Here is a 72,089-nt window from a genome sequence, read left to right on the forward strand (position 1 = left end):
AACACAAATATAAGTTTAAATCTAATAACAAAATGTTACTCAAATGCATTTAAAATCATTCTACGTAATGAAATCATCTTATGTCAAATGTTTAACTTAATTCAATGGATGAGTCATTTCTAGTTTTCTGGGATCTGATGTGATAACAGACTCTTACACAGAAAACATCACCGGGTAAATACACCTTTTCCTCTTCCTGGAACAATCTTTCTTTAGATAATATCATGGTGCACTCTCTCACCTTCTTCAGATCCTGACATATTTGTCTAATGTCCACTGAAGACTTGCCTTCTCCCTTATCTAAATTACTCTATCCCTGACACTGTCGCCTGCCTTCACTGCTTTATTTTTTTTCTTGTCACCAGCTAACACACTCTATACTTTATCTGTTCATCTGCATTGCATTTTGTCTGAGTCTCTTAATAGAATGCAACAGCCACAAAGTCAGACTTTTAAATTTCTGATTTATTTTTAGCGTATCTTAACACCTAATACCTACAATGGTGTTGGCACTTAAATGGTTTTAGATAAATGAATTAATTAGCAAATGGATAAATGCCTGACCGAATAATCAAATTAAGGAAGACAGCAGAGACTTTCTAACTTAACATTAACTTCTTTAGCTAATAAATATCTAATTGGTAACTCAACTATGCTTAACTCCATGTAGGGTGACATAAGAATAAGAGTAATAGAAAGATAGGAGTGATAAAAAGAAATACTAAATTATTCTTTTGGAAGGGGTACTTTAACCTCTTCCTTTCCTTACATATGCAAGGTGATACAGATATTAATTTGATAATAAAATAAAAAATAACTAGAGATGTAAATTGCAATGAAAGTATAATCAAATATAATAAAATATAGTAAATGTAAAAATATTTTTCACTGTTTTAAATAAAACGCATTGACTTTCTTTAAAAAATAAAAGTATATATTGAAATACTTACTGGAGGTCTAATAATAGAAATATAAATAACCAAATAAATGGAAAAGGATCAATTGGAAGGAACTTTCCAATTGTGTGTGTGTGTGTGTGTGTGTGCGCGTGTGCGTGTGTGTGCACTTTATTGTCCCAATTTTAACTTACATTTGTTTGGACGGTATACACTCCATTTCTATCCCCTTAGGAGTTGTCCTAGAAATTGCAGCAAACATCATTAGCTTATAAAAATATGATGTTAACCTGTATTTTAGCCTCATCTGCAACAGTCCAAGGAACTTACATAAAAGTGAATAAAACTTATTTTACTGCCCTTCCAACTTATATCATGTTGGTGCCATATACTTTAATTTCAGCTATTTTAAGACTTTAGAATATATTATTTATTAATATTGTTGTATACACTCTAAGTTGATTCGTATTCACTCTCATTTTGAGTACCCATTTTTGTCTTTGTTTAGAATGTTAGTAAAATAAGTAGTAAGCCTAAAAATGAATAAACATGGTATTTTTCCTTCTGCATAACAATGTTTTTAGGTTTGGGTTTTTTTTTTTTTTCTTTTGACTAAAAAATAATCTTCATTTAGCCATCTTCCTTAGTATGTCTTCATGGGTATGGAATTCTACATGAAAGATAATTTTTTTCATCATATTGATACTATGCTTTGGCTTCTAGTTTCCATTGTTTATATAGAAAAGTCAACCAGCCTTTGTAAAACAAATAGTTTTTTTTGTTTTTCTCAAGATGTTTTCAAGATATTTCTACTTTTTTTTTCTTTGTAGTTTGACAAGGATACTTCTAGTTGTATTTTTTCTAATACTACTTCTAGTTGTACTCCTTCTTAGAAATCTTAGGCATTTTTAGTGTATCAAATTGATATCTTTTAAAAATCTGTAATATCCACAGACTTAATTCTTGAAATGGTGTTATTTTACTGCTCTATTTTCTCTCTTTCTTCATTTAAATCAACTATACGTGTTTAATTGATTTGATTGACTTAATTAATTTGGATGATTTGGTTAATTTAACTTACATGGCAGGTTGAATGTATACGACTATTCCTTCCATCAAGGAGAGGTCAGCAACTTGTTGTCATTGAAATTAGAATTTCTCACTGAGTATTCTGTTTCTCTTAACTGTACTTCTGTACTTTTCATCCTCTGCTAGCTTCAGGCTACATTCTGGAAAATCTCACTGACCTATTATTCAGCTCCTTATTTCTCTCCTTAGCTATTTCTAATCTTGGGTGACATTGATCCATTGAGTTTATAACTGTTGCTATTTTTCTTTTCAATGCTAAAATTTCTGTTTGCTTCCTTTTGAAATCTGCACTCCGTGTTGCTTAAAAAAAAAATTTTCAAAATTTTCTTTTATTTCCTCAACTATGGGAATGAGAATTGTTTTGTATTCCCTGATACATTCAAGATGTAATTTTTTGGAATAATTTGTTTATGTTGTTATATTTTCCATGTCTTACTCATGATTTCTTGTTTCGATAAAAGCCTGGTTACTTTTGCTTGTTAGATGCTCATTTATTTTGTTTTAAAATATATAGTGGAAGTAAAATAAGGTTAAGAAAATTCACTCCTCCTTCTAGTAAGATGATTTTTTTTTGTTTCTTTCAGGGGATAGGAAATGCTACCTATCTCATTTTAATCCATATTGAAGGCTTCAGATTTCCTTCATTCTCCAAGTGATGCAAAACTAAGGTGAGCAGTAAATTCATAGGTGATTTAATTAAGGCATTTTTTTTTTTTAACTTTAAAGGTTTATCCCTTTGGGACTGCAGCTTAATGCCTCAGCTTAATTTCTTGTATAATTAAAATTATTGTATTTCATAAGTTTATGTTGTAAATGTTATATTATAAACTTATTTCCTTTATAAATAAATTTCATAACCTTCATAAAGCTTGAGCTTTCTACTCACTGAGGCCAATAAAATTGTATTTCAACTTCACAGTTTTTTCTTACTGATTGGCAAATGTCTTTAAAGTACAAAAAATTTTGGGTAATCTTCTCTTTCCTAAGATTTTGGCCTGGAGCTTCTTCAGTTTCTTCAAGGCTCTTAAGCCAATTTTTAAAATAATTTCACCCTGCTCTTTGAGTTGTCCTCAGCAGGAAGGTTGGCCTCAATCACCTGGCCCATCACTACCAGAAACAGAATCTGTTTTTCAGAAAGACCACTTGATCTCAGCATATTCACATCAATGCACTCTGAAATATGTTATAGATAAATGAATTAGCAGATAGATGTGAATGCACATATACATGTGCACACAGACTGAAGGTATATATAAGCAGAATATTCATATAAATAAAACCTTGTATATCTACTCATATTTTTAATATTTACATGGTTTAAGAAATGTAGAAGTGATTCAGCTCTAACCATACCCAATAAGCAAGAAACCAAATGTATCATCTAGGAGGTAATTGTATTGATCTATAGCTGCCAAGTATAGTAGTCTTCATTTGATTTCTTTTACATTTTACCTAAAATTAGTGGTAGATTTCTCTGCAAACTAAATAAGTTAAATACTTTGAAAAATTTCATGTACTTACTGTAAATATTTATTGAGTATCTTTGTAATACCTTCCTTGGCCTCAGGCTACTTAAGTGCTTTCTGTTTGTGTTCCACAGACCTTTATTTATACTTTTATTTTGACATCTTTCATATTATTTTAATTAATTATTTGGATATATGTCTCCTCTTAAAAGAAACATTTTAGACAAATTAAATTTGACAGAGTTTATTTGAACAAAGAGTAATTTGTGAATGGTGCAGTACCCTGAACCAGGAGAGGTTCAAGGAGCACAACCAGCAAGCATGGGTACTCAGCAGTGACCACACGAGGTCAGCCTTTGTGAGTGGAAGTCCATGTTGCTGAGCCCATGCATAACTTCCATCCCCACCACCATGGCCACTTTGTTCATGGCCCCATTGGGTGATGACAGGGTGGTTGGGAAAAGAGGCTGAGTGGTGCCCACAGAATAGGTCATCCTATACACTTAATTAGTAAAATTTTCCTCTGCTGAGGTCCCCATTGGTGAGAAATCACATGGGATACAAATATCTGAGTGGTTTTGGATCACATTTATATACCTCTTCCCCATTTATATACCTCTTCCCCAAATTTCTTTGTCACCAATTTTCTAATCATGCTTCTTCCAAGTGTCTGGTCATCCAGCCAAACCATTGGCTACTGTCCGTGAAACAGTATATAATCACACATCTGGCCATTTCTCCTTACATGCAAAGTGCACAACCAGGTGCACTGCTCAAAGTTATGCCCACTGGGAAGATTTTCCTTCACAGCTGTCCTTCAGGGATGTCCTAGAAAGGGGCTGTAGTGCCGTAGCTCTCCACTTTCGGATGGTACCTGCATATCTTGCAGAACCATCTGTGAATCAGGCCATATTTTTCTCTTCCTCTGTCAACTAATCATAGGGAACTCCCCATATGGCCATCGGTGCAGGCTGAGAGAGAGAAGGCAGAGTGGTAAATGAGCCACTTCCTCATGTAACTTATCTGTGCCTTCAGGACCTGCTCAAGCCCGGTCACATATATACCACTTCCACTCAATGATGGAATGCTGCTGTGTATGACCCACTTTATAGCTAGATGGGTCAGAAAGCACCCAGTTCATAATATACAGTTCATGTCACAGGGTTACTTGATGACCCATAGTCAAACTTTCAGTTTTTACCAAAGTCCAACAGGTCAAGAGCTGTCTCTCAAAAGGAGAGTAATTATCTGCAGAAGATGACAGGTCCTTGCTCCAAAATCCTAAAGGCCTCCGCTGTGATTCACCTATGGGGTCCTGCCAAAGGCACCAAACAGCAACCCTATCTGCCACTGATACCTCAAGCACCATTGGATCTGCTGGATCATATGGCCCAAGTGACAGAGAAGCTTACATGGCAGCCTGGACCTGTTGTAGAGCCTTCTCCTGTTCTGGACCCCACTCAAAACTGGCAGCTTTTCAGGTCACTTGATAAATGGGCTGGGTTAACACACCCCAATGAGGAATGTGTTGTCTCCAAAATCCAAATAGGCCCACTAGGCATTGTGCCTCTTTCTTGGTTGTAGAACGGCCAGATGCAGCAACTTATCCTTCATCTTAGAAGGAATATCTCAACAGGCCCCATACCACAGGACCCCTAGAGATTTTACTGAGGTAGAAGGTCCCTGAATTTTAGTCAGATTTATTTCCCATCCTCTCGCATGCAAATGTCTCACCAAGAATTTCAATGTGTTTGCTACTTCTTGCTCACTGGATCCAATCAGCATAATGTCATCAATGTAATCGACCTGTGTGATATCTTGTGGAAGCAAAAAGCAATCAAGGTGTCTCGGAATAAGATGATGACACAAAGTTGGAGAGTTGATATACCCCTGAGGTAGGACAGTAAAGGTATATTGCTGGTTTTAGGAGCAGAAGGTAAATTGCTTCTGGTGGGCCTTATGGAAAGGAATGGAGAAAAAGACATTTTCCAAGTCAATGCCTGCATACCAGGTACCAGGAAATGTGTTAATTTGCTGAAGCAATAAAACCACATCTGGTACATCAGCTGCAATTGGAGTCACCACTTGGTTGAGCCTACAATAATCCACTGTCATTCTCCAAGATCCATCTGTCTTCTGCACAGGTCAAATAGGAGACTTGAATGGGGTTGTGGTGGGAAGACCAACCCTGCATCTTTCAAGTCCTTGATGGTGGCATTAATCTCTGCATCCCCCCAAGGATTCAATATTGTTTATGATTTACTATTTTTCTAGGTAGAGGCAGCTCTTATGGCTTCCATTTGGCCTTTCCCACCCTAATAGCCTCACCCTACTAGTCAGGGTACTAATGTGGGTTTTCTGCCAGCTGCTAAGTATGTCTATGCCAATTATGCATTCTGGCACTGGGGAAATGACCACAGGATGAGTCCAAGGACCCACTGGACCCACTGTAACTTGGACCTGAGCTAAAATTCCATTCATTACCTGACTGCCATAGGCCCTTACTTTAACTGTAGGACCACAATAACGTTTTGGGTACCCTGGAATCAACATCAGCTCAGAGCCAGTGTCCAGTGGTCCCCAAAATGTCTGATCATTTTCCTTTTTCCAATGCATAGATTCGCTGGTAAAAGGCCAGAGGTCTCATTGGCAAAGGATGGGAGAAAGTTTTACTGCATAAATTATTGGTTATGTAGTGGGATCCTTCCTCAAGAGGACCCAGCCTCCCTTCATTTAAGAGGTTCTGGGTCTGTAAATTGGCTTAAGTATAGAAGTTGATGGAGGGGCTGTGATTCTCTGTTTTCATAGTACAAATTAGTCTTTTTTCCATTTGACCTAGAAGGCTTCTTCTTGTATAAATTAAGTAGGAATGCAGTAGGAATGCAGTAGGAATGCAGTAGGCTTCCTATCAATTTTACTTCTAGGATCACCGTGATTAATTAGCTGATGCTAGAGCTCTACATGAGTCAGACTATTCTGATTGCTGCTTTGTCTCTGCTGTCCACTACAATAGCTATGCCCACCTTGCCTTTGACGGTTGAGTTCCACCACTTGGCCCCTGCTGCCTCAGGATCCAATTATTCCCATCATATTTAAATTTTGTAGTTGAGTAACTGTGGTTCCCACTGTTAATTTGACATACAGAGTAGAGCAATTACAAGGCTCTTCAAATATGCCATCACAAATCTATTTTACAAGGCATTGGTCAAAGGTATATCTTCTGGACCCTCCCAGCTGGGATGAATAGGTCTAGAGTGACTAATCCACTTCACCATCCCAATCTCCCTAAGCCTTCTCATCCCTTCCTCTACATTAAACCAAGGGAGATCAGGCATTTCCAGCTCGCTCACAGGGGGCCATCTCTTAATCCATATTTTAGCTATCCAAGCAAATGAACTATTAGAACCTTTTTTTAACTCCCATGCTGCAACATTAAATGAAGAGTCCCTACTTAGTGGGCCCAAATCAATAAATTCAGCCTAATCCAACTCTGTGTTACTTCCACCATTATCCTAACCTTTAATATCCATTCCCATGCCTGTACTCCAGATTTCTGTTTATATATGTAACAGAATTAAAGCTCTCTTTTCAAGTGTAGTGCACCTCCTCATGGGTCATCACTCTCTACCTGACCTCTAGGGGCCCAGGGGAACTTTAGTCTAGTTATAGGTCTAGAAGCAAATAAGGGTGTCAGGGGTGCCATTACTGGCGATGGGGAAGCTGTTCCGTCTGGCAAAAAAGCTTCATCAGAGTTTACAAACTCCCCAGATTCATCAGAGTCCTCTTACACGTCCTCATTCCAAGTTGCAGGATCCCATTCTTTTCCAATCAATGCCCTCACTTTAACAGTAGACACCTGACGAGGCTGTGCATCCACTTTCATTGCAGGTCAGTCACTCACCTGATAAGAACTTGTGTCTGTTTTTCCACAATTTCAGCTCTTTCACTACAGGAGATAAGCCTCTCACTCAGGGCAATCTTAGCAGATTTGAGGCTCAGTAGCTGCTTCTGAAGCCAGGAGACAAGATCCCTGAGTCGATCATTTTCTTTCATCACTTTGTTCACTGAATTTAGGAGCAACTGAGCAGCTTCATTATGTTCCTTCGTTCTCCACATATGGTCAAAAGTATTATGTATAGAGTACTATATTCCTTGCTTCTCATGAGCAGTTAATGAAGAGTGTCAATTGCATTTATTTAGCATAACTCTCTAAACAATTCATGCCAAGGAATATCAGTGTTCTCCATACTATTAGAAGTAGAGTCCTTAGCATTTTTGGGTCTAATCATATTAAGCACCCAACTCCAGAAACCCCAAAACCAATGAAACAATTCCATCCTTAATATTCTATTCCTCTAGAGCCACTCCTGGTACCAAAATCTGTATTAGCCAGGGTTCCCTAGAGAGCCAGAACTTATATGATATGTAAGTGGCCACGGTAGACTGATAAACTCATATATATATATTATATGATATATAAGTGGCCACGGTAGACTGATAAACTCATAGATATATGAGTTTATCAAGTATTAACTTACATGATCACAAAGTCCCACAATAGGCTGTCTGCAAGTTTGAGGAGCAAGGAGAGCTAATCCAAATCTCAAAACTGAAGAACTTGGATTCTGATGGAGTCCGATGTTTGAGGGTAGGAAGCATCCAGTATAGGAGAAAGACGTAGCCTTGCAGGCTAGGCCGGTCTTGCCTTTTCACATTTTTCTGCTTGGCAACACCCTCACAGATACACCCAGCATCAATACTTTGCATCCTTCAATCCAATCAAGTTGACACTCAGTATTAACCATCACAACATGATTGTGCTTTAAAATGTGAGGACATGAAATCTGGAGGAGCCATGGGCGGAATGAAATAGTTTGGCTTTCTGTCCCCACCCAAATCTCATCTCAAATTGTAATCCCCATGTATCAAGGGAGGGACTAGGTGGGAGGGGATAGGATCATGGGGACTGTTTTTCCTATGCTGTTCTTGTTATAGTGAGTGAGTTCTCATGAGATCTGATCGTTTTATAAGGGGCACTTTTCTCTTCACCTCCTTTCTTTCCTGGCCCCTTGTGAAGAAGATACTTGCTTCTTGTTCACCTTACACCATGATTGTAAGTTTTCCGAGGCCTCCCAGTCCATGCTACAACTCTAAGTCAGTTAAACCTTTGTTTATAAATTACCCAGTCTCAGGTAGCATCTTTATAGCAGTATGAAAACAGATTAATACAATTTACTAAGTTCAATTGCAGTTTGCTATGTATGGAGACAGCTTTGGACCAAATTTAATATAATTTAACACTTTGCATCTAGAATATGAGACTCCATGTGTTGGCATTTCTTTTCATTCATGAGTTTCTTTTCATAGCTACCTCAGTGACTTACAGATAGGAGGTACTTAATAAATGATTATCAAATGAAAGCTAGGTATGATAATAAACATGGAGAAAACAGACAGGAATAAAGCATAGTTTCTTGGTAAAAGGACTTCTTAATGTAGCAGAATGATATGGTTGGCTTTGTCACCACCAAAATCTCACCTGGAATTGTAGCTCCCATAATTTTCATGTGTTGTGGGAGGGACCGAGTGGAAGATAATTGAATCATGGGAGTGAGTCTTTCTTGCACTGTTCTTATGATAGTGAATAAGTCTCATGAGATCTGATAGTTTTATGAAGAGAAGTTCCCCTGCACATGCTCTCTTGCCTGCCACATGTAAGACATGCCTTTGCTCCTCCTTCACCTTCTGCCATGATTGTGAGGCCTCCCCAGCCATGCTGGACTGTGAGTCAATTAAACTTCTTTCCTTTAAAAATTGCCCAGTCTCTGGTATGTCTTTATTAGCAGCATGAGAACAGACTAATACAGTAAATTGGTACTGGTAGAGTGAGATGCTGCTGTAAAGATACCTGAAAACATGGAAGTGACTTTGGAACTGGGTAACAGGAAGAGGTTGGAACAGTTTGGAGGGCTCAGAAGAAGACAGGAAAATGTGGGAATGTTTGAACTTCCTATAGATTTGGAGGGCTCAGAAGACAGGAAGATGTGGGAAAGTTTGTAACTTTGTAGAGACTTGTTGGATGGTTTCAAGAAGAATGCTGATGGTGATATGGATAGTAAAATCCAGTCTAAGTGTGTCTCAGATGGAGATGAAGAACTTGTTGGGTACTGGAGCAAAGGTCTCTTTTGCTATACAGAGACTGGCCACATTTTGCTTCTGCTCTAGAGGTCTGTGGAACTTTGAACTTGAGAGAGATGACTTAGGGTATATGGTGAAATTTTTTAGCAGCAAGGCTTTCAAGAGGAAGCAGAGCATAAAAGTTGGGAAAATTTGCAGCATAATAATGCAATCGAACAGAAAAATCCATTTTCTAGGGAGAAATTCAAGCCAGCTACAGAAATTTGCATAAGTAACAAGAAGCCCATTGTTAGTTACCAAGAAAATGGGGAAAATGTCTTCATGGCATGTCAGAAACTTTTGCAGGAGCCTCTCCCATCACAGACCTGGAAGCCTAGGGGGAATAATAATTGGTTCCTGGGCTGGGGCCAGGGCCCCCTTGTTGCATGCAGGCTAGGGACTTTGTGCCCTGCATCCCAGCCACTCTAGCCATGCCCAAAAGGGGTCAAGGTACAGCTGGGGTGGTATCTTTGGAAGGTGCAAGCCCCAAGCCTTTGCAGCTTCCATGTGACATTGAGCCTGCTGGTGCACAGAAGTCAAGAATTGAGGTTTGGGAGCCTCTGCCTAGATTTCAGAGGATGCATGGAAATGCCTGAATGTCCAGGCAGAAGTTTGCTGCAGGGGTGGTGCCCTCATGGAAAACCTCTGCTAGGGCAGTGTGGAAGGGAAATGTGGGGTGGGAGCCCCCATATAGAGTCCCCACAGGGACACTGCCTAATGGAGCTGGGAAAAGAGGGCCACTGTCCTCCAGACTCCAGAATGGTAGATCCACTGACAGCTTGCACCATGCATCTGGAAAAGCTATTGACAATGACAGCCGTGGAAGCAGCTGGGAGGGGGCTGTATCCTGCAAAGTCACAGGGATGGAGCTTCTCAAGGCCATGGGAACCCACGTCCTGCATCAGCGGGACCTGGATGTGAGACATGGAGTCAAAGGAGATCATTTTGGAACTTTAAGGTTTAATGGCTGCCCTGTTGGATTTGGGACTTACATGGGGCCTGTAGCCCCTTTGTTTTGGACAATTTCTTTAATTTGGCACACATGTATTTACCCAATGCCTGAAGCTCCATTGTAGCTAGGAAGTACAATGTGACTTTGCTTCTCCTTCACCTTCTGCTATGATTGTGAGACTTCCCCACTGTGCTGAATTGTGAGTCAATTAAACCTCTTTCCTTTATAAATTACCTTATCTTGGGTATGTCATTATTAGCAGTGTGAGAACAGACTAATACACAGAGTAAATAAACATGAACAAAACAAAAGATTGCTCAATATGCATTTCAAAGCTTCTTTTGCAGCTGAAGGCATGTGACCTAGGTTTTGCAAATCAGGTAACTCACATGTGATTGATTTTCAAGTGAAGTTCTGTGCAGGGCCCCAGTCTACTGATGGCAGGCAATAGAAGCTATGCTGGACATTTCTCCAAAAAGTTATTTTTGCAGAATGATTGTGAGATTTTCCAGGAATTGGAAAATTAGTTCCCTTTAAGGGAGCCTGTGTGAGTATCTTGAAATATTGTTAATACATGCTTGTCTTGGGGAGCATTGGGGAACTTGTTCTTTTCTAGTCCTTCCATACGAGCTATCTAGTTTTTTAAAGCAATTTTTAAAACTCAAAATATAATATACTTAAAGGAAAGCACAAATCATAAGTAAACTACTTGATGTATTTATCAGAAAGTGAATACACCCATGTGCCAATTGCACAAATAAAAAAATAGAAAATTATATTAATATGAAAGCTCTTTTATGGACCTTCCCATTTACAAATTATCATCCTCCTCTAAGCTAATCACATTCTAATTTCAACCACCATTTGTTTTGCCAGTTTTTGAAGTTTATACATGGAGAATGATACAGTAGGTACTATTTTGTGTCTGACCTCTCTAGAATTCCGTGTCTGAGTCATTATAGGATACTCCTCATTACAAGCACAGGACACTGCACCTAATAAATCTTACCACTAAGTAAGAGACTCAAACTAGTACATATTCTTCCAAGTTTCAGTGAAATTCAGAGAATATGATAGGTGTCCAGCTTGTTCCAGCAGTAATGTGAGTGACTCTATCACGTACCTTTTAAAACCCAGCAGATCCAATGTGGTGGAAGTGCCCGAGGTTGTGCTGAATATTGTATGGAGCTTGTTCATGCTCCAGTAAGAGAATTGCAGCAATGTCTGTTGGATTTTGGCAGAAAGCAGCATTATACTTATAAGTAGGCTTATATGAACAAATGGCCATGGTAGACTGATAAGAGGTTTTATTTAGTTTCGCATTATAAACTTTTCACTTTGATAGGCCAGAATATAGTCACTGCTGGGTCAGTGCAAAACCAACTCTGACCTTCTAACACGAAATCTACTCCATGAGACACCCTCCTCCCTCACATGATGGGTTGATTACATTGGAGCCCTCTATGAGCAGCAATTTGTCTTCATTGAAGTAAATACTTATTCTGGATCATAATCTTTCTTCCTGTCCATGGAATTATTGACAGAAACACAAAGAGTGGTTCCCTTGAATATCTCCTTCACTATAATGGTATTCTGTCATGGGATTTCTTACTAATAAACTAATTTAATCACAAAAGAAGTAGGCAATGTAGTTAGTAATGCTCATGGGATTCTCTAGTCTCACTATTTACTCCAGATCCCCAATGTAGCCAGCCTTATAGAATGTAAAATGGATTGTTGGTCAGTCATATATATCTTCAGATATAAGAGATTATACTAGTAATTTAGTGGGGTGGTGTTGTTAATGATGTGGTTAATGATTTGAACCAGGAACCAATGTGTGCTGCCATTTTTTCCCACAAATTGAATATGTGGTTCTGAAAACAAAGAAATAGAAGAGGAAGTAGCATTTCTCACTATGACACCTAAAAGATTGATGTTAAAAATCTTGAATACCATATAAGGTAATTTGAAGTGTGTCCTGCAGGTAAAGGCAAATAATGATGAAAAGTTAAGATTGAGAGTGACCTGGATTTTTGGGGAAGAGGGGAAGGCTTTGCATGGAGAAGAGTTAGAAAGTGAATGCAATGGTCAGACGCGAGCTGCTAACGCCTTGGACTCACACCCGGCATTGGAAGGGGTGAAGAGAGGACAACATTATACAGATTAAGTCATCCAGATTTATGACTGCTTGAAAATATATTGACAGAGAAAAAATTAAGGATAATATTATATTTTTGAAATTGTGTAGGTTTAGATTTAAGAGCAGCAGGCTTGATGGTAACATTTTTGGGTTTTGTTTCTTCTAGATATGTAGTTCAGGTGCTTGGAAAAAAATTACAATGAAGTAAAAAGAGCAAACTGCAGTTATGTGCAACATTGTTGCATCTCAGAAACAAGTCTGTGGAATGAAAAAATAAGACACACAAGACCACATGTAATATGACACCATAATTACAAACAAAAAACCAAATTGATATTTTATTTAGAAATATCTAAATAGGTTAAAAAAAGTTTTTCAAGTGGCATGGTAATGATGCATGCAAATGCAAAATCTAGGGTAGTGGTTATTTCCCAATAGGAAAGTAGGAAGGTGGGATTGGAGAAAACCGTGGTAATATTTTGTCTTAGGAAGGGGCATGAATTCATGGATATTTGTTTTATTATTATGACTAATAATAATCTATGTCTATCACATAAATATCACATGTTTAAATATTACATAATAATAAAGTATTTTATCAGATTCAAAGGACTGTAGGATAGAGAAAAATCTTGGAGTTTTTCAGCATTTAGATGGCAGTTATAAATATGTATGTATGTAAAATTTCCTCTAGTGAGATCATGGAGACAAAGAGGATGAGTACAATATCCCAGAAATACCCACCTGTAATGAGTGAAGAGAGGAATCCATTAGTAAGAAGTCAGGGAGAAAGCTGGAAAACAGGCAGCAAATTGTGCCTTGAAGCAAGGGGAATAGAAATATAAGGATCATCAACAATGCAAAATGAAGCAGAGACATCTAAGTTTGGAAATAAGACATTAGATTTACCAATTAATAAGGATGCTGTTTGGCATATCGTCTGCATTATAGTTTGAGGAATGAGGTAACTAATGGGAACAATTCATGCAGATATTGATAAAGAAGCTCATATTAATAATTGATTTAGTATGGCTAGGATCGCCAAAACAGAGTACCACAGACTGGGTGATTTAACAACAGAAATATCTCTTTCACATTTTGGGGTCCTAGAAGTCTAAGATCAAGGTGTTGGCAGGGGTGGTTTCTTCGGAGGATTGGATTAGGCCCCATCCTAATAGCTTCATTTTAATTTAATCACCTTTTTAAGGGTCCTCCCTCCAAATGCCATCACATTCTAAATTACTAGGGTTTAGGGATTCAACATATGACTTTTGGGGGGTGGGGGTGGGGAACACAGTTAAGTGCATTAACAAGGGTCTTATTTTGGGTATCTCCAGATATGCCAGAAAACTTTTAGTCAGCTGGTGCCTTCTATCAATTAAAAATTATTTTAACTATTGAACCCAATTCTTGTTCTGATCCCTCATTTATTAAAACAGTCATCCAATTCCTGTCACTGTAAAAATTATATTAATAAGGATTAAAAGACCTCTTAACTTATTCGTAAGAAAGGATTTAATATTCAACACATCTCACAAAATGACCAACATATCATAATGCTTGAAGAGGGTATATAGTAATTGTTATAATTATTTTTCCCCCTTCTCCAAACAATCTAGCGATGCCTCTCCAGTATCATGAACATTTCTCTTCTTAAGTTTGAATGGTATTTTTGGTGTATGTTTGTTTTAGGGGTGGGATATGAAATAAAGCATTCTTGACAGGTGCCCTGGAGATATTCAGGATATTGCTCAGCAGGTCAGTACATTGCGGCTAAGGAGAAATTGTATCTCATTATGTAGTAAGTTCAGAGCCTAACAGCACATCACAATGGAGTCAAATTAACTTCTCATTGTCATGTAAGGCATGGTATAATAACAGTCAAGTAAAACTCTTCTTTTTTTTTTTTTGAGACAAAGTCTTGCTCTGTCACCCAGGCTAGAGTGCAATGGCATGATCTCGGCTCACTGCAACCTCTGCCTCCTGGGTTCACACCATTCTCTTGCTTCAGCCTCCAAAGTAGCTGGGACTACAGGCACCTGCCACCACGCCCGGCTAATTTTTTGTATTTTTAGTGGAGACAGAGTTTCACCATGTTAGCCAGGATGGTCTCAATCTCCTGACCTCGTGATCCGCCCGTCTTGGCCTCCCAAAGTGCTGGGATTACAGGCGTGAGCTACTGCGCCTGGCCAACAGTCAAGTAAAACTCTTAATGCAAAGAGTGTGTTATATCAGCTTGGCTTGGATCAAATCTAATTTCAGGTTCAGAGTCTGGACAGGAAAACAAGTTCAATTAGAAATTAATGTTAATCTGATGGTAATATTCCTATAGAGAAACTGATATAGAAGGATATGTTTAAGACTTGAAAATTATATAGTAATCACATATTATTTGAATCCAGAGAGGTTTGATCCTGGAAAGTCTTTTTTCCTAACAGCTTTGACTTTCTGAAGGTCAGAGATTTGAGTTGACATCATGTATCACGTCCTAGATTCCATATAGTGTCGTATACTAGTTGTTGAAATGAGAAATATGAATGCCTGGCCAACAAGTGGGGAGAGGAGAGATATGTGAAGAGGAGGAGCATTAGCACATGACCAGTCCCCAGGGAAAAACTAGAAACATGGAGTGGTATTTTTAGATACATTACATGTTAACATTACATTAATTTGTTGTGAAGCCACCCTCAAGGACCTTATTATACAGAGAAGAATAATTTCCCTTCCTCTTTCAGTGAAAGCGTTGTTCTAATGTGAGAACTAATGTTGACCAGCTGACAAGGTATTAGAATCTATATTCTCGTCCCCTATTCTTCTCAATCATTCTTCTCTGTTATTTTTTTCTCTCTTCTTCTCTATTATTTTTTAGTGTGATCTCTGGCAATTTACTTAATTCTTCTTTAGCTGTTCTCTTTGTATCCTAATTTTCTTTTATAATACTAGTAAGCACATCCATGTTCTATTATGCATGCAATATATGGAAAAATCAATACATGAATTAAATATGTCATTCTTGTTTATAAAAAGTTCATATTCAAAAAAAGAAAAAAATACAGATTTGGAAACGTCATAAGAGGGTCTTCCAACAAAAAATACTGAGGTAGAAACCAGTTTCTGCCCAATTTCAAAAGGAATGTTTTGATTTGTTGGTTTTCTTTGCATTGTTCGTATACCGTATTGTTAATTTCTTGAGGTCTTGCAATATGCTATACACTGCAGTCTATAACTTATCTTTAATGTGCAGAATGATCATATCAGCCAAATATTATTATTTTTATTTTACAAAAGAGGGACAGAATTTTAAGAAATTTAATTAACTTGGCTAAATTTACATGACCAAATTACTCCAACTTTGGGGAGAAAAACAGTTTTGGTAACCTATTTCCTACTGCTTTGGTTAGATTTACGGGCTTTACTTGTTTATTTGTTATGTACGAAATTTGTACTAGATCGAATATTTGGGGCCAATTTACATGATTTAAAGTAGATCCTACATTTTTGAGTCTTTTAAAATGATTGAATGACTAGAGAGGAATTGACACAAACCAACGTGGAGTTTACACCTTTAACTCTCCTGTCCCTCAAAATAAAAATAAAAAAAATCCTCTCTGTGATTATTACACATTGTGTGCCTGTATCAAAATATCTCATGTATCCCCAAATATATGCACCTACTATATACTCATAAACATTTAAATAAATGAAAATCATCTTTTTCTTTCTCTTTATTATGCATTTTCACAAGGATAAAGAAAAAAGGAAAGAAAAACCATATTTTGGAATAAAATTTATATGTTATAATACATGTATCTTACAAGACTGAACTTGTACAGGATATATAAAAATACATAAATAAGTAGTTTTGTATTCCCAGTGCCTAACAAGGTGTTATAGAGTCATACTAAATTTTCATTGGATTGAATCAACACTGATAGAAAATTGAAAGAAGATGATAAGGAGAAGAAATAGACAAATAATCAATACGGAAGATACTTGTATACATGATAATAGTTTCTAAGTACTGTAAATACTATGCAGAAAGCTGTTGTGTTAAATGCAAAATGATGCTGATCACACCATCATCATCACTATTGCTTGTTTTCAACTCAGCCAAGCAGCTTTCAAAGGCAAGAACAGCTTTACAGCTCCCAGGAGTGAAGCGTGGAGCCAAATCTTCCTAGCGCAATAGTCTAATTACACTGAGCATCTAACACACCAGAGCATTCTTTACCCTAACCCAGCAGTAGTCTGTAAATTCAAAGAGGGAAAGGAAAGGGTGCAGAGAGTGGGAGCAAAAAATGAAAGTACCCTTGATGACTACCTAAGCCTCAGGGCTTTGTTGTTGTTGCTCTAGCATACTGTAGCATTTAGAATGTTCCCTCTTCTCGCCTTATATAGACATGACACAGTTTCAAAAATAGCCTGTGCTTTTTTAGACCTTTAAAGACATCATCAATCATTGTCTTCTATGGTAATGCTTCAATTACCCAGGAGGAAAAAAAAAAATACAGTAGCCATGGAAGTGACATCCTAATGTGCTGAAAATCAAAACTAAAAAAGGGCAGTGTTTGCATATTAGCAATGTAAGCAGTGCAAGAACTGTGATGAACCATTAATAAGCCTCTCTCATGCTTTCTAAGTATTCAGGAAATGTGCCGCCTGACAGGCCAGATCTTTATAGGATTAGCTTAATGGTTTGTCACTTTCTGCGTTGCTTGCTGCCCTTCTGCCTTTTTTATGCTGAACAAAATCGTACAAAGCATTCTGTGTGGCTGAACAAGCCCACTGTTTCTCCATGATAAGCACCCCCATTTTAGACACTTACAGTCCATCCATGTTTAATGACATTCAGCAAGAAGAAGCCCAAGAGCCGTCACCTTCTATACAAATCACGTTGGTTTCTTTCTTACTGCTAAGGTAGTTTCAAACTGGCCACTCCCAAGTGATCACCCAGAATAATGAATACCCCAGGGTGCTGTGCCCTCCACTCCACATCATTTGTATCTCTGGGAAATGAACACATGCTACGTCAGCCTAGAGAGACACACAGGGGCAGCTTGTTTGAATGCAGCTTGTGTCACGCTCCCATATATCGGCCAAGGCGTCCAACATGTGTTTGAAAAAAATAAAATGCCATAGCACATACACATACATGATTTTGATCACATTGAGGTGCTTATGTGAACTATTTCTGCAGAAAGAAAAGGTATGAGTGCCTATTATTGAAATAAGCAATTTTTCTGCAGCGCCTTAGGTGAACAAAACATGTTCAGTTTCTACATTAAAATGTTAACTGTGGTTTGGAATAGATAACAAATATGAAATATTAAGAGGATAGATTCCATCTATTGATAATTTTATTGATACATTTGAGCACACCATTGATATATTGGCAATAAATATATACTGTGGCATTGTTTTTAATATGAAAGATTTCACACTGCAATAAGCCTGTAATTAGAGTTTTCGCATTATTATCTGTAATTGCTTTATGTATGTTCACCAATTCCCTTGAGACGTTTGAGGTACCTACTGCTGCACCACTGATTTTATGAAGGTTCATAGTCTGTGAATACCATCAGACTTAAACTTACTTTGTATGCCAGGCAAACCCCAATATATACATCTACAAAATCACATTCGATCTTTACTGCTGAACACACATATGTACACACATTATTCGTAGCACTTTAGGTTACTATTTCTATTGTTTTAATTTGCCTCAAGGGATTGATAATGGGACAAAGAGCTTTTACTACTTAATAACATATTATGAAGCTACTTTGAGTCTGCAATGACTGCTAATGCTTAGTTTGAATACTGCTGTCTGCAATCCATTCTCAATGAACTGCCTAAGTTTTAAATAACCTATTTCTGGATATTATTAGACATTTTTCATGGTAATAACTTTTTGAACTTGAATGACTGGCTGGAAACTTCTACAATGAAGATTTACTATATTTTAGACCATAATGATTTATCCTTAAATTGTAAAATTTGGAGTAAGAAATAATTAACATGCATCATATATACATACAAATCAAGATTATTTGATTAGACAAAGTTAACCACTGCTTAATATCTATCCCAGAAGTCATGCTATGAACAGGAACAGTTCTCTACTAAAAACTAAAATACTAAAAGTCTGTGCTAAATACTAAAGTACTAACTTTTTTTTTTTTTTTTAATTTTACTAAAGTACTAAAATTTTGCATTCAAAGAATCTGGTACTAATTCAAATTGGTGGCTGCTACAAAGGGCTTGTGATCTAAAAATCAAACAGCATTTATAAGAACCCCATAATGAATTTCAAATAATAGAGGTAGATATATAGAAATGGGTATATGCATACATATGTAAAAGAATGATACATAGATGCATATATATATATAAAACTAGATATAAATATGACATGTATATTTTTCCCCTCAATAGTCTCTCTTTCATGAATTTGAGAATATAAACAAGCATCTGGTGCAAAAACAAAACAAAAAAAATCTCAAGATTCTATGAACACTAGTAAGTATTATAATAATGACCACTAAAAGATTCCATCGTCTTTTACAGAATGCATCCCAATGGTTTCTGCCAAGTTCACAAGTCTTCTATTGAGTCATCAGAAAGGATACTTTAAGGCTAGGTTCATGAATGAATGGAGAAAGGAACAATTTCTTACTAGTGGTCTCACTCTAGGAAAAGGAGACAGTTATTATTACCAACATGAAGCTTGAAAAATGTACTTAAACATTTGTCCAAACAGAACTGTCTCTTTGGAAAGTGACACTTTGCGACTCCCATGGTATCCTGTCTCCATAGTCCACATTCCACCTTGGTCAGCTCTGGCCAAAGGAGAAGATTCAAGTGGAAGACTAAGGTGGGAGAAAATAAGATTGACATTCAAAAACAAAAACAAAAACAAAAACAAACCCCAGAGACACAGAAGCATGGAAGATGATAAAAGAAAGAAAGAAAGAGAAGAAAGAAAGAGAAAGAAGGAAGGAAGGAAGGAAGGAAGGAAGGAAGGAAGGAAGGAAGGAAGGAAGAAGGAAAGAAAGAAAGAAAGAAAGAAAGAAAGAAAGAAAGAAAGAAAGAAAGAAAGAAAGAAAGAAAGAAAGAAAGAGAAAGAAGGAAGGAAGGAAGGAAGGAGGCAAGGAAGGAAGGAAGGAAGGGAAAGAAAGAAAACAAGAAAGGAAAGAAAGAAAGAAAGAAAGAAAGAAGAAAGAAAGAAAGAAAGAAAGAAGAAAGAAAGAAAAGAAAGAAAGAAAGAAGGAAGGAAGGAAGGAAGGAGGAAAGGAAGGAAGGAAGGAAGGAAGGAAGGAAGGAAGAAAAGAAAGAAAGAAAGAAAGAAAGAAAGAAAGAAAGAAAGAAAGAAAGAAAGAAGGAAAGAAAGAAAGAAAGAAAGAAGAAAGAAAGAAAGAAAGAGAAAGAAAGAAAGAAGGAAGGAAGGAAGGAAAGAAAGAAGGAAAGAAAGAAAGAAAGAGAGAAAAAGAAAGAAGTTAAACATGAGGAATAAAATAATAAGAGTCAAAGAAGAATGAAGGAAAGAAGAAGAAAGAAAGAAGAAAGAATGAAGAAGAAGAAGAAAAGAAAGGAATGGATGGACAGTGGAAGGAAGGAAGGAAAGAAAGAAACGAAAAGAAAGGAAGAAGAGGAAAGAAAGAAAGAAAAGAAAGAAAGGAAAGAAAGAAAGAAGGAAGGAAGGAAGGAAGGAATGGAAGGAAAGAAAGAAAGAGGAAAGAAAGAGAAAGGAAAGAGCATGAAAGAAAGAAAGAAAGAAAGAAAGAAAGGAAGGAAGGAAGGAAGGAAGGAAGGAAGGAAGGAAGGAAGGAAGGAAAAGGAAGGAAGGAAGAAAGAAAGAAAGAAAGAAAGGAAAGAAAGAGAAAGAAGGAAAGAAGGAAAGAAAGAAAGAAAGAAAGAAAGAAAGAAAGAAAGAAAGAAAGAAAGAAAGAAAGAAAGAAAGAAAGAAAGAAAGAAAGAAAGAAAGAAAGGAAGGAAGGAAGGAAGAAGGAAGGAAGAAGGAAGGAAGGAAGGAAGGAAGAAAAAAGGAAGGAGGGAAGGAAGGAAGGAAGGAAGGAAGAAAAGAAAGAAAGAAAGAAAGGAAAGAAAGAAAGAGAGAGAAAGAAGGAAAGAAGGAAAGAAAAGAAAGAAAGAAAGAAAGAAAGAAAGAAAGAAAGAAAGAAAGAAAGAAAGAAAGAAAGAAAGAAAGAAAGAAAGAAAGAAAGAAAGAAGGAAGAAAAGAAAGAAAGGGGTCACAGGTTTCACTGTAATCCTAGCACTTTGGGAGCCAAGGGAAGACCACAACAAAGGACTAATTACCCTAATCACAGAAACTGCCTCTACTACAAAATACAAAAAAAATTAGCCAGGTGTGGTGGTGGGTGCCTGTAGTCCCAGCTACTTGGGAGGCTGAGGCAGGAAAATGGCATGAACCCAGGAGGCGGAGCTTGCAGTGAGCCAAGGTCACGCTACTGCACTCCAGCCTGGGAGACAGAGCAAGACTCTGAGAAAGAGAAGGGAAGAGAAGGGAAGAGAAGGGAAGAAGGAAGGAAGAGGGAGGGAGGAAGGAAGGAAGAAGGAAAGAGAGAAGAGAAGAGAAGAGAGAAAGAGGGAGGGAGGAAGGAAGAGAAAAGAAGGAAAGAAGGAAGGAAGAGAGAAAGAAGGAGGGAGGAAGGAAGGAATAAAAGAGAAGAGAAGAGAAGGAAAGAAGGAAGGAAGACAGAAAGAGGGAGGCAGGAAGGAAGAAAGAAGAGAAGAGAAGGAAGATAAGGAAGAAAAGAAGGAAGGAAGAGTGAAAGAGGGAGGGAGGAAGGAAGGAAAGAGGGAGGGAGGGAGGGAGGAGGGAAGGAAGGAAGGAAGGAAGGTAGGTAGGAAGGAAGGAAGGAAGGAAGGAAAGAAGGAGGGAAGAAGGAAAGAGGGAAAGAGGGAAGGAGGGAGGGAGGGAGGAAGGAAGGAAGGAAGGAAGGAAGGAAGGAAGGAAGGAAGATAGTCCACAGGATATGTTATTAGATCAGGAACTGAAAAAGAATGTATAAAGGGCCCCAAAGTGGTAAAGAATTGTGAATCAGCTGTTGCTATTTGTCTCATGAGTCTCCGACATGAAAATTGGACCTTCATCAAAACAAGGGATACTCATTTTTTTTTACAGTATGGGATTACAACTCATCACAGACATTCAATTGCTAAATAATGGAAGGTTCCCTGTAGACATACATTGGTAGGAATTAGACTCGTAGAAATGACCAAGGCAGCGATATGAGGAAAAGGAAAATCAGAGATCCTGAAATCCCTGTACAAATGTGTGAATGGATTTAGCAGCCAAATCATGACTCGGATTTGAATTTAAGATAATTTTTAGACAGGTAAATGTTGGTGGACTTTTCTTTACTGAAATATACTTTTCTTTACTTTGACGTCAGAGTTATTCTGAAATATGTAACATTTTAAAAGAAATGATTAAAGCCCTAGGCATTATGCTAATCTCTCTCCATCTCTCTCTCTCTCACACACACACACACATACACACACACACATACACTTCATCTTTACTCAACCCCACTTTTCCTTTATTTTTTCTCTTCCTATTACTAGGTAGCATTTCTGTAGAAAATGATTAATATTTCTCCATCAAATATTCTAGTGTTGAAAATAAACAGATTTACACAAGCATATCTATGTCTTTCTAGTGTCTAGTTAGCTGGTAAGACAATTTAATGGTTTATTGGTTTAAATGGAAGAAACACGGACCTGACTAACTTTTTACTAAAGATCATTTTCTGGATAATAGTCATGAGTCAACTTTTTAGTTGTAAATATCTCTGCACATCAGTTTAAAGCAAAAATAATTTCTTTATAATTAGAGAAAGAAAAAAAGGCTACCCCCATTCCTATTCCAATTTTCTGAGTACACTGCTTTTGTGTTTAGGCTCTTTCTCTCAGTGCCAGGCATCTAGAAACACTTAATAAATGTTTAAGGTGATATATATAGTACTTTGTGAATAGGCCCCACAGAGGTCAAGAAAGTTATGATAATGATTTTCCCAGGGTCAGTTCCTGCACTAAATGTTCATCAACTGTTAGACTATATTTTGATTTTTTTTTTGATTTACTGTTTAGTTTTTGTTTTTTCTGAATTATCTTTAAATCAGAGAGAAAATTAGATTTGTTTTCTTGTTTGAAATAGTATCCATCTGTTGCATGAAACAAATTGCATTAATTCACGTCTCTCCTATTCAAAATTAGATTTCCGTTTTTACAGATTTTGCCATTAACAAATTAGTTATCTAACAATGCTAAATAAACTTTAAACTTAGTTTAAAAGTTTCCATTTTGAAAATGAAATGTGATCACTATCCACACCATTAGGCCAAATATCTTCCCCTCTTTGTTTTCATTAACATTTAAGATGGAAAAGTATGCAAATAGCTATCTTGTATATTACAACATCTAAAAAGAATGTTTTAAACAGTATTTATTGGATCCAGTAAGTACAGACACATTAAAAAAACAGGGATTTTTTAAAAATTTGTCCTTTTATGAGAAATAGATTAAAATGTAGTTCAAAGAAAGTATAGTATGTGAGGCTTAGGAAACAAGCACATTTTACTGTATAGTTTTTAAAATTTTAATTTTATTAAGTTTGTTAAGAAGTTAAATCTAAAAGAATAATTTACCTAATATGAGATATGTAGATATAAATTATTCAGGGAGGAAAATATATTGTAGACATTCTAGTTTATTTTACCAAATGCTGCGTAGTGGTCCTTTTACTCTTTTCATATTACATATTACTGATAAAATACACAACATACACCTATAAGTGCAGCTTATTCAACTCTCTGGCAACAGGGACATTTAAGAGATGTTGTTCAATCAAAACTGACTTTTTAAATATTTTTAACAAATATAAATATTGATTCTCTATATCTCATCTTTATAAAGTTCCCAAAAAGTACAGGAGAGCTCAACAATTCTTCTAAGTTATTGAAGAACATACACATTTATCTCAGTATAATTTTGTTGCTGAAAAAATTTACATCTCCCAATTTTTATTTTTATAGACAACCTATACATAGTGTGTGTGCTAATTATTCTTAATCACTATACTTGAGTAATCCACAGATCACATGTTATAGTAATCTTTGTATTTTTTATTCTATATTTACTATATAAAATCTTATATGTACTATATTAAATATCATATTTATGTTACAGACCTTCAGTAGGAAAAACCACTATTAGAAGCACATTTGTTGGGTTTTAACAAAATCAAATTACTGCATTTTAATAAATTCTGAATCTTCAGTGTCTCCATTACAAGAAATAACTTGATTAAAAACTGTAACTCAGGATCATGTGTTCTTTCTGTGGTTTTTTTTTTTTTTTTTTTTTTTATGAATCTAGACTGCTAGGAAGCAGCAATTATATAAGGCTGCAGACACAGAATTTTATATTACTGGTTACCAGAATTATTTAATTCTCCTGAATTTTATGGGCATTTTTATGAAAATGAAATATCAAGAATCAACAATTAGATTTGTTAGACAAACCAGCAGGGTGTGGTGATGCACGCCTGTAATCCCAGCACTTTGGGAGGCCTAGGCAGGCAGATCACGAGGTCAAGAGATCGAGACCACCCTGCCCAACATAGAGATGGTGAAACCGCATCTCAACTAAAAATATACAAATTAGCTGGACATGATGGCACATACCTGTAGTCCCAGCTACTCGGGCGACTGAGGCAGGAGAATTGCTTGAGCCCGAGAGGCGGAGGTTGCAGTGAGCCGAGATGGAGCCACTACACTCCAGCCTGGGTGACAGAGTGAGACTCCATCTCTAAATAAATAAATAAATAAATAAAATTTTAGACAAATGAACTTTGATTGAACAACATTTCTTAGTTGTCCCTATTAGTATAAGGTAGGATGAACTGCACTTGTATATGTGTAGTGTGTATTTTACTGAGAGTCTTGATGCATAAAAAGAGAAAAAGGACCACTATCCAGAAATCAGTAAAATATTGTTTCAAATTATGGGATATATTTTGAGTAAAGATACATCTTCATGTTTTACACAGTTCATTGGAATCTGTGGTATTTGGAAGCTAAGTCAGGCATACAAAATTGATTGAGTTTGTCTTCTTAACTGAGTACCTGAATTCACATGTATACTCAGTCGCTCTAAGGAGAAATTACTAATAATTCTACTATCAGTGAGTAATACTATACTTTTAATTTGAAGCTTGTTTCCATATGCTTTTTTTTTTTTTTTTCCAAGATGGAGTTTCTCACTTTTGCCCAGGCTGGAGTGCAGTGACACAATCTCAGCTCATTGCGACCTCTGCCTCCCAGGTTCTAGCAATTCTCCTGCCTCAGCCTCCCAAGTAGCTGGAATTACAAGCACATGCTGCCACGCCCAGCTAATTTTTTGTGTTGTTTTTAGTAGAGACGGGGTGTCACCATGTTGCCCAGGCTGGTCTTAAACTTCTGAGCTCAGGCAATCCACCTGCCTCAGCCTCCCAAAGTGCTGGGATTACAGGTGTGAGCCACCATACTGGGCCCCATTTGCTTTAATCAGTTGAAAAGTTATTCAACTTTCATTTGAAGATTCATTAAGCCCTTAGTTCAAAGGTTTCCATCTACAGAATTTTAAAATTAGCTCAACCTACATTTATGCTTGTCAGGTAGCCTGACACCAGTGGATTTGATAATAACCATGGATAGTAATTCACCTAATTGAAACTCTAAAGTGATTGAGATATAAATATACTTGTAACTTAGGTCTTTAAGTGCATCCACTGAAAACAAAATAACATCAACACTGGTAAGGAGACTGGCTGATTGTTCTTCTGGTTTATAATCAGAAGAGGGTGCCAATTAGATAATTTAAACAAGCTGTATGAGAAGAGAATTGTGTTTCTCCATTTAAATTATTCAAAACAAAATTAGCTGGGGTAAAAATATTTAACAAAAATATTCTGCACTTATTATTGTCTTCTGAGCTTGACAGAAGAGTGTAAAATTTTAGGGTTTAGATTTGTTTATGCTGTGTTTGGGATATGGAACAATACCTATCGAGCCTCCATGATGCGGCTCAGAGGAAATCTCATTGTTGCATCTTCACAATGAAACAGCTAGAGAAGTGCTTAAAGGGAGCATGGAGGTTTGTGCTTAAGAACAATTAGGATCATTTATTTATTGAACCAATATGTAGGAATTTTCCTAACAATCTCTATAAATTCAGAAATGTCTGAGTTCATCTACTAGGGAACTTTAAATACATTAGTAACTTGCAATATTGGCATTACCACAGTCTCAGTATATATCTATGATATCCCAAAAGTTAATTCACTATGGTATCATTAGAATTATTTTGGAAAGCCCCAAACCATGTAGTAGTTTTTGGCCTCCCTGGAGCCTTTATTGCCTTGAGAGAGAAAGAAGAATGTATACAATTTAGAAGCCCATGAGAATCAATCTCTGTCTGCATTCATCTTACGACAATAGGAGAATTCTATCAAGGACTTCTGGAATATCGGGTTATTTTAGTTACTCATTGATTTGTAACGTGCCTTTAATAAAACATGTTTTGAATATCATTGAAAATGGCCTTAGTGAATTGAAGATTCATTAAATTAAACATTAAATGTATCAATTTTATAATACACTTGTGTGCTCATGTTTTTTAAATTGCACCATTAACAATAAATTATTTCTGTAAAATAATTTTTATTTTCACCATATTTTTAAAATGAAAGATTAGTGAAACCATTTTACATTAGGTTTATGCACATATTAATATCTGCTTACATGAATCTTCACAAAAACACAGTCATACTATATCTAATGATGATCTTAGAACTGCCAGATGTTATATTTATTAAAAGTGATATGCATACCTGCTTCCTCCATTCAATCCATTTTTATTTCATAATGTGTATTGCATACACCCTCTGAACAAAGCTCTGCTTTACATGTCTTGTAATACATAGAATCACTTCTACTCAATGAGTTTACTATTTTATGAGTACAGCTAAAAGCCTCCAAAGTAATCATGATAAAATATAAAAAGAGGAAATGCCCAAAACATGTCTAAACAAAATATTTAAATGATTTATTGAGAAGGGAAAATATTTTCTGTAAAAGTCTCGAGATTTTATTTAAAAAATGGTATTTGATGTGATATTTGTTTGATTTTGAACATTTTATTGAGGTATAATTTAAAATTTAAAATGTTTACATACAATACAATGTACAAAATAGTAAGTATGTAAGATGAATGATATTTCATATATACGTGATATGCTTTGGCTGAGTTCTCCACCAAATCTCACCCCAATAATCCCCACATGTCAAGGGCAGAGCCAAGAGGAGATGATTGAATTATGGCGGCGGTTTCCCACCTACTGTTCTCATGATAGTGAATAAGTCTCATGAGTTCTGATGGTTTTATAAAGGGTAATTATCCTGCACACACTCTCTTGCCTGCTGCCACATAAGATGTCCATTTGCTCTTCCTTCATTTTCTGCCATGATTTTGAGGCTTACCCAGCCATGTGGAATTGTGAGTCCATTAAGCCTCTTTCCTTTATAAATTACCGAGTCTCAGATATGTCATTATTAGCAGCATGGATTAATGGATTAATACAGTACATTGGTACCGAGTAGTAGGGTGCTGTTGTAAAGATACCTAAACATGTGGAAGCAACTTTGAAACTTGGTAAAAGGCAGATATTGGAACAGTTTGGAGAGCTCAGAAGAAGATAGAAAGATGTGGGAAAGTTAGGAACTTCCTAGAGACTTGTTGAATGGCTTTGACCAAATGCTGCTCATCTCAGATGGAGATGAGGAACTTGTTGGGAAATGGAATAAAGGTGACTCTTGCTATGCTTTAACAAAGAGACTGGTGGCATTTTACCCCTGCCCTAGAGATCTGTGGAACTTTGAACTTGAGAGAGATAATTTAGGACATCTGGCAGAAGAAATTTCTAAGCAACAAAACATTCAAGAAGTGACTTGGGGGCGGTTAAACAAGCATTAAGTTTTGTGTATTCACACAGATAAGGTTGGAATTGGAACTTATGTTTAAAATGGAAGCAGAGCATAGAAGTTCAGAAAATTTATAGCCTGTTGATGCAATAGAAAAAAAAAAAACCATTATCTAAGGAGAAATTTAAGCTGGCTGCAGGAACTTGCATAAGTAACGTGGAGCCAAGACAATGGGGAAAATGTCTCCAAGGCATATCAGAAGTCTTCATGGCAGCCCCTCACATCATAGGACTGGAGGTCTAGGAGGAAAAATGATATTGTGGGCTGGGCCCAGGACTTCGCTGCTTTTGAAGTCTTGGGACTTAGTGCCTCACATTCCAGCCATGGCTAAAAGGGGTCAAGATACAGCTCAAGCCATTGTTTCAGAGGATACAAGCCCCAAGCCTTGGCGGCTTCCATGTGGTGTTGGATCTTTAGGTGCACAGAAATCAAGAATTTAGGTTTGGAACCCTCTGCCTAGATTTCAGAAGATGTATAGAAATCCCTGGATGTCCAGGCAGAGCTCTACTACAGGGGTAGAGCCCTCATGGAGAACCTCTGCTAGAGCAGAGTAGAAGGGAAATATGGGGTCAGAGCCTTCACAAAGAGTCCCCACTGAGGCACTGCCTAGTGGATCTGTGAGAAGAGGGCTACTGTCCTCCAGATGCAAGAATGGTAGATCTATTGACAGGTTCCAACATGCTCCTGGAAAAGCCAAAGACACTCAATGCCAACCTTTAAAAGTATCCAGGAGTGGGACTGTACCCTGAAAAGCCACAGGAGCAGAGTTACCCAAGACCATGTCAGTCCACCTCTTACATCAGCATGACCTGGTTGTGAGACATGGAGTTAAAGGAGATCATTTTGGAAATTTAAGGTTTAATGACTGTCCCATTGGATGGCAGACTTTCTTGGGACTTGTAGTTCTTTTGTTTTGGACAATTACTCCTATTTGGAATTAGTTTATTTACCCAATGCCTGTACCACCATTGTATCTTGGAAGTAACTTACTTGTTTTTTTTTTTTTTTTTTTTAAGATGGAGTCTTGCTCTAAAGTTCTGCCCAGGCTGCAGTGCAGTGGTGTGATCTTGGCTCACTGCAGCCTCCAACTCCCAGGTTCAAGCAATCCTGCTGCCTCAGCCTCTCAAGTAGCAGCAATTACATGTGTGCATCACCATACCAAGCTAATGTTTGTATTTTTAGTAGAGACGAGGTTTCACCATGTTGGCCAGGCAGGTCTTGAACTCCTCACCTCAAGTAACCTGCTTGCTCTCATGTCCCAAAGTGCTGGAATTACAGGTGTGAGCCACTATGCCTGGCCACTAACTTGCTTTTGATTTTACAGGCCCATAGGTAAAAGGGGCATGCCTTGTCTCAGATAAGACTTTAGATTGTGGACTTTTTAGTTAATGCTGAAATGAGTTAAGATTTTGGGAGACTGGTGGGAAGGCAATATTGGTTTTGAAATGTGAGGACATAAGATTTGGGAGAGGCCAGGGTGGAATGGTAGGTTTGACAGTGTTCTCACCCAAATCTCACCTTGAAATATAATAATCCCCACATGTCAATGGTGGGGCAGGTGGAGATAACTGAGTCCTAAGGGCAGTTTCCCCATACTGTTCTCATCATAGTAAATAAGTCTCATGAGATCTGATGGTTTTATAAAGGGGCATTTCCCTTCACACACTCTCTTGCCTGCCACCATGTAAAACTTGAGAATATTCTTAGAAGAATTGTTGAGTAATATGCTAGATACATGTAAACAGTATTCCCATACTGTTTAATCATTTTATACTCCTCTGCAATTAGTGAGCATTATGGTGACTCCACATTTTGCTCTCACTTGGCATTTCTGGTCTTTTAAAGTTTTATCTTTAAAATGATTTTATAATCACATTTCCTTGTGATTTTTATTACCTTTTTCTAGATGACTAATGATGCTGAGTGTCCTTATACACCTTTCAGATACATTCTTTGGTGAAACACTTGTCCAACTGTAAATCTTCTGTCAAAAATCAGAAGAAATAGAAAGAGAAAGATAGATTATAGAAAGATAGAGATATGTGAGAAAAATGGTGTTAGGGATACAAAACTTTAAAACTTTGTCTATCACACATACATATACACACAAATAAAGACCCTATTAAAATGATAGCACTATTTTCCACATAATAAATTATTAAGAAATGCATAAATATTATAATAAATTTGCCACGTTTTTCCTTGAGAAAGGCCATAACTTTGCTTGAGGAAGTGGGCATCAAAAAGATTGCAGTTTGTGATTATTATGAATTGGTAGAAGGAGGGTTGTCTGAAATGTGTTGAAAAGTTGTAACACCAGATGGGAATGTGTGACTCATAGCTCACATACAGCAAATTGAGGTAGCTGGTAGATGTTTAAGGGGTGTGTGTGTGTGTGTGTGTGTGTGTGTGTGTATGTTTGTGTATTCTGTGCATTAGTATGCAGCTCTGTTCAGCTGGGTGCAGTATTTTTCTTTATTCAGGTAGTATCTTTTGCAGAAGAAATGACACATAAGCAAAGGCAAAATTTGTGTTATGCTCAAATTGTTCCCTATTATATCAAATGTGTTGGAGCAAATCCATGTTTCCTGAATAAGTGTTAGAGCAGAACAGACTGCATACCCTTTTGAACATAATTTCCAAGATTTATGAGTAACAACATAAAATCCTTGGCTAATTGAATTAACAAATGTAAAAACCTTGAATACTTAAATGAAGAGTTGGCAAACAGTTCCTGTAAAGGGCAAGATAATAAATATATAAAGCTTTGCGGGTGATAAGGTCTTCAATGCAATTACTTAATTCTGCAATAGTGGTGCAAAACATCCATAGACAATGTGAAAATGAATGAGTGTGATTGTGTTCAATTAAACTGTAGTAGTCCCCCTTATCCACAGGAGATACTTTCCAAGACTCTCAGTGGATTCCTGAAACTGCGGATAGTACCAAACCTTAAATATAACTACGTGTTTTTTTTTATTTGACAACCAAGAGGGCTCCTAAATGACTAAAAGGTGGGCAATATCTACCGCGTGGATTTTTCTGGACAAAGGGATGGTTCACATCCTGGCGGGATAGAGCAAGATGGTGTGAGATTTCATCATGCAACTCTGAATGATGCAAAATTGAAGACTCATAAATTGTTAATTTCTGAAATTTTCCACTTAATGTTTTTGGACTGTGGTTGACTGCATGTGACTGAAACTATGGATAAGTGGACAATATTGTATTTACAAAAGCAAACAAAGCAGGAAGTTTATAAATATTTGCTTCTTACTTTTACATGCTATAGAGAGCTATAACTGGGAGAAATTAATAAACTTGCAGGTTTTGCCACTTTAATAAATTATAAAATGGATGGATGAAGCTGGTGAAAGTCATTCTATGTCTTAAGCTTTTCTAACCTTCTTAAAATACTGGACAATTTGCATTGTATCCTCCAGTCTTTGTGAAATAGAAGTTAAGTTACTTCATTAAAATTTACAATTAATAGTGATTGGGGCTATTCTAGAATGAAGCAATAGTAATAGAAAAATACTAAAAATGTTTATGTAAGGTAATCAATTTTTTTCAAGGAAAGAAAAGAGAGAAGTTTTAACCTAAAATAAAGTCTTAATTATCTAGAATATGAATGAGTATAGCGAAGGACAAACCTTGAATGCTTTTAGCAAGTTGTAGAGGGTTTGGGGGAAAGTAATTTCCCATTTTCCTTGATATATAATACTTGAGTCTGAAAAAGGCTATGAAATATGCTAAAATTTTGGAAAAATTGCTCCAATTATGGGCTAATTCACAAGATAATTATGTTATAAATTGGAGAAAGAAACTCACGAAACATTTATTGCAAGAAACTATGTTCATCCAAATCTAGGTTTTGTCTTTTCCCTGTCAAAATAGTAAAGAGGTCTTATAAATCTTAACAATGGCTAGTGAAAAGTATTCTTTATACTCTGTGTAATATACTGGTATCACAGAGATTCCAAAACTCACCAGAATAATTTTCTCTGTTCTGTGGGGACTTTATCAGGTACTTGACTATTATATAATGTTTTTGAAATAAAAAATTAAAAACCAAGGTTTCTCACTTGTATTAACATATTTATGTTTATTTTTAAATAATTTATTGTCACTTTAATTGAATATGTAACTAAGTCGTCATTTCCTAGATGTCCATGAGCATATTTCATTCTTGCAGTCAAATCTCCTGATATTCTTTTGATTTTGCCTTTGCAAGAGCAGAACCAATAAATAAATAAATAAATGAAAATTAATGATGTATTTTACCTGTACAGTCCTCTTTGAGATATTCCACAAGGCTGCAACAAATCAAACATTTTTTATTCTACATTATAAAAATAAAAGTGGTAGAAATAATTCGACTTGTTTGGTATGCTCATTTTTGTTCATTATTATGTTGGTGCTAAAGTAACTGTGGCTTTTGTCATAACTTTTAATGGCAAAACCCACAATTTCTTAATAGCTCAAGACTACTAAGAGCTGCATGGGAAGAGTTGTTGACCCAAAAAGATGCTCAGACTTTTCAAGATTAAGTTTGTATAGGTAAAATATTTTTAATATAAATATTTCAGGTATTTTATGTTTTATAAAAAGGACCTGCAGATTCTTTTATGGCTACACTGTCCGTAATATTCTTACACTCAGGACTGCTGGGCACGGTGGCTCACACCTGTAATACAAGCACTTTGGGAGGTTGAGGTGGGCGGATCACTTGAGGTCAGGAGTTCGAGACAACCTACCCAACATGGTGAAACCCCATCTCTACCAAAAATACAAAAATTAGCCGGATGTGGTAACACATGCCTATAATTCCAGCTACTGGGGAGGCTGAGGCAGGAGAATCACTTGAACCTGGGAGACAGAAGTTGCAGTGGGCCGAGATCATGCCACTGCACTCCAGCCTGGGCGACAGAATGAGACTCCATCTCACAAAAAAATAAAAAATAATAAATAAATAAATAAATAAATAAAATATATATATACACACACACACACACACATATATTTATTACATTCACAGTAAAGTTTTACCAAACACTTATAGTATATATTTAATGGAATTGAACAAATAAATAAATGGATTGTAGACGACTGGAAACAGATTTCTCACTGTTGGTGTGGGAGGCTACAGATAAGCAAGCAGAAGGCTAAAAGGATCTATGTGGTATTGGATTAGAATTGGAAAAATCATTAGGAATGTAGATTATCTCAGTATAAATAAAGACAAATAGAAATATTTAAGTTATGTGTGTACATGTGAATATACACACACATATTTTCTTGCTCCTTCAACTGAGAGGACAGAGAAGCAATACCAGTAGCTGTCAACATACCTAGTGATCAAATCTTGGTTACTAATAACATTCACCAATTAAAAGAACTGAGATCCTTAGATAAATGGCTGACACTTGGACTAGGGCAATAAATACACAACATGGAGCAACTTGTAGTCTCTAAAAGTTAGGAAGTCTTACACACACACACACACACACACACACACACACATATTGATGGGGCTATGTCAAAGAGACATGGAGGTTCCAATTGCCAAAGCTAGAACAATTTGGGCAAAAATAATGTACTATTGGATTATAACTCAAAGAAGAAATTAAACAGCTATAAGTCCATACTGATTATATTAGGCAGTTCTCATGTTGCTATAACAAGGTTACCTTAATTATACCTGAGGCTGGGTAATTTATAATGAAAATAGGTTTAATTAACTCATGGTTCTGCAGGCTGTACAAGCGTGGTGCTGGCATCTTTCCAGCATCTGTGGAGCCTGCAGGGAGCTTTTACTCAGGACAGCAAGTGAAGCAGGAGCAGGTATGTCACATGACAGGTAAGAGTAGGAGCAATAGAGAAATTGATGGGAACTGCCACACCCCCTTTTTTTTTTTTTTTTTTTTTTTTTTGAGACAGAGTCTCGCTCTGTCACCCAGGCTGGAGTGCAGTGGCGCGATCTTGGCTCACTGCAAGCTCCGCCTCCCAAGTTCACACCATTCTCCTGCCTCAGCCACCTGAGTAGCTGGGACTTCAGGTGCCCACCACCATGCTTGGTTAATTTTCTTTTTTTATTTTTTTTATTTATTTTTATTTTTAGTAAAGACGGTGTTTCACCGTGTTAGCCAGGATGATCTCGATCTCCTGACCTCGTGATCCACCCGCCTCAGCCTCCCAAGATTCTGGGATTGCAGGCGTGAGCCACCCCACCCCGCCATAGTGCCACACACTTTTAAACAACCAGATCTCACAAAAAATTATTCACTATCGAGAGGACAGCACCAAGCCAGGAGGTATCCACCCTCCATGGCCCAAACACTTCCCATAAGCCCCACCTCCGATACTGGGGATCACATTTCAACATGAGATTTGGGAAGGACAAATATCCAAGCCATACCACTGATATGCATAATTGAACAAATAAATACATGGAAGAGAATAGATAAATCTCTCATGCAGAAAGATCCCAAATAATTTGTGCAGATGCTCTGCCCTCACAAAGGTTGAGGCATAACTCATAACTTCCCACTCACTATTATTGATTGCATATAATGACTTCCTCCCATGAATGCAGTACGGAATTAGAGAAGAGTAACTTTGCAATGAAACAGCATAACAGACACTAACTCATCCAGGTGTTGACCCATGTTTATAGTATGCGCTCATGATTTGATGTGATGAGGATGGCATGTTTCCACTGTGATTTTTCTCACAAAACCCAATAACCCCAGTCTACCCATGAGAAAAACATGGGATAAATCTCAATCTAGGGAAATCCTACAAAATATTATCCCAATATGCCTCAAAACTCTCACAAAGTCATCAAAAATAGGAAAAGTCAGAGAAACTCTTACACGTAAGAGCATTCTAAGTAGACATGAGGACTAACTGTAATTTTTATATGGGATAGAATTCTGTATGAGCAAAAGAACACTGGATGACAAACCAGGAAATCTAAATAAAGTATGGACTTTATTTAATTCATAATAATGCATCACTATTGGTTCATAAATTATAACGAATGCACCAATCTAAAGTGAGATGTTAATAATAGGACAAACTGAGTTGAGGGTGTATGGAAACTATCTGCTTTATCGTCTCCATTTTGCTATAAATCTAAAAGTGTTGCAAAATGAAAAGGCTATTTCAAAAACCGATAGAACTCAAAAAAGAAATGAACAAATCCTCAATAATAGTTATAGAGTTCAATGCCCAGTTTTTGCTGATTGATAAAATAGATGGACATAAACTCACCTAGATTAAATATGAACTGAACAACTCCATCAATCAGCAGTATTTAATCAACATTCATAGAAGACTCACCACCAACAGCAGAATAGATATTTTCTTCAAGCACCCCTAGAGCATACACCAAGATAGGCCATATTCTGGGCCTTAAAATAATCTTCAAACATTTTAAAATATTTGAAATTATACAGAAGCGTTCACTGGTCACAATGGGATATATTACAGATTTGGATATTAAATAACATATTTCTAAACAATCTCATTGGGTAATATGAAATCTCAAGGGCAATTATAAATATATTGAACTGACTAAAAATCAAAACTGTGCATAAAATTCTTGGCTGAACAGCTAACACAATTTTGAGGAGGGGGGAGTATTTGGCACTAAACATTTATATCAGAAAGAAGGAAAAGCAATAATGTAATACTACATCACAAGAAAATAGAATAAAAAGAGCAAAATAAATCCAAAGCAAGCAGAAAGAAATAACAAAGATAAAAGCAGAAATAAATGAAACTGAAAACGAAAAACAGATAAAATCAAATTACAAATCTTGTTGTTTGAACACATCAATGCAATTGACAAATACGTAGCTAAACTGACAGAGAAGACACAATTACCAACACGAAAAATCAAAATCCTAGCATCATTACCCTATATTCAGACATCAAAAAGATAATAAGGGATGTACGAACACATCTACAGACACAAATTTGACAACTTAGATGAATTGGACCAGTTCCTCAAAAAGCAAAAACTATAATTTACCCATATAAAAAAATTAGTTGAATAGCCATGTTATTAAATAAATTGAATTCATAATTTTAAAATGTCCCAAAAGAAATCTCCAGGACCAGGTGGTTTCAGGAGACAATTGTACCAACTGCTTGACATTTAAACATTTAAAGAAGAATAAAACAAATTCTACAGAATCTATTCTGGAAAACAGAAAGGGAATTATTTCCCAATTCATTTTATGAAGCAAATATAACTCTGAGCCCAAACTATACAAAAGTAGTACAAAAAGATGAAACTACAGACTAATATCCTTCATGAATACATACACAAAAATTATTAACTTTATTTTCACTAACAGAAATCAGAAAAAAACATATATATAGATATTTATATATCTATATATATCTCTATCTATCTATATATATATAGTATGATCAAATGTGGTTTCTTCCAGAAATTAAAACCTACTTCAATATTAGAAAATAAATCAATATATAATCTATTATATTAGCAGGAAAATGAAGAAATTAATTGACATGGAAAAGAATTTGACACAATTCACTACTTATTCATGATAAAAATGTTTAGAAAATCAAGAATAATTTTAAAAATTATTCTTCAACTTAATAATAACATCTTCAAAATGCCTACAGATGAGAATTATTTAATGATTAGAGACTGAATGCTTCTTCCCTGAGACTGGAAAGGAACAAAGGATGTGCTCTCCTTACCCCTACTGAGCATAGTACCAGATGTTCTATTTAGTTCTATCTTGCAAAAAGGCAAGAAAGTAAAATTAAAGGCACAAAAACCTCAAAAACAGAAATAAACTCTATTTTAGGATGACATGACTGTTCACATAGAAAATCCCAAGAAATCTAAAAAAACAAACAAAAATTACTGAAACAATAATTGAGTTCAGCAAAGCCTCAGGATACAGCATCGATGCATAAAAAAGTTTCAATATACTAGCAATGAACATGTGGACACCAAAATTAAAAATACAGTATCATTTCCCACAGTCAAAAATGTGAAGCTGGGTGCAGTGGCTCATGCCTGTAATCCCAGCAACTCAAGGAGGCTGAGATGGGAAGATGATTTGAGCCCAGGGGTTCCAGACTGCAGTGAGCTGTGATCATGGCATTGTACCCCAGTCAGGGCAAAGGAGTGAGACCCCATCTCTAAAAAAAAAAAGGATAAAATTTTTAAGTGAAATATTTAGGCATGAACCTAATAACTTCTATGCCAAAAGCTACGAAATGCTAATGAAAAAAATGAAAGAATATCTAAGTAAATAAATCAAGAGATGCCTGCTGGGTTCCAGGCTTGGAAGGCAATGTAATAAAAAGCAAAAATAGTGTGGGACTACATCAAACTAAAAGGCTTCTGCACATTGAGGTGGTATATACATATATACACACACACATATAATGTATATGTGTATATGTAGATATAAAATATAGATTATATATAATGTATATATGTATATACATATATTATACATGATGTATATATGCACATTATATACATACTATATACAATAGAATATATCCAGCTTTAAAAAAGGAGGAAATTCCCAATACTTGACAACCTCATTGAACCTGGAGGACATCATGGTAAGTGAAATAGGCCAGTCACAGAAGGACACATACTGTATGATTCCACTTAGTGTATTAGTCTGTTCTCATGCTGCTAATAAAGACATACCTGAGACTGGGTAATTTATAAAGCAAAAGAGGTTTAATGGACTCCCAGTTCCACATGGCTGGGGAGGCCTCACAATCATGGTGGAAGGCAAAGGAAGAGCAAGTCATGTTTTACATGGCATCAGGCAGAAGAACATGTGCAGAGGAACTCCCCTTTATAAAACCATCAGATCTCATAAGATTTATTAATGATCACAAGAACAGCACAGAAGAAAACTTACCCTTATGATTCAATTACCTCCCCTTGGGTCTCTCCCATGATACATAAGAATTATTCGAGCTCCAATTCAAGATGAGATTTGGGTTGAGACACAGCCAAACCATGTCAATGAAGTTTCTAAAATAATCAAATTTACAGAACCGAAAAGTGGAATGGATGTTGCCAGGGCCTTGTAGAAGCGGGAAATAGGGAGTTGCTAAATGAAGGGGCACAACTTTTCAGTTAAGCATGATGAATAATCCCCAGAAGTTTGCTGTACAATACTATGCCTATAGTTAACAATATGATACTGTACACTCAAAATTTTGTTTAAAGGGTATATCCCATACTAAGTGTTGCTAGGAAAACAAAATAAAAATTTTAAAAATGTCAATTATCCCCAGATTGGCATACAGATTTAACAAACTACCATATTTTGTTGTAGTTGCAGATAAGATTATTCAAAAATGTTTAAAAAGTCAAAATAATTAGATTTTCTAAAAACAATTTCCAAATAGTATAAAATAAGAGGAATCTGTCTATCCAGTTTCAAGTTTCATTATGTAAGTACACTAATCAAAACTGTGTGATCTTGTGTGTATTGATAATTACAGTAATCAGTTCTGGTGGAATAATAAGCACATAGATCAGTGGAATATAAAACAGAACCCAGAAATAGACCAAAATAAATATATCCAACTAAGTTTTGACACAAATCACAAAGCAATTCAATGGAGGTAGGATAGGCTTGTCATCAAATTATTTTAGAATAATTGGGCATCCATAGGTAAAATAAAATAAAATAAACCTCAATCCAAACCTCATATCTTATGTAAAAGTTAAATCAAAATGAATCACAAACTTCAATGTAAAACATAAAAGTAGTACATTTTTAGAAAAAAACAACTATAGGAGAAAATCTTTATGATCTATATATGGACAAATAAATATTGATACCAAAAGCACAAATCATAAAAGGAAAAATGATAAATTGGATGTTATTAAAATTAAACACTTCTGCTCTGAAAAAGAAAGGCACTATTAAGAGATAAAAAGACAATCTATGGACTGGGTAGAAAATATCTGCAAGCCATATATCCAACAAGGGACTATGATAAAGAATATGTAAACAAGTCTTAAAACTCAACAGCAGAAAATAAGCAATCCAACTAGAAATTGGTCAAAATAAATGAATGAATATTTTACTGAAGAAGATGTACAAATGGCAAAAACTACATAAAATATATTCAGTACCATTATCCATTAGGAAAATGGAAATTAAAAATTAAAAATATAACTATGTATTACTTTACACCCACCAGAATTTCTCAAGTGAACTATCATGATAACACCAAATGCTTGTGACGATTCAGAGAAACTGCACCACAGTTTAGCAATATCTTAATAAACCACATATTCAACTACCTATGACCCAGCAATTGCATTCCTAGTCATTTATCCCAGAGAAATGAAAACATGTTCACACAAAGCCTATACACAAATATGTTCATAGCAACTCTATTCATAATAATCCCAAAGTGAGAATAACACAGGTTGATTCAACAAGTGAAAAAAAGTTAAACAGACTGTGGTACATTCATGCCATGGAATATCGTTCAGTCATAAAAAGAAATAAATGATAGGTATACACAATGACTTGGATGCATCTCCAGAGAATTATACTTCATGAAAAATATTAAAAATTATACATTGTTTCTTTTTGTATAGCATTCTTGAAATTACAAAATTATAGAAATAGGTAACAGATTAGTGGCCTGATGTTAAGCAGGGAATGGAGATGGTAGAGAAATGATTATGGCTGTAAAAAGGCAACATGAGAGACAATTTGGGTAATGAAAAAGTTACGTTTATTGACTTTATCAATGTCAAAATTCTGATTATGATATTGTAATATAGGTTGTCAAGATACTACTATTTAAGAGAAATTGGGATAAGAATGCACAGAATTTCTCTGTATTATTTCCTACAATAGCATGTGAATCTACCATTTCTCAAAATTTAAAAACGATTAAAAATAAAGATATCATCTGCAAGAAGCAATGATAAAATTCTGTGGTAAATATTGAATATTGAGATAATTAAACCACTGGGGAATTATGTTTACAGAACACACAATTGATATTACATACTTTAGCAAAGTAGTAATGATCTATGCAACAGAATGAAAAAATAAGTTGAAGAAGGAAAAAGATAACAGTGGCAATCAAACTATTTCTTATAATATTTGATAAATGTCAAAGTAATTAAAATCTTTCTATTAAAACAATTAAGAAACTAAATCAATCTTTTGTTCTAAATATTAAAGGGCCTTTTACAAATTGTCTTTTGAGGTGGAAAGCAATAGTATGAATTTCTGATCCTCTTCAGCTTCACTTCAGAATGATTTTTGTTATTAATTTGAGTAGAATTAAATTAAATATGTTATTAAATAGAATTATTGTATAATTGTCATTACTATAAAATCTCTATCTGGACATAAAGCACATTTTAGAATGACGTTAATAAAAATTAAAGTAGGTTATTGGTAGATTATTTAATTTTGAATTATAGCTATTAATTCATTTATTTATGTATTTGATTTCTCTTTCATAGTTTTATGTAAGCATCATTTGAAATTTAAACACTGGATATTTTCATTAAAATATTATTCAAAATAAATTAAAGCAGGCAATTCTGTTATTTGTTATTTACACTTATTAGATGAATCTAAGTAGAAGGATGATGTTAGCATAGGAATTTTGTCTTTCCTTTCCAACATGAATAGGTTCCATTAAATCAATACAATATCTATAGTCAAAGAAAAATATCCCAAATATTAGCATTTTACTGTAGTTTACAATAATTTTGCTATCCAGGGGACACACCAAGCATGCCAATCTATTTTGTATATATGAAAATAGATTTTTTCATATATACAAATAAATATATGTAAAGTTACAATCACGTTTTAGAGTAATTCATACCTTCTAATTTTCTTTTTCTTTTCTTTTTTTTCTTATTTTTGAGACAACGGTCTGGCTCCGTTTCCCAGGCTGGAGTGCAATGGCACAATCTCGGGTCACTGCAACATTTGCCTCCCCAGTTCAAGCAATTTTCATGGCTTAAGCTCCCGAGTAGCTGGGATTACAGGCATGCATCACCACACCCGGCTAATTTTTGCATTTTTAGTAGAGACCAGGTTTCTACTAAAACCCCAGGCTGGTCTCGAACTGTTGGCCTCAAATGATCTGCCCACCTCCACTTCCCAAAGTGCTGGGATTATAGGTGTGAGACACCTCCATGCCAGGCCTTCAAATTTTCCTTACGGTGAATGTTTTTACATTGGGCCTTGGCATTCATCAGATTCCACTGAGATATGCCCCTATAGGGAATAGAACATTACACAATGAAAAAATATTTTGCTTAGAAATTTTCCAATTGAGATAAATATTACTCAATAAATCACATCACATGTTTACCATGAGAACATATGGAAGTGATATTTTTTTAGGAGAGGGGGTATTTTCCTAAAATAATAATAATGAGAAATATAGAATATTTGATTATGGTTTCTTAGTTCTTTTAGGTAAAACTGTTGGTTCTACCTAGTTCCTAAGTAAATATTTATTTTTAAGTCCAAGGCCTTTAAAAAGTTCTTTATGTTTAAGCTATTAAAACAATATTTAATAGCTTATAAATGTTATTTATTAACAGGACAGTTACTGTTTCTACTTTAGCATTCTTTGCAATTCATTTACCAATGGCTTAATGTAGGTTCTCATATTATAATTTCAAAAGATTTTAATGAAAATCTATTACCTTGGAAATAAATTTTACTTTTATTATACCTACATAGTGTGGGATTGGTGTTTGTTTATATTTCTTGAAGATATCAAAGTGTAATATTCCAAATATGGAGATTATAGTATAATACAGTGGAGAGGGTAGTAAAATGAGGGGGTTGTAGTACCAATTTATTTGATAATTGTGTTTCCTTGATTACTTTAACTCCTGATGTTCTCATTTCCCTTGTTTTAACAAGGAGATACTCTATCCTCCTTACAGTGACATGTGATTTAAGAAACGAGAGATGCTTGTAAAAACACTTAAATTCAATGTTTCTAGAATAATATATTCAATGTTACTTTTCATGATCACAACTCTCTGCCACTGGCAACAAGGATATTTTATAAATTAAAATAATATGATTCTACACATTTTTTCTCTTCCTTGTTGGTAATATTGCTGTTTTCAGAGTAGTTTTCCTGTTTAAGACAGGATTAGACATTTGAATAGATCAATTTGATATTGATATAACTTCATTCATGAATCAATAAGCTCAGTATTTCAGAGCCAGAAATGTAATTTTTCAATAAAACATAATTTTTGTCTGGTTATTTTCCACTTTATTTCCTAATCTATCTAAACTGCGAACAAAGTTTAAAAAGCTTGCAGGTGTAGCAACAGGAAGGTGTGATTTTATGGTGTTTAGAATTAAATTGTTGTAACAATTAAGAGGAAATGAACAATGAAGTTGAAACTCATTCTTAATTACCAAATCTTTTAAAATTTACATAAAATTACACTCATCTAAAGTCATTAGTTCAGTGATCAGTTTCTATATTTTTTGTTTAATTTCACCTGGGAGTGGAGTGAAAGTAAAAATTAGTCTATATGCAATTCTACACTTGAGTTCAAAGATGAAAGAACAGTAAATTATTCATAGCTCAAAAAAGGAGTTTCTGTTAGGAAAAAAAAATCATTAAGTTTCTGAATCTCTAAGACATAGTAATAAATATTACATGCAACTCTAAGGACAACTCTTACCTGAGATGTGCCATGGCATCTTTTAGGGTATAGAACATCTGCTGCTTAAGCCATTCATTTAAGGGGAGTGAAGGGATTCTCCATAATATGCTGGATAGACTGATACCATCTCTTGCACTCTTAACCATCATAATCAGAAGAAATCCAGTAGAAATTAGCTTTACATTAGGAGGTAAAAATCACTATGACTCAAAGTCTAACATATGCCACAATAAACATTTTTAAATGGCATGAAAGTTCCTGAAGGAAGAATTTAAAAATTCTGGGATCTACAGATCTATATCATTATATTGTTTTTTGCTCTTCTGAGCTAAAGAGCATTTTTCCTTTTTCCCTGCCTCTATTTGTTGACAATGAAAATTTAATTGAACTATCTTTACAATTTCAGATTCTCACCTAAGTGCTGAGGTTACACAGGTCTCTGTCCTCAACGACCTCATAGCACAAAGGGGAGACAGAAATTTTAAAAGGTAATTATGACACATAAAGCAGATGCTAAAATAGATAGATGGGCAGATACCTGTGGGACTGCAAAACAAAACAAATTATTAAGAGTTTGATGGTCAATGTTATCTAACCATTGTGTAAACTTTTAAATGTTTATGAAGTCTAGCTCACAGGTGTAACTAATATTGTGTGTGTGTGTGTGTGTGTGTGTGCGCGCGCGCATGCTTGTGTGTGTGTGTGTGTGATATACTGAGCAAATGTATACCACCTAGCAAGTGGCCTTCTTGTTTGGTCACTTACACTGGCCTGTTTACTAACCCTGCTGTAAAGCTCTTCATCATCCTTTCCGAAGGATGTATTTCTTCCGTACTCTAACCATGGTCAGTATACAACCTTCTGATAGTCCAAGCTGTCTGCAGCAAAATCCTCTAAGGAAAGATGGCTGTCTAATGCTTTTCTTCAGTCTTTGAGGTATAGCACAGCTCTCAGCTCTTTGTGGGCCCTTTATCCAGAAGGCAGTCTTGGCTCCAAAGTAGACAACATTCTTGTATCTGTGCACTGCAATTCTAGTCTCCCCCTGTAAGTCAAAACACATTTATACTCTTTTTCTTTTTTTCTTTTTTTTTTTTCTTTTCTTTTTTTTTTTTTTTTTTTTGAGGCCGGAGTCTTGCTCTGTAGCCCAGGCTGGAGTGCAGTGGCGGGATCTCAGCTCACTGCAAGCTCCGCCTCCGTGTTTCGCCATTCTCCTGCCTCAGCCCGAGTAGCTGGGACTACAGAGCCTGCCACCTCGCCCGGCTAGTTTTGTATTTCTTAGTAGAGATGGGGTTTTCACTGTGATTATGGGATGGTCTCGATCTCCTGACCTCGTGATCCACCCATCTCGGCCTCCCAAAGTGCTGGGATTACAGGCTTGAGCCACCGCGCCCGGCCTATACTCTTTTTCTTATATGGATAATTCTTCTCCAAAAGTACATAACACCCCGATTGTTCTTCGGTTCACCTTTTTTTTTTTCTTTTTTCTGCTCAATGACCACAGGAGAGTAACTTAAGATCACAGTCTCACTTGTAACCAAAGAAAAGACCTCTCATCTCACAAGATCATGGTAAAGAAAGATGATTAAATGGAACTTATTGTAAAATTATAGTCCAAAAGGGAAAATGTGGAGTGGTTTATTAGTAATCTTCTTGCCTAAAGTTTAGAAAAAGCACTTTAGTATTAGTGACAAATACTTTTGTATTAAATATAGCCATGCAGGCCGGGCGCGGTGGCTCACGCCTGTAATCCCAGCACTCTGGGAGGCCGAGGCGGGTGGATCACGAGGTCGGGAGATCGAGACCATCCTGGCTAACAAGGTGAAACTCCGTCTCTGCTAAAAATACAAAAAATTAGCCGGGCGTGGTGGCGGCGCCTGTAGTCCCAGCTACTCGGGAGGCTGAGGCAGGAGAATGGCGTGAATCTGGGAGGTGGAGCTTGCAGTGCGCTGAGATCGTGCCACTGCATGCCAGCCTGGGCGACAAAGCGAGACTCCATCTCAAAAAATAAAAAATAATAAAAATAAATAAATAAATAAATATAGCCATGCATATTTTATGGAATGTTGTATCAGCAGATTAGAGAATACAATATAAAAACATGATGAAGATATCCATTCTAAATTACTGTGGAAGAAAGAAATAAAATAAACTATTTGAATGTGACAAGGCAGCCCACAGGGTTTTCTGTGTGACACCCTTAGAAGTCTTCACAAGGAAAATCATGGCAAGTTTAAGAGCACTGCGGTATAAAAAGGAAAAAACAAACTAAGACCAGTCACAAAAGAAAATCGAAGTCATGTACACTAACAACAGCTAAATAAAGCTAAATCCAGTGTTTAAAACGTACAAAGCCATGAGAGAGGCAAGAACTAGGCTCAGTAAAATACAGATGCTGCATGTCTGCTAAAAATCGGATAGAAGCATATTTACGCCACTGTTTTCTGCAGAATTACTGAAAACAATAAAAGTAACAGAACCTACATTTTTAAAAATAATGAAACATGCAAAAGGTTTTCTTAAAAAGGTCAAAATATGAATAACCCTCTTTTGGATATAAAGTCTCAGTGTTCTGAAGATACCAATAAACTTTTTAACTTCAATGCATTTGTCATAAAATTTTAACAAATGTGTCGCTCTCTTTGTAAGTGATTCTAGCATTTCATCTGGAAAAATAAGCAGGTGAGAAAAACGAAACCCAAAATCTAGAAAGGAAGATGATTAAGGCAGACTTCACCAGTCATAAAATAGATTTGCATTATTAAAAATATATATACTATAGGCAAAGAAGTAACTAGGAGTATAAATCAAGATATTTCAAAAAATAGAGTCTCTGAATTTGATGGGAACTTATTGTCTACTAAAGATGGCATTCCAGTCAAAGGAGAAAATATGAATTATTTATTATAGCATTAGAAAAACTGAGTAGCCAGAAAACAATATAAATTTTCTTAAAGCAGATATCATTTGAACTGGATCACTGAATTAAATGCATAAAGCAAAACATGATAATGTGAAAACAAGCTAATACAGTTGCTCCAGAAGTAAATGGACGTATCACTTTGAACAAAAAGCAAAATCCTGATTTGTAAATGTAATTAATGTATCTGTTAAAATTCTTTGTTATACACATTAGAAACTTGAATCTAACCAAAACAAGATATTAGTTGGTGATAAATAATTTAATTGAAGGAAAAGCTGAGAAGGCAACAGGACAACCTAAAAATGTTCTCGGTATAGTCCTTCGCATGACTCAGTTGCAACAATTTCCAAATCTGATCATTTAAATTTCACAATTTCAGAAGAGAAAATCTAACAACCCAGTCTCAGTGAAGTGCCTTTGCATGAAAAGTTCACTGTGGTAGAAATGGAATCCTCTGGCTACTGATAGAGTGTCCCGTTTGCTGATGTGATATCCCTGGACAGGTATCTGTGAACCAGGATTAGCCTTGGGTGATAGAACAAGTTTTAAATAAACAGCATCACAATGAATGTAATTGAAAAGTCAAAAAGCAAATATAAAAAAAGGGAGGAACCTTGTACAACACGTTTGATAAAGAGTACGTTTCCACTTTTAAGAGAGAACGCTAAAAAATGAATTAAAATGGAAAAAAAAAATGGCTGGGTGTGGTGACTCACGTCTGTAATCCCAGCACTTTGGGAGGCCAAGCCAGGTGGATAACCTGAGGTCAGGAGTTCGAGACCAGTCTGACCAACATAGTGAAACCCCCATCTCTATTAAAAATACAAAATTAGCTGGGCATGGTGGCACATGTCTGTAGTCCCAGCTCCTCGGGAGGCTGAGGCAGGAGAACCGCTTGAACCCGGGAGGCAGAAGTTGCAGTGAGCTGAGATTGAGCCCCTGCACTCCAGCCTGGGTGACAGAATGAAACTATGTATCAAAAAAAAAAAAAAAAAGTCATGAGAGAATGAATATCGAAATCAATAAGGGCGGAGATTCTGGAGAGGGAAGCTCAGGTACAGACCTCAGCTCTACTCTAGTGTACCTGTGAACTGGAACCAGTTTCTCTTCCTCTGGCGTGTTTCCTCACCAGAGGAATAGGGATCAAAATGGTGCACAACTCACGTATTTTTTTTGTAGATTAGATGAATCAGTTCTAGCAAAATATTTACTTCAGAATCCAGCACGGAGCAAGCACTCAATAAATAATGGTGTACTTGCTTTGATAAATATTTTTATTAACCCCTTAGGAAAGGGCAACTTATTATATACATAGAAGTTTAGAGGTGGCTGGGCGCAGAGGCTCACACCTGTAATCCCAGTACTTTGGGAGGCTGAGGCGGGTGGATCACCTGAGGTCAGGAGTTCAAAACCAGCCTGGCCAACATGGTGAAACCCCGTCTGTACTAAAAATACAAAAAGAAAAAGAAAAAAATAGCCGGGCCTGGTAACAGGCACCTGTAATCCCAGCTACTCGGGAGACTGAGGCAGGAGAATTGCTTGAACCCAGTAGGCGGAGGTTGCAGTGAGCGAAGATTGCGCCATTGCACTCTAGCCTGGGCAACAGAGCAAACATCCATCTCAAAAAGAGAAAAAAAAGGTTTAGAGGTGAAGAATATATACAGTCAGTAAACTTATGGGAAAAAAAAAAAAAGAAAACACAACAAAACTTCAACTTCGTTGATATTTAAAGTGATGAAATTTCAAACAATTAGAGAAGTCTCATTTTGCTATTAGATTGGTGAAAATTAAACAATACCCACTACTGCTGAGAGTTTTCATTTGACCCTAAATCGCTACAAACTTTTTAAAGGCAATTATTACAAAAGTAACTCTAAAAGTAAGAGGCATGCCGCATCCGTATCAGTGGCAGAGATATTTGCCTTAGGATCAGAAACACACCCCATCAGCTCCCTGGGCTACCTGCTCTTTGCTTTGTCAGGATACTTACATTGTGCTTGTCCAAGGCTCCTGTTTTCTTTTTTTTTTTTTTTTTTAGACAGAGTTTCTCTCTTGTTGCCCAGGCTGGAGTGCAACGGTGCAATCTCGGCTCACTGCAACCTCTGCCTCCCAGTTCAAGCCATTCTCCTGCCGAGGCTCCTGGGGTAGGTGGGGATGCCTGTGATGGGCTCCCCACCTCCCAGGCGGATCCAAATACAAGTTGGCAAGATCAAACCCTATTATCAAGTGCTATTGAAGCCTAGGTAGTAAATAACAGGCGATATCTGCTTGGCTGCAGGGCTCAGCGTTGTACTTCATTCTAGCTTCACCGAGAAACCCTGAACTTGTAGGGTTTAGCACAGTTCCCATCACTCTTAAACTACTTATTTTCCCTTTCATTTGTCTCTGTGTTTCCCCATACCACTACTTAAAACACATTGAAGAGACAAATGGTTAATACCTCAAATTTCCAACTTAATCTATTTCTATACATTTATCTATAAATTGAGTCAAATAAATAATGGAATTTATATGTACGGAATTTTCCTTCCAACATTGTTATAATCATCAAGAAAAATAAAACATTATTTATTATTCCAGGACAGGCTCAATAAATTATGATATATGCTTAAAATGGGATACTATGTATATATTTAAAAAGCATAATGTAAATTCATATGTACTAATGCAGAAAAATGCTCATTACATATTATTAAGAAAAACAGCAAAGTGGACTACAGTAAGGGTAACATGATCATTTACATAAAATATGTTTATGCTTATCTTGCAAGTTTGCCTCAAGGGCAACAATTTAATTGCGGCCCTTCAAAACCAGGCAAGGTCTGTTGGGCCTAAGTAAAATAATTGGAAGTCACGGTTGTGAATTATACGATGAATTTCATACCTTAATGCAACGACAGTGTTTTAAAAATTTTAAACTACGATAGTGTTCAAACAAAACAAAATGATTTGCCTCAATCCTACACTGGAAAAATAATGATACAGACATTCATATTCATTTAACACTTCTAGAAGTGAAAAATTTTTCTTAAGAAATTCTTAACAGAAATTACTATTTTGGAGTGGAACAAAGATGGTGAAAAGTAACCTTACTTTTACGATACATACTCTTTTTTGTGGTTTGCATTTATTTACTGTGAGCATGTATTTCTTTATGCTGAAAAGACTAACATAAACAAATATATATAAGAAGCCAACGAAAAACCTCGTATACTTCAAATATATACAACATACATGTTTTCACAAAAATAGGACATAGTCATGTTTTGATACTCCCACTCCAGCAACGTCTAACTACATATATTTCTACATATGTTCTTCTACTAAGTTTTATAGGTTCTTCTACTAAGGTTTTAAGTACCTATAAAATATTTATAATATGTCATATGACTTTGCAAATATTTTTTATACATGATGTTACTTCACCTGAATTTTTCTTCCATCGCACTTCTTAATATCTGGTAAACATATGCTCGTTCTTCTCAAACTTGCATATGAGACTTTCTTGTATTATTCCAAGCTCTCCTCTCCCCCAATAGGGGTGACTCAGTTCCTCTCCTGTACTGCTTACTTATGCTGCGTACTTTTATCATGTATACATCACATTGAGTTCTTTATCATGTTTATTCTCTCTCTTCTATAATCTGAAAGTTCCTTGAGATCAGAAATAGCACTTTATTTTTCTTAATGTCACTAGTGCCATGCAGAATGCCAGAAACAAAATTGGTTCACCATACATTCTTTTAACTGACCTGAGAGAAAACATTTCATATTTTGGTCAGTCTGTAAGTCATCTCTACAGTATAGAAGAATAGTAATTACTGCTATTTATTGAGGGCTTACAATGACATTTCTTATGTACTTGATATGCATTATCTTATATAAGATTTACAGAAATTCTAAAGATACTATTATGATTACTAAGCTCATTTTTTATGTGGGGAACTTGAGATTTTGAATCATTAATTTTCTTGGCCAAACTATGATCTAGAACTTAATTATGATATCCTTAGTTTAGGATTTGAACCTAAAATAAAGAAAATCATGCAATTACCTTAAGATTCAAGAATGCCTAAACTAAAAGTAATGCTTTACATTCCATTTCTTCAGGTTTAGCAATTAAGTAGAAACAAAACACCCAATGAATATAAATAAATTGGCTTATAAATACATATATATCTATATATGTCTCAGCATCATAAAAATACTATAATATATTCATTAATTATTGGAACATGTATATTAGAAAACATAGTTTGCCCAAGAAGAGAGCACAGAAGATAAGCAAAGCAAATTACTGATTTTAATACTTTTCACTCTAAAGAGATATAAATCCACAAGGACTAAAGATATCTCAAATTATACCTTTCAAGAAGAAGCACCACAGGAGCCCCAAAACAGGAAACCTCACATATACAGTTTATAAATATTATTTTTAAAAATATAAAAACTATCAAGAATCATAGAAAAATCAAATGTTCTAAAGCAAGAAGAATCAGCCACTGATTTAATTATAGTATCATTATATCAGAAAAAAGATGAAAAGTCTTAGAAATTGGTTTTATTAAAGCATTTAAATTTTATTAACAGAAATACGTAGTTTGAGAAAATGGAAATTTGCAAATTAAAAAAATATGTCTGTGGCCATAAACCTGTTTTTAAAAAGTAGGAAAAAAGAAGAAATTATTTCCAATCTCCATTCTAGTATTATGTAACATAAAAATGCTGTGAAGTATAATTCCCTTACAGTCTGAAAAAGAATAGAAAATACTTTCCAGCATAGAAATTCATATACTTGAATTTGAATAAGGAATTACAATTCCCTACGTTAAAGAAGAGTTACAACTTTATCACCTTCTCTGTCTGTATTGATCCCAGTTGTCAGTGGTGATATAAAGGTATAGGGAAAAATCTCATTGCCATTAATTGCTAATTGTAAATATAAAGACACTCAAGAAAATTCAGGATGTCACTATGCCTTGTTCTTCAGTGCATTTATGTAAGAAGAAAGCACCCTGTGAGAAAGGCACCACTCTCTACTAAATGACCTGCTTGGGGCCTTAAGGCTCATGGTCTCCAAGCTGTTTAGTGGCCTGTGTCAAAAAAATGACTTGTTTCGGTCCAATTTCTCTCAATTCAATAACCCCTAAGCCTCTCAAAACAAAGCAAAGTTAAAATGATTTTCAATTGCTTTGGACTAGGATGTGTCAGGCAGTCACCACCATTTCATGAACATCAATAGAACAAAGCACTCACCCTTAAACCTTTCTCTTTTTCTCATTAATCAAAATTCCAATGAGCTGATTTCTTTTTTAGCCTACTCTAGAAGAGATTTATGAGAAATGGGATTTTTCTGACTCATGACTTTGAGCTAAGTACTCTGGATATATATTCCAGAGAAAAGCAACACAGCTAATCATCCCACTTAACTCTAAATAATATGCCCTTGATTATGAATTGTATTCCAAAAGTCCAGCAATCAAGAAACTTGAGGGAAATGAGAGCATGGCTTTCTGTTCTCAACTCTATTTCTCTGTGAATGACATTTTTTTCTGTGGTTTATTTAGTCATACATTCTCATATAAGTTCATTGTGTCAGAAAGGTAAAATCACAAGAATTAGCGATGGAGGATTTCACCTACTCAGCCGCCTGTCGTCATCTGTCAACCTTCTACCCATTCATCACCTAGCCTGTCACACTTGACATAAGCTTCTGAAGGGATGGGCGAAAGGGAGGCAGGAGAGGCTAGATAAATGTCTTCATGATCATCTTTAGCAATGTCAGACGCTCAGCACTCTCAGTATTTTAGACTTGCCTGTGACAGCTTTTCCACTAGCGCTAAAGCTGCATTCCAAATTGATATTTGTGGCGGTGTGGATTCTGGGCTAGAGCAACGCCTTAGGCAAGCCAAATTCTGCAGTTTGATACCAGTAAACAATATGATCTCTCTTTGTGTTTATGTGGATGTGCTGGAGTGGAATGAAGGGAGGATAACTTCAAATGACAGTTGCCACAGGTGATTAATTTCTTTTTTTTGTCTTTTACAAATTTACTCTGCCTACTTTAATTTAAATTGGTGTTCCTAATGGTCCTTTCATTTTGCACAAAAGCTGAAGAGATGCTTTCACTCATGAAACAAATAAGCAGGCAGGATGTCATCCATGAAGATGATGCTTCTGACTCACTGTAAAAAAAAAAAAAAAAAAAAAAAAAAACAAGACCTATACTCTGAGGTGTTTCTTCTTTATTGACATCTACCTGATCAGCCCATTTGTGACCAACAAATGCAATTGTGAGGTGAGACAGCTGATGGAGAAAGAAGGGATGCCAGTAAGATGGGATATAGAGAGATGCAACATAAAAGTTTTAGGAGAAAAGGCCAGACTGAGCCCAGAGAGCAGAAAATATGCTCCAGCTCAACGTTGCTAATTGTAATCAGGAAAAAGTAAATTAATCTCACCATGGCTCAGTGACAAAGGGGATAATAAATGAATGCTACTGCAAAAGGATACCATAAATTGTGATAATGCTTATGAAAGTATTTAAAAGTTACAAAGTATTATTCAAGTACTAGTTAAATATTATTTATAATTCTCTCATATCAAAGGGAAGTCAATGGACTGATAATTGAGCCTTTAAACTTTGCCTTGGGAATCAGAGAGAATATAAAATCTCATGTTTTATTAACTTCACTCTGTTTTTTTATGGTCTAATCTTAGTCATCTTTTAGGGTTTCCATTTTGGGATATATGTAAACATGAAAGCAGTGGGATTAGTATATATCAAAATATTTAAGCAATACATATTTAGAGAAGTTGGCAGCACAGAAATGAGCAACTTTTAAGAGTAATTTTAGCCATCTCATGGGAAAATTAGAATAATAAAGTAATACAATGCTAAATAAAGATTTTCAAGGATAATGGCCACTCAAATCACAATTCATTTTTATGACCTGAATTGTTTTTTTTGAAAACAAACAAAAAACTTTACATTTTTAATTTTATTGCAGAAATATCCTTTAGAATTTATGATTCTAAAGGAAAATATCAGGATTTTTCACTTTCTCTTTACTCAGTCAATAGTCAGGGTCTGTACTGTGATTACCTGACATACATTCAAACAAATGTGAGCTCCCACATTGATCTATCACTCTCTGGGGACCAGAGCTCTCAGAAGCTCTGTTTCTGAATAACAAGGTGAGAGTGAACCGATACAAACCTTCTTTGAAAGAAAATGTCAGATTCGGAGTACAGAAACAACAGAAATATCACAGCCTTCCTTAGAAGATACACAGGGCTGCATTTCCTAAAGTATGTCCTCTAGACACACTCTATTAGAAAATCTGATGAGCACGTATAGCCAAAGTGTTTACTGCTACTGACTGCCCAAATCCACTCTTAGAGGAAAAAAATTGAAATGTAGATAACCTTAAGTTGTATCCAAAATATATTTATAATTTGAAACTCAAAGTTGAGTAATGACTTCTTTGTTCTACATAGACAATACCCTGTCTGCCTCCTGTAGCAATGCATGACATTTATTCAATTGGTGGGAACCCACAGGGTAAAAAAGAGCTCAGAAAATAAAACATTGATCAATTATTTTTTATTTCCCAAAACATTTTCCTTTTTATACCCCAAAACACCTTACCTGGACCAATATTTTAGCTTATGAACTACCTACCTCCAGCTTCTCCTTAGTCCAAATCATCATCAGACCATTAATAGTCAGATTTGGATTTTCAAAACCCACCTCTGATCATGACTCTTATTCTTAAAACTTTTGAAGGTTTTCCAGTGCTAACACACACACACACACACACACACACACACACCCTTTACAAGGCACATGATAACATTACAGCAATGTTTTTATCCTTAGTTCCCATTAACCCTTCATATACAAGCTCACACTGCAGTTAGACAAAACCACCTATTTTCCTTCTAACACTGCCTGGATTTTTCTTCTCTGTTCACACTGCTTTATTCTTCTGAAATATTCTTACTCTTCTGTCTCTGCCAGGTTGAAATTTTACATATCCTTCAAGTTCTATGTCAAAGATTAAACACTAAGTTTTCTGACTGCATATCATTTCTCAGTATCCCAAATTTCCTTTAAAATACTCAGGAATACTCAAAAGCATTTGGTAATCCTCCACAGTGGCTCTCAATGGTAGAAGCCAAACTGTAACTAGAATCTGGGAAGGATTTTCATCAGTTACAAGACATAACAAACCTAAGTGTCATTCCAATTTGGCAAGAAATGCTGGCTTGCTTGCTGTCATTTGAGGAACACCACATTGCAGAGCCTACAGAATGGAAGCATTGTCTCCACCCTCTTGAAAACCCCCCTTGTTAAGACCCAGATTCTCAACTTTGTGAGTTTTTTTACATTGCATTTTATTAATTTTTTAATAACAAAATCTATTAATTTTCTAATGGCCAAATACTTTCATTATATTTTATTTTCTTAAATGGATTATCATTTCCAGAAAATTGATGAAAGGAGGTGGTCTGGAAGAAGTAGTAGGGATGGGCGGTAAGGCAAAGATTCTGCAGTAGTATAATCCAAACACTGTGGAGTTGGTGGGAGGGCTTAGAGAAACAAGAGGTAGGAACAAATTTTCCTTGGAGGAACCATATCATGTCATCTCTTGGTCAAGGTTTCAGACAAAGAGGTGATTAGAAATTATATACATATATATGTATGTGTGTGTATAGAATATAAATGCATTAAATTAACATTTAAGAAAACAATTGGAAATTTGACCAAGAACTACATATATGAACATGCCTCTCAGCTGCAGATCTGAGACAAAAAGTATACCAAATGTTCAAGTGCAGGTGTGTAGTTTTTTCTTTTAACTGCATGATAAAAATGATTTAGCTTTGCTTTTGAGAATCAAAGACATTGTGTGAAATGAATTTTGTGCAATTATTTTTTGCTTACTATGTAGGTCTGTAATGCAAATTATAATACACAATTTATGCTTATGTTTGATGCCATAAGATTTACTACATTTCTGCTGAATTTGTCTGATAACCCTCCCCAACTGAATTGAATGGTGAATAGTAGAATAAAGATATGCCTCCTATTTTTCCTTCCATCAATTCTAGACAGGATTTTCCCATTTTCAGGACAGGTAAAAAGGAAAATAACTTGAATGGGACCAGTGAAAAATACTTACTATTCAGAAAATTACTTTGTAAACTTGTTGGATATGTACAACTCTAACACATAGGTAAATAACTGAGTATTATATAAACATTAATCCTCAAAACAAACATTTGGTTGGGACACATTAGAAACAAGATATTGTCCGAAGATACACAAGTTATTATGAATGGCTAAGGTAGTTGCTATCCCATCAAAAACATATATTAGAATAAAATTTTCTAAAACAAAACAATATAGTCATAGCATTCTCAGCATATTAACAGATTAGCTAATAGAGATTTCAATGAATACTAGTAAATGTAGCATATTGGTAAAATAGTTAATGAGCCTCATATAAAAGAGTATGTAAGTCAGAGATAAAAGGTAAATCATAAATGTTTTTAAAGGTAAAAAATAAACTGCAAAAGTATGTGAAAAAAGCAATCAGTGGATATAAATACTGAGATATTAGTAAAATAATCAATAAAATTATGTACCAAATGTATTCAAAAAATTTTTTTCTTCTAAAAAATAACGGGATACACTTGCAGAACATGCAAGTTTGTTACATAGGTATACATATGTTCTGGTGGTTTGCTGCACCTATTGACTCACCTTCTAAGTTCCCTCATCTCACCCCCACCCCCAACAGGCCCTGGTGTGTGTTGTTCCCCTCTCTGTGTCCATATGTTGTTCTCATTGTTCAACTCGCACTTATGAACGAGAACATGCAGTGTTTGGTTTTCTGCTCCTGTGTTAGTTTGCTGAGGATGATGGCTTCCAGATTCACCCATGTCTCTGCAATGGACATGATCTCATTCTTTTTTATGGCAACATAGTATTCCATGGTGCATATGTACCGCATTGTCTTTATCCAGTCTATCATTGATGGACATTTGGGTTAGTTCATGTCTTTGCTATTGTAAATAGTGCTGCAATAAACATTCATGTGTCTTTATAGTAGAATGATTTAATTTATTTGGGTATATACCCAATAATGGGATTGCTGGGTCAAATGCTATTTCTGGTTATAGATCCTTGAGGAATTGCCATATTGTCTTCCATGTTATCTGACTTCATGGTACCTGACTTCAAACTGTACTACAAGGCTACAGTAACCAAAACAGCATGGTACAGACATATAGACCAATGAAGCAAAACAGAGACCTCAGAATGCCACACATCTACAACCATGTGATATTTGACAAAACTGACAAAAACAAGCAATGGGGAAAGGATCTCCTATTTAGTAAGTGGTGCTGGGAAAACTGGCAAGCCATATGCAGAAAGTTGAAACTGGATGCTTTTCTTACATCTTATACAAAAATTAACTCAAGATAGATTAAAGACTTAAATATGAAATCTAAAATCATAAAAACCCTTGAGAAAAACCTAAGCAATACCATTCAGGACATAGGCATGGGCAAAGACTTCATGCCAAAAATTCCAGAAGCAATTGTAACAAAAGCCAAAATTGACAAATGGGATCTAATTAAACTAAAGAGCTTTTGCACACCAAAAGAAACTGTCATGTGAACAGTCGACCTACAGAATAGGAGAAATTTTTTGCAATCTGCCCCTCTGACGAAGGTCTAATTTCCAGAATTTTCAAGGAACACAAACAGATTTACAAGAAAAAAATAAAAACATCAAAAAGTGGGCAAAGGATATGAACAGACATTTATGAAAAGAAGACATTTACACATCCAACAAACATGAAAAAAAGCTCAACATTACTGATCATCAGATAAATGTAAATTAAAACCACAATGAGATATCATCTCACACCAGTCAGAATCGCAATTACTAAAAAGTCAATTACTAAACAGATGCTGGTGAAGCTGTGGAGAAATAGGAATGCTTTTATACTGTTGATGGGAATGTAAATTAGTTCAACCATTGTGAAAGACAGTATGGCAATTCCTCAAAATTTTAAAAATATGGCATCTGGGGCACTGTTTTGCCATGTATACAAAGCTAGCTTAGAGACAAGAGGAAAGGCTAGAAATAAGTAGGCACTTTTCTAAATAAAGAAGTGTAAACACCAATGTTCCTTATGGAATAGTGCCAGTATATCCCTTTTTAAATGTTTTTATAAATGATTTAGAGAAAAAGTACATAAGAGAATCTTGAAGTTTGTGGAAATCTTTTCTGTGTAATGCAAAGCTATGCTGAATCTAAGTGATCTAAGGAACAGTTTGTAATTTGAGTTATAAAGAGCAAATTCATTTTAATCTGGGGCAGTGTATTTAAAAATATATAATGTATATGTAGAATATATGTGTCTTGGTAACACCCATTTGCACTTAAGTTATCAGCTTTTGAATTATTATACTCATATCCTTCAAGACAACAGGAAATAAAGATTATTGCTTTCAAATATAACTATCAAATACTCATCATCGAGCAACTTGGAATATATTAGTATATTTAGTGTAAAACTAAATATACTAATTTTGCATTTATGCTATACTTAAAGCCTATATATCACTGTGAATGAGGGTTACAAAGATTATTATTTTCAGTTATCTGGATTTCTCAGTAGCATTTGACACAGTTCATCATTCTATCTCAGAAGTACTCTGATTACCTGACATCAGAGACATAAAACTCTAGGTTTTTCAGCTAACTCTCTGGACTCTGTCTCAAAGTATTCATAGTCGCTTTCTCCTCTACTTTGTGTCTTTGGAAAACTGTAAGTCTCTATTACCTGGAACTCCACAGAAGGCCATTTTTCTACTCAACCTGTACCTTCTCCTTAGGTTTCCTTCCACTACCATAACTTTAAATACCATGAATATGCATATTACTCACATTTTATTCCAGGTTTCTCTTCTGAATTCTGTAGCATGTATTTAAGTATCTACTTGGTATCATCACTTGATGTCTCATGAACATCACAAATATAGCATGTATGAGACCCAACCTTCAATGGCCCGCATCCCAAACATATTTCTTTTCTGCTTTTCCTTATCTGAGCAACAGACTTGACCTCATATCCAGTGCTCATGGCAGAAACCTGGGAAGCATTCTTGAAACAAGTCTCTTGTCACCCACCTTCATTCCATCCTTGCTTGGGTGAATTTTGATTAAAATGTTCCCTTCTTTCCATTTTATTCCAGGTAACTTGAACTTTTAAAAAAGTCTTCTAATAGATCTGTCTGGTTCTATTCCTCTCTCTCTCTAATCCTCTACTTAAACAGGAGGAAAAGTGATATTTTTAAAGACATAATAAATGTAGCTCTCCTTCTCAAAAATCCAGTGTCCTTAAAATAAATTAATACATCAAACACATTCTGCTTATAGTACAGCTTGATCTGTTCTATTGCATTTTTATCTTCATTTCCTGTTGTTTATTGAAAGAATATTGGATTATTTCTATTTCTGGACAACATCAAATCCTTTTAGGTTCAAGCATGTTATTATTTCTACCTGTTGTCCAATTCTTCTGTTCAATCTTTTTCCTAGTCTTTCCCTCTCCCAGGACAAACAACCATCTGTCAACATCTACTCACTTATTTCATCTTAGATTCAATTCATTTTTCACTTAGAGACTATTCCTCTGACACCACTACTTGATTTACACACCTCTGTTATTACTTTGATAGCATTTTTAAACTTCTCTTTCATGCAAATTGTGGGAGTTATACAGATATTTAGTTAATTATGTGTATGGAGACTGTAATAGTCCATTTTCACACTGCTGATAAAGACATACCCGAGACTGGGCAATTTACAAAAGACAGAGGTTTAATTGGACTTACAGTTCCACATGGCTGGAGAGGCCTCACAATCATGGTGGAAGGCAAGGAAGAGGAAGTCACGTCTTACATGGACGGTGGAAGGCAAAAAAAAAGAGCTTGTGCAGAGAAACTCCCATTTTTTAAAACCATCAGATCTCATGAGACCCATTCACTATCACAAAAATAGCATGGGAAAGACCTGCCCTCATGATTCAATTGTCTTCCACCAAGTCCCTCCCACAACACCTGAGAATTATAGGAGCTACAAGGTGAGACTTGGGTGGGAACACAGAGCCAAAACATATCATTATCATTCCATTCCTGTCCCCTCCCAAATCTCATATCTTCACGTTTTGAAATCAATCATTCCTTCCCAAGACTCCCCCAAAGTGTCAACTAATTTCAACATTAACTCAAATGTCACAGTCCAAAGTCTCATCTGAGATAAGGCAAGTCCTTTCTGCCTTTGAGACTGCAAAATCAAAAGCAAATTAGTTACTTCCTACATACAACGGGGGTTCAGGCATTGGGTAAATACAACCATTCCAAATGGGAGAAATTGGCCAAAACAAAGGGGCTATAGGCCCTAGGCAAGTCCAAAATCCAGTGGGGCAGTCAAATTGTAAAGCTCCAAAATGATCTCCTTTGACTCCATGTCTCACATCCAGGTCACGCTGATGCAAGAGGTGGGTTGCTATGTTCTTTGGCAGCTCCGCCCTGTGGCTTTGCAGGGTACAGCCCCTCTCTGGCTGCCATCACAGGCTGGCTTGGAGTGTCTGTGGCCTTTTCAGGTGCCCAATGCAAGCTGTCAGTGGACCTACCATTCTGGATTCTGGAGGATTGTGGCCCTCTTCTCACAGCTCCACTAGGCAGTGTCCCAGTAGGGACTCTGTGTGGGGGCTCTGACTCCACATTTCCCTTCTACACTGCCCTAGCAGAGGTTCTCCATGAGAGCCCTGCCCCTGCAGCAAACATCTGCCTGGGCATCCAGGTGTTTCCATACATCTTCTGAAATCTAGGCAGATGTTTCCAAACCATAATTCTTGACTTCTGTGCACTTGCAGGCCCAATACCATGTGCAAGCTGCCAAGGCTTGAGGCTTGCACCCTCTGAATATGCAGCCTGAGCTCTGCATTGGCCCCTTTCAGCCACAACTGGAGTGGCTGGGATGCAGGGCACTAAGTCTGTAAGCTGTACACAGCACAGAGACCCTGAGCCTGGCCCACAGAACCACGTTTTTTTTCTCCTAGGCCTCCAGACCTATGATAGGAGGGGCTGCTGTTAATATTTCTGACATGCCCTGAAGACATTTTCCCATTGTCTTAGGGATTAACATTTGGCTACTGGTTATCTATGCAAATTTCTGCAGCTGACTTGAATTTCTCCTCAGAAAATGGGATTTTCTTTTCTATTACATCGTCAGGCCGCAGATTTTCCAAATGTTTATGCTCCGCTTTTCTCATAAAACTGAATGCCTTTGACAACACCCAAGTCACCTCTTGAATGCTTTGCTGCTTAGAAATTTCTTCCACCAAGCTGAGCATGGTGGCTCATGCCTGTAATCCCAGCATTTTGAAGGCCAAGGCAGGTGGATCACCTGAGGTGAGGAGTTCAACATGACCTGGCCAACATGGTGAAACCTCATCTCTACTGAAAAATACAAAAAATTACCTGGGCATGGTGGCAAGCATCTGTAATCCCAGCTACTTGGGAGGCTGAGGCAGGAGAATCACTTGAATCTTTAAAAGGCAGATGTTGCAGTTAGCCGAGATCACACCACTGCACTCCAGCCTGGGCAACAGAGCAAGACTCAGTCTCAACAAAAAAAAGGAAAAGAAAAAGAAAAAGAAATTTCTACCACCAGATACCCTAAATAATATCTCTAAAGTTCAAAGTTCCACAAGTCTTTAGGGCAGGGGCAAAATGCCACTAGTTTCTTTGCTAAAACATAATAAGAGTCATCTTTCTTCCAGTTCCCAAAAAGTTCCTCATTTCCATCTGAGACCACCTCAGCCTGGACCTTATTGTTCATATCACTATCAACATTTTTTTCAAAGTCATTCAACAAGTCTCTGGGAAGTTCCAAACTTTCTCACATTTTCCTGTCTTCTTCTGAGCCCTCCAAACTGTTACAACCTCTGTCTGTTACTCAGTTCCAAAGTCACTTCCACATTTTCGGATATCTTTTTAGCAATGCCCCACTCCCGGTATCAATTTACTGTGTTAGTCTGTTTTCACACTGCTGATAAAGACATACTGAAGACTGGGCAACCTACAGAAGAAAGAGGTTTAATTGGACTTACTGTTCCCCATGGCTGAGGAGGTGTCACAATCATGGCAAAAGGCAAGGAGGAGCAAGTCACATCTAATATGGATGGCAGCAGGCAAAAAAAGGAGCTTGTGCATAGAAACTCCCATTTTTTAAAACCATCAGATCTCATGAGACCCACTCACTTTCATGAGAACAGCATGGGAAAGACCCACTCCCATGATTTGGTTTTCTCCAATCAGGTCCCTCCCACAACATGTGGGAATTATAGGAGCTACAACATGAGATTTGGATAGGGACACAGAGCCAAACCATTCAGAGACTGACTCACCGCCCTGTGCTATCAAGATAAAGCTCAATGTTCTGTGAAGTAAGAATTCAGTCTATATTTTTACTGTTGATTTCACATGATCTAAATCAGTTTTTAATGAATGCTTAAGACATTTAAAAATTTCTATGTTGTAAATTTTATTTAATGTGTGACCCTGATAAAATGGGCACGAGCTAAGTCAACAACAAATCTGAGAGCAGTGCAAAGGAGGCATTCCCTTCATAGATTTATGCTGAACAAATGTAATTATTGCTTCACACTTGTAAATTTAGGAAACGTCAATTCATTTACTATTTCATACACAAGGTAAAAATTTCATGAACTGTATTACTTCCAATAGATTGTAAAGGCTAAAGTATAGGTAAGTACAACAACAACCAGCTGTATTTATGGAGGATCATCTATAGGTTGCTAAGGAAAATAAGAATGTTTTGAGAATCACCTGGGATTTGATTTGATGTCGGTATTTTAATCTTTCAAAATGAAGGCATTTTAATTTCAAAATTATACATGTTCATTTTTACCTGACATTCCCAATTCTAATAAATTAAATTTGGCTCAACTTTAGCGCACTGATATTTAAAGACATCTTAGCCTGTGACCTAGACTATTCTCCAATTGTAATGTATCTGTTTCATCAAATCCCATTGTTAATAATGATTTTTCAAATTTCTATGGAAAATAGGTTCCTGAAATTTTCTCTCATAGTAATTAAGAGAAAATGCAAAGTTTTTTTGTTTAACATTCTGTCTTACCTATTGACTGTAGGAGCTGTAAGACAAAAATGGTGTATTTCTCACTCATTATTTTATTTCTAACATCTATCTAAAACAGTGTTTGAAACAAAATACATATTTCTTAGTAAATATAGTCAAGGAAGGAGAGATGTTTCTAGTCTCTTAAGACAACAATTTGTATAAATATTGTTGTAGTGCAACTCAAAGTAGTTAAACATCTCAAGCATATCAAATACAAAGAATCATATAATTTATCCTGAATAATAATCATTGACAGTATAGTTTATGAGCAGAGTAGGATCAGATATAAATTTTACTGTGGAATTTAAACAAATGAAAAGGATCAAGTAAAACAGCTTGGTACATTTCCCTATTTTCTTCTGAAAGACCAATTAAAATGATCAATTTATATATCATGATTTCAACTTGCTTTACAAAATCATAGAAAGTTGTTACTATTTTAGACTATTGCCCAGAGAGATCACTGAGATTGAAGAAATTTTAGTAACAAGTAAAGAAATTGGATCTTTTAAAAGATCCATATTCCAAAATATCCATAATCTAAAACCTAGACTTTTTGTTCAGACCACAAATGTTCTGGTATCCTTACAGTTAATCCAAGATTGGAGTGATTAGGGCCAATATGATACAAATAAATAAGTTAAAATATAAACACTAACACAGGTAGCACAGATATTTGCAAATAGAAGAAATCCAGAAACCAAAAGTTGAAAGATCTAGATAACAGAAAGGTAAAATTGGATTACTCTCAATCAGAGGTTATTTGTTCTCTTCCTTGCTTTATAAATCCTGCTGGTGTAAGCTGCATGACTTTTCAGGTAATGACTCCTCTTGTATCCAGGATGAATTGGAAGTGCTGCAAGTAAATTTGCCTTCAGTTTTAGCAGAAGGGAAGCTCCTGGGAGATCCTCATATTAAATTTGGGTTAGTTTCTTCAGAGTCAGCAAAACAAAGCAAAATAAAACCCAACACCCAAAACCTGTAACAATAATATGATGAGAAACAAATTAACATTCACAAAAAAATCTTTTGGAATTAACACACTGCATTGTATTATTTGCTTAAATATCTATATTATTGTAATGGCTGTCGCTAAATCTAATTACTGCATGTGGAAAATAATTTCATTGCTGAATCTGTCAAAATAAGCCTGGCATATTACATTATAAAGTCTATCTATAACAATTAAACATGAACATGAGTAACCATTTCAGCAAAGAAATACTACAGACTAATGATCCATCCTTACTGTGAAATTCAGTAGTGTTATGATATAGATTGCAAAACTCAGTTAATATGAATTTCCTGCTTTTTGTATATACAAAATGACATTTTCAGTACATATGCATACACACATGTACATACACTCATACATAGTGTGTATTGTGTGTGTTTATTCACATATTGCATGTTACTTTTTTGATATAGCATATTAGTCATTTTATTAAGTCTCTTTATAAGTCTTGGGTAACAATGAAAGATTTCATGTCAGCGATGTTTGGAGAGCTAACTCTAAAACTATATTAGTTGGGATGTCATGATGTTTAGATTGCACTTTGACAAAGGAGAATGATATTTGTCTTTAAAAGCTGAAATCATGAAGCACAACATTGTTCATTATAAATGAAACTACTGGTAGTATTGGTTATGGATGAAAACTGACCAGGTAACAACACATAAATAACACTTGTTAAAGATACACCAACATTTAAAATACATACTAATAAATTATTCCCTTGCAAGATTGTGCATGAAAATATTGATCCTATTTTGGTGACTTAAACTCCACCAAACCTTAGTTTTCTAAAGGTATACTTTTGTCCTTGAGCACTATTAATTCTTGAAAGCTATCATTTAGTTGCCATATTAAATGAGATAACATATGTAAAAGTATTCACATTTTTAAAAGTATAATAAGAGTAATTATTATCTTCCTGAAAGAGTGAGAATATAACAATAATATAACTTTCTCTTCTGTAAAGTGTTATAGTAAAGTGTAATAGTAAAGTGTTACAGAAGATAAAGTTATATTATTGCTGCATTCTTACTCTTTCAGGAAGATAGTTCCAGGTTGCTCATCTAATTTTCTATTACATAGATTTCAGAATGTTCCCACAAAAAGATTTTATACTTTATGAAATTCAGAATGATCATCAGTTTGAGATTGCCAGGTGGCTGATAAAGGTGTTTGATAATCCCAGTTTTATATATGTTTATAGACATTTAATGAGACAATGCCATTAGCTTAGAATTAGTTATGATGAATTTCAAAAAATATTGACATTCATAAATATTAAAAATGTGTTTAAAAATTGAGAAAATATTTTCCTATGGGAAAAATAAACGTAAACATATTACAAACATAGCCATTTGGACTAAGGAATTTTGGCCAGAGTAAATTGAATGGGAAATTGGAAGTTACAAATGTGTTAATATTGTCTTACACACAGTAGTTTATCTTTTCATATGTCATATGTACCAGGAAGGCAACTATACTTCCTTCCAGTTGCCTACCAGAAAAAAAAAGATGTTCTTTCAATCATACATAATTGTAGACATGTTTATACCCACCAGAGATATATGAGAGTGTTCATTTACCTAAAAGAATTTTGACATTTTGTGTTATTATTGTTTTTAGGCTTTGGCAGTGAGATCCATGAGAACAGATTTTGTAGTGTAAATTAACAATTTTGATTGCATGCAAAGTTAAAAAGTGCTGTATACATTTTTAATGAATGTTTTATTTTGAAATACTTTAATATTCACAGAAAACTATCAAAGACATTACAGACTTTTCTTATACCCCACTCCCAATATTTCTCACCGTTTATATCTTATACTACCATGGTACATTTGTCATAATAAATGAATCAATATTAATACATAAATGAATATTAATATTAATTGGCTTATACAACAAATAATATTCATTATTAAAATAATATATAGATTTATAAATAATTACCAAATATTGATATATATAACTAATATAAATAACTACCATTATGCTATTATGTCATAAACCACTATTATAGTTACTACTAACTAAACTCCACACTTTATTCTAGTTTTTTAGTTTTTTTCTAATGTCTTTTCATTTTTCCAGTATCTCATCTAGAATATAACATTACATTTATTTATCAGGTCTCCTTAGACCCCTTTGAGCTGTGTAATTTCTCAAATTTAATTGTTTTTGGTGACATTGACAGTTTTGAGAAATATTGGTCAGGTATTTTGTAGAATTTTTTTTCAAGTGGTATTTGATTCATTTAAAAAAAATAGACTAGGGCTATGGGTTTCACGTAGAAGGTCAAAGATGTAAAGTGCTGTTCTCAGCACAATATATCAATGATATGTGTAATTGACTGAACTTTATCAGTGATGATACCAACACTGATCATACACGTACCTGATTAAGGCAGTGTTTACCAGATTCTTCAATGTATACTTATTTATCTTTATCTCCCATTTCCATGCTGTATTATTTGGGGGAGAATCATATTGATTTCCAATATATCCAATATTCCAAACACAAAGAAATGATAAATGTCTGAGATGATGATATGCTAATTAACCTGATCTGATCACTATACATTACATGTATCAAAATTACAATGTACCCCAGAAATATGTACAATTATGTGTAAACTTAAAACAAAATAAAGAAATAAGTCTATGCCATACTTAAGGGGTGGCAGTTGTATTCCACCTCCTTGAGGGGATGTATCTATACGAAGTGTTCGGAATTTATAAGAAAAATTTGTATTTTCTTCTCCAGGGATTGAGTTATTGAATCACTTATTAAATCACTTATATCACTTCTTTAAAATTACCCAGTCTCAAGTATTCTTTATAGCATGTGAAATCAACCAAATGCACCAATTGTTTTGATTTTTCAGAATTTCCTTACTTTCTGGTGTGAGAAGATGCACCTAGCCTTTTCTTGTGTATTCCCTAACTCAGACATAAAATTAACCATTTTTTCCAAGAAGTCCTGGTTGCTTTAGTGGAAAATGGTGCATGATGGGGTGCCCTTTATATGTGACCTGCCCCTTCTCTCTAGCTGCCTGTAAGATTTTTTATCTCTCATTGACTTTGGGGAATGTGATAACTATACATGTTGGGAAGGATTGTCTTGTACAGCAACTTGCGGGATTTCTCCGAATGTCCTGAATTTGCATGTTGACCTCTCTAGTGAGGGTGGGAAAATTTCTATGGACAATATCTTCAACTACGTTTTTGAAGTTGCTTGCTCTCTGTCCATCTCTTTTAGGAATGCCAATTAATCATGATTTGTGTCTCAGCACAATCCCATATTTCTGAGAGGTTTTGTTCATTTTTAAAATTCTTTTTTCTTTATTTTTGTCTGCCCACACTGATTTGAAAAAGTGGTCTTTGAGCTCTGTGGTTCTTCTTCAGCTTGGTCTATTCAGTTATAAATGGTTCCAGTTGCACTTTGAAATTCCTATAGTGAAATTTTCATTTCTAAAGTTCTGTTTGGTTCTTCTTAAAATGGCTATATTACCTTTCACCTTTTGAACTGTTTTACTGTCTTCCTCGAATTCGATTTCAACCTTTTCCTGTAACTCAAAAAGCTTCCTTGTCATTCTAATTTTGAATTCTACCTGTCATTTCAACCATTTCAGTATGATTAAGAACCATTGCCAGGGAGCTAGTGTGGTTGCATGGACATTAGAAAACACTCTGGTTTTTAGAGTTGCCAGTGTCCTAGCACTAGTTCTTTGTCATCTGCGTGGGGTTATGTTCATTTAATCTTTGAAGTTGCTGGCTTGGATGGGACTTTTTCTTTTATATTCTTTGATATCCTTGAGGATTCAACTATGGTATAAGTTGGGTTTAGTCAATTGGCTTTGTTTCTGGATACTATTATGGGCCACGGCTCAGCTCAGCACTCCTGGCCTGCATACTCTAACCCTGACAGGCTGGGACCTGGCCTGCTTGTTTATTCTCTGGCCACTTGAGGTTAGGCACCTGCTTCACTGGAGGGGCTGACATGTTCCCAATTGTTCCCACTGGCAAGAGCACTCTAACAGGGACTGCCAGCAGAAGCACTCTGGTGAGGTGGCAGAGGTGGCAGTGAGCTTACATGCATATGCATGCTTGAAAGGAGGGGCAAGGAGGTTGTTGCAGGCAAATGCACACTGCCAGGGGAAGCTGTGGGCAGGTGTGTGCTGGTGGGGGAAGACTGCAAGTGGGTATGCACTTGCAGGGGTCTGTCTATAAAAGTAATCCCATGAGTAGGCAGGCTCTGCCAGGAAAAGAGTTATGGCAGTAGCTGCTGGCAAGAGGAGGCTGTGCTATAAACAGGTTCAGCCAGGGTGGGACCCTGGGAGAAGCTGTCGGTCAAGGGACTGCTCACATCAGACTGGCCTCATCCCATGGCCAAGATAGCACTGCTCTGTCCAGGTCTAGCAGCTAACAAAGGTTGAAACTGCCTAGAGGAGTATGGTGAGACCAGGGGGATGGGTACCCATGGCCATGCAGTGCCAAAACTTCTTGTCTCTGCAATGGCTGGAGTTCTCTCTGACAACTCTCCAGGCAGTTCTCCCTGCTATATTAGAAGTCCAATGTAGGTCATGGGGTCTCCAACAGTCAGGATCCCAGAGGTCCATGGTGAGAGTGGGCCACTTCACACCTATAAAACTTACCCCTTCCGTAGGAGCTGTTTGGGGCCAGCAACAAATCCTGGTGCTCGGCAACCCCCGGCATGGTTCGCGCTTCCTCCTCTTTCAGCCCCAGGGGCTGTGTCCTTCCTCTGTAAACTCTCAATGCCTTCTTTCCAAAGAACTGTTCAGAGTGTGCTGGTCTACTCAATGGTCTAGTCTCTCTTGGTGCAAGAAGCTCTTCCTGGTTGCATGTAGTTGGCCATCTTGTCTCTGCCTTCTCATCACTGTTTTGTAATTTTCCTTGTAAGGAGTTTTTACCTCTTTGGTTAAATTTATTCTTACATATTTTAAAACATATTTTAGCTATTTTAAATGAAATTGCTTTCTTGAAGTCCTTCTCAGCTAGTTCATATTGGTGTATAGAAACACTACTAATATATATAAGATTATATCATCTGCAAAATGGAACAGTTGACTTCCTCCTTTCCAATTTTAATGTACTTTTATTTATTTCTCTCTCTCTCTCTCTCTCTCTCTCTCTCTCTCTCTCTCATTTATTTATTTATTTTGAGACGTGATCTTGCTCTGCCACCCAGGCTGGAATGCAGTGCACAATCTGAAATCTCTGCCTCCCTGGCTCAAGCGATCCTCCCACCACAGCCTCCCTAGTAGTTGGGACCACAGGTGTGTACCACCATACCCAGCTAATTTTTTAATTTTTGTAGAGACAGGTTTTCGTCATGTTGCCCAAACTGGTCTTGAACTCCTGAGCTCAAGCCATCCATCCACATTGACCTTCCAAAATGTTGGGATTACAAGAATGTGCCACACCCCTGGCCTCTTTCTTTCTCTTGTCTGATTGCTCTGGCTAGAAATTCCAAAACTATGTTGAATAGAAGTAGTATAAGTGGGCCTCCTAGTCTTGTTCTAATTCATACAGGAAAGGCTTTCAGCTTTTCCCCATTCAGTTTGATGTTTGCTATGGGTATGCTATATATGGCTTTTATTATATTGAGATATCTTCCTTTAATCTAGTTTTTTGAGAGTTTTTATCATGAAAAAATGTTGAATTTTATCAAATGATTTTTCTGCATATATTAAGATGGTCATGAGATTTTTTCCCCTTCATTTTGTTGATGTTATATATCATGTTGATTGATTTACATATGTTGAACTACTTTGCATCTCTGGAATAAATCCCTCTTGATCATGCATGGTACATTATCTTTTTATTGTGCTCTTGCATTCAGTTTGCTAGCATTTTGTGGAGAATTTTTTATTCTATGTTCTCAGGGATACTAGCCTGTTGGTTTTTTTTTTGTTTGTTTGTTTGTTTTTTTGTTTGTTTGTTTGTTTTAAATTGTGTCTTTGACTGGTTTTGGTATTATGATAATATTTGCCTCTAGAATAAATTAGGAAGAATTCCCTCTTCTTCAATTTTTTTTTAATAGCTGGAAATTTGGTGTTAGTTTCTGAAGTCTGGTAGAATCTGGCAATGAAGCCATCCAGTTCCATAATTTTCTTTGCTAAGAGATTTTTTGAAATTAACACTTCAATATCATTACTCATTATTGGTCTATTTAGTTTTTTTTATTTCTTCCTGATTCAATATTGGCCGATTGAATATGTTCATTAATGTATCCACTTGGTTTAAGTTTTCCAGTTTGTTACTGTATAGTTGTTTATATATTGTCTGATCATATTTTGTATTTCTGTGTTATTAGTTGTAATGTCTCTTTTTTCATTTCTGAGTTTATTTCAGTCTTACGTATTTTCTTCTTGGATAGTCTAGCTAGAAGTTTATTGATTTTGTTTATCTTTTCAAAATATCAACTTTTTTGTTTAATTAAGTCTTTGTATGTTTTTAGACTCTGTTTCATTTAGTTTGGATCTGAACTTCATTATTTCTGTCCTACTAATTTTGTTTTTGATTTGTTCTTCCTTTGGAGTTTATTGGGTTGCATCATAGATTGTTTATTTGGAATCTTTCTACTTTTTTGATGTCGGCATTTATTGCTAGAAACTTACCTGTTAGCACTGCTTTTGCTGTATCCCATAGATTTGGGTATGTTGTATTTTGATTTTCATTTGTTTCAAGAAAAAATTTTATTTCCTTTATAATCTCTTCTTTAACTCAGTGGTTATTCAGGAACATTACTGTTTAATTTCCATGCATTTGTTAATTTTCCCAAGTTCCCCTTGTTATTGATTTCTAATTTTATTTCGTTGTGGTCTGAGAAGATACTTGATATATTTCAATTGTTAAAAATCCTTTGAAAATGTTCCATGTGAATACTATGCAGCCATAAAAGGATGAGTTTGTGTCCTTTGTAGGGACATGGATGCAGCTGGAAATCATCATTCTCAGCAAACTATCGCAAGAACAGAAAACCAAACACCGCATGTTCTCACTCATAGGTGGGAACTGAACAGTGAGATCACTAGGACTCGGGAAGGGGAACATCGCACACCGGGGCCTATCACGGGGAGGGGGAGGCGGGAGGGATTGCATTGGAGTTATACCTGATGTAAATGACGAGTTGATGGGTGCTGATGAGTTGATGGGTGCAGCACACCAACATGGCACAAGTATACATATGTAACAAACCTGCACGTTATGCACATGTACCCTAGAACTTAAAGTATAATAATAATAAAAAAAAAGAAAGGCAGTAAAAGAATAAGATGCAAAACAAGCTACTTTTAAACCATCGTTTTCAGGGCCTTTAAAAAAAATAACTATAAGGTCTTTAGTGGTGTTTTTAGTTGAAGTAATTTAGAGGTGATTAGGTATTGTTATTTTTGATTCAGTTCTTTAGAACAAAAACTTACAGAAATAGAAAGCTTTGCCATTTCTTTTCCCCACAACTTTAAAAAGTAAACTGTGAGTTTTGGGTCACAAAAACCTTTCTTTTTTAGTCTCCTTTTTGTGCAAATTCATCCACCATCAAATTACATTGTACTCCTTCCTCCTCTGACTACCTGTGGAAGAATGTTTATATAAATAAATTCAAAGTCCTTTAAAAAAAAAAAAAAGAAAATGTTCCATGTGCTGATGAGAAGAATGTGTATTCTGTAGCTGCTGGGTGACATGTGTACATGTCTGTTAGTCCCACTTAATCTAATGTTTGGTTAATTTTTTATCTAGATAATGCATCTAATGCAGAAAGCAGGGTGCTGAAGTCCCCAAATATTATTGTATTGGAGTCTATCTCTCCCTTTAGATCTAATAATATTTGCTTTATTTATTTGGGTGCTCCAGCATTAGGTACATATATGTTTAGACTTTTTATGACCTCTTCCTGAATTGATCCCTTTATCATTAGATAATGTTCTTCCTTGTCTCTTTTTACTGTTTTTGACTTAAAGTCTGTTTTATCTGATATAAATACAGCTCTTTCTCTTCACTTTTGGTTTCCATTTTCATGTAATGTCTTTTTCCCTTCCTTTATTTTCAATCTATACATTTCCTTACAGTTGAAATGAGTTTTTGCGGGCAGCATATAATTGGGTCATTTAAAAAATTCAGTCAACTAGACTATATATTTTATGTGGAAAATTTAAATTATTTACATCCAAGATTATTATTGATTATGTGAGTCTTTAGAGCTGTCATTTTATTAATTTCTGATTGTTTTCTATATACTATGTTCCTGTCTTTCTCTTACTGCTTACCATTGTGGTTTGGTAGTATTTTTGTAATGGTAATATTTTCAGTCGTTTTTATTCCTTATTCGTGTGTTTATTGTACCAGTGAGTTTTATATTTTAATGCATTTTCATAATGGTAGATATTATTCCTTCATTTCCAGTCAGAAGTAAGACTCCCTTAAACATTTTGTTTTTGTTTTTGTTTTTGTTTTTGAGACAGAGTTTTGCTCTTGCTGCCCAGGCTGGAGTGCAGTGGTGTGACCTTGGCTCACCGCAACCTCCACCTCCCGGGTTCAAACAATTCTCCTGCCTCAGCCTCCTGAGTAGCTGGGATTACGCACATGTGCCACCACGCAGGTTAATTTTGTATTTTTAGTAGAGAGGGGGTTTCCCCATGTTGGTCAGGCTGGTCTCGAGCTCTCAATGTCAGGTAATCCACCCACCTCGGCCTCCCAAAATGCTGGGATTACAGGTGTGAGCCACCATGCCCATCTCCCTTAAACATTTATTGTAGCACCAGTCTACTGGTGATGAAGTACCTCAGCTTTTGATTGTGTGGGAAAAACTTTATTTCTCCTTCATTTATGAAGGATAACCTTGCTGGATGTAGTTTTGGCTGGCAGAGGTCAGCACTTTGAATATATCATCCCATTTTAACCTAACCTCTGAGGTTTATTCCCAGAAATCTGCTCTTAATCTGATGGGGTTCCCTTGTAACTGACTAGTGTTTCTCGCTTGCTGTTTTTCGAATTCTCTCCTTACATACGCGGTAATCTCAAGGCTCAGGAAAGTTGTGTGCTGGGTGTGAGAAGTTTCATCTTCATATGCCTGACCTCACACCACTGCCAATGGACTCTGAAAACAGTCCACCTCGGCTTTATATGTCCTGAGCAGAACTTAGATCACTGATCTTAAGCAATAAAGAATATTCTTTCCTAAAAGGAATGGGGACACAGTGCAAGTTACTCTGAACACCTCATTCTTTTTTTTTTTTTTTTTTTTTTTTCACCCAGTGGCCTATAATGTTGTTTTAACCAATTTTTAAAATTTATTATACTTTCAGTTCTGAGATACATGTGAACAACTTGCAGGTTTGTTACATAGGTATACATATGCCATGGTGGTTTGCTGCTCCCATCAATCCA

The sequence above is a fragment of the Papio anubis genome, chromosome 6, assembly GCF_008728515.1.
Source record: "Papio anubis isolate 15944 chromosome 6, Panubis1.0, whole genome shotgun sequence".
In the NCBI taxonomy this organism is placed as follows: Eukaryota; Metazoa; Chordata; class Mammalia; order Primates; family Cercopithecidae; genus Papio; species Papio anubis.